At 37.2% G+C, this 60,948-nt stretch overlaps 3 protein-coding genes and 1 pseudogene across 3 annotated transcripts; 2 read left to right on the forward strand and 2 right to left on the reverse strand.

Moving 5' to 3' along the window:
• Positions 1 to 5,867: 5,867 nt before the first annotated feature.
• On the reverse strand, positions 5,868 to 7,359 carry LOC127858145 (ficolin-1-like). The gene has a single exon (XM_052395109.1). It carries the CDS (start codon positions 7,250 to 7,252, stop codon positions 6,503 to 6,505), a length of 750 nt encoding a protein of 249 aa, XP_052251069.1. The 5' UTR covers positions 7,253 to 7,359; the 3' UTR covers positions 5,868 to 6,502.
• Positions 7,360 to 12,524: 5,165 nt separating this feature from the next.
• Positions 12,525 to 16,047, forward strand: LOC127857312 (3'-5' exoribonuclease 1-like). Its single transcript, XM_052393719.1, has 4 exons — positions 12,525 to 12,626; positions 14,435 to 14,545; positions 15,337 to 15,501; positions 15,886 to 16,047. The coding sequence occupies exons 1-4, from the start codon at positions 12,525 to 12,527 to the stop codon at positions 16,045 to 16,047; spliced, it is 540 nt and encodes a 179-aa protein (XP_052249679.1).
• A 10,011-nt stretch (positions 16,048 to 26,058) lies between these two features.
• LOC127857313 (fibrinogen C domain-containing protein 1-like) lies at positions 26,059 to 26,798 on the reverse strand (annotated as a pseudogene).
• A 16,046-nt stretch (positions 26,799 to 42,844) lies between these two features.
• On the forward strand, positions 42,845 to 59,338 carry LOC127857314 (uncharacterized). Its single transcript, XM_052393720.1, has 8 exons — positions 42,845 to 43,055; positions 55,732 to 55,938; positions 56,272 to 56,454; positions 56,530 to 56,682; positions 56,956 to 57,138; positions 57,184 to 57,533; positions 57,754 to 58,143; positions 58,253 to 59,338. Exons 1-8 carry the CDS (start codon positions 42,845 to 42,847, stop codon positions 59,336 to 59,338), a joined length of 2,763 nt encoding a protein of 920 aa, XP_052249680.1.
• Positions 59,339 to 60,948: the final 1,610 nt, after the last annotated feature.

The following is a 60,948-nucleotide window of genomic DNA, read 5'->3' on the forward strand; positions in this document are numbered from 1 at the left end:
CACATTACGGTAGGTTTTCTGAAAGGTAAGAAGTTTATATAAGCTTAACTTTCCTCTTACACATTTTTACACTGAATAAATGTTCAAAATATGCAAATGCTATCCTTTAAAAGTAGCTTCAAGTGAAGATATTACAACAATACACTTTTCGAACCATTAACCTTTAGATAATTAAAATCGAAATATCAAATGGATAGAAAATCGTCCAGTGCAGTGGCGTTTTTAGCATTTGTGAAATGTTTAATGAGGTCTGATTTTCATTTCAGTTAATTTAAGAGATTCATGATAACCTATAAAATCCTTTCAGTTGACACTGTCAGCATAGGAATCATGTTTGCCTTTAAGATATATCCCGTTAATGTTCACAGAATGACAAGCGCCGTACCAGAAACCGCCTTTGTACTGATGTTCACAGGTGCTTGATGGGCCGTTATCGAACGTGGAAAACTGTTGGTTGTTGTGCTTAGGTAGCGAATTTGTAACGTTCCCACTGAAGAAAGCAATCTTTTATCTATACAGATCGGATTCTGGTCCCACAAAAAAGCGTCCGTACTGAGCAACGCGATAGTCGTTTTCAAAATCCTGCAACTCAATTCTCAGCTGATTGGGTACGGTTGAAGTAAGTCGATGTATGAACTCATTCCCAAGCCAATATTCACCTTCCAGGGACCCAAATCCATAAGCATAATCGATCCAGGGCCTGGTGAAGTTTTCTGAACCGTCTTGTCTCCGTTGAATCACAGTCCATCCCCCTCCAGCAGTCGTTTGATCGCAGTAAACTTGAAGTGGTCGCCAGAGAGTCGATGGGTAGATGGTATTAACACAATTAGCAGTATACCCTTGCCGAAGAATGTCTAAGCAATCTGTAAAGGTCCACAGTGACCCTAATGTTGTTTTTTGCCCTGGGTTATAGGTTTTATTCGCTGAAACGGTCACACCAAGAATAATCAGAAAACCGAAATCATATATCTTCGCCATGGTTATCAAATCAGAAACTACAAGTTACTGTTGTAGATCCGTTATATATATGATACTTGCGATTGGTTAGTTTTGACAATTTCGCAATGGTTATTTCGCGTAAACATTGAGACAAGATTACGAATGCGGCGTTTGAATAAGCAGATAACTGTGCACATGCAATTCATGGGTTAGTTCTTTGAAGCGAGACATGCATACTATTAGCCGGATATTTTCTCAAGCTTTCCATCACAAATACACGACAAGTTTATCGTTGATATGGTGTGCCTTAATACGTGTGTCTAGTTAGACTACATTGCCTGTTGAATAAAAAACATAAATCCTTTTAAGCAATGTTGGCATATTTAGCAGAATTGTGGGAAAGTTTATTAAACATTTAAATATATAAATCATATTGAGCGCTTTAGCCTGCTAAGCTTTCTATTTAGCATATTTAGCAAGTTTATTAGATAGGTTGAAACATGCATCATATTAAGCCATTTTCGCCTTTATAGCAGCCTATTTAGCCTATTTAGCATACTGAGAAAGTATCTATAATGAGACAAAATATACAGCGTATTTAGCATACTGACTCTTATTGCCAAATTAAGCAACAAGTTTAGCCAATATAGTACGTTAATAAAATATCAAATATTATACAGCATACTAAGCATATTTAGCCTATTTAGTACCCGTTTTAAGGTAAAATGAAACAAGCAGTCACAGTGGTGTATTTTATTGGCGTTTTGTCAGACATTGTAAAATAAGTGCATATTAGGTGTAATTTTCAATTTGGAAATATCTACAGAACTCATTTACTTAAAATAATCTCAATTGGTATGCTAGTTGCTTTGGTTAAAAAGAGAGATACCTATTTTTTTCAGGGTGATCCGGTCATAGTATTAAGAACATCAACACATTAATTGAGACTAAGGGCAAGGTGCAAGTACCACAACTCTTAATGTAGTGTTATTGGAGTTATTGTCCTTTGCTTGTTTTTTCTTTTGCTGAGCATAACTACATACTGCCAAAAAAGTTAAAAGAAGGAATTTATTTTAACTCCCTGTTTCTTCAGATAACATTATGCAAAATTTTTGTTTCATGTGGTAGGCTAGTCTATGTAGAATTATTCATATTGTGTGTCTAGATCTTTATCAATTGAAGCTTTTTAAAAGACGCACCCAAAACTTCCTGTTTAGGCATCTGTTAAATCACAATACAATCCCTGTATTTGATGTAGTCTAGATCTTTATCAATTAAAGCTTTTAAAAAGACGCATCAAAACCTTCCTGTGTGGGCGTCTGTTAAATCAAAATAACATCCCTGTATTTGATCACATTGTGTGGACATGCAAATTTGTGGATTTCTTATTTTGGAAAAAATAAGGAATTTGTATTGTGAATTTGACAATATTTTTGTGTTAAATTTGTTGAGAGGTCAATAATAAAACATCAATAAACATTAATTGATATAACTAGAGTTTCTCTAAGGCCTTGTTAATGTAGGCTATATCTTGAGAAGCTTTTGTTTGTTTTAATTGAGCAATAATGAATGAGATGAGGGCCATTTGTTAGCCTTTGCTTTATTTTCGATTACAGGTTTTCAATTTATTGCGCTATGGTGATTTGTTTTCCTTCTTTAGAAGAAGCTTTAAATAGACCCCTTTACCCCCAAGAACCAGTCGATTTGTCTGGAACAACCGAAATGTAGGTGTGGACAAGCAACACACTTTTTTTGTTGGTTCAACTTGACAAGAAACAAAATTCAATGTCTTCTTTCTCACTATCAAACTAGCAACAAAATTGGTTGAATAATCCAGTAATTTGGCTAAAGTTTACCGTTTAAACTAGGTGTTGACATGAAATCCAAGCATTCCATTACTTACACAAGTGGTTGGCTTGTGGCTATGAAATTAAATAGTAAAACATCATTTTGAATGAAAAATTATAATGCAATATATACTTGTCTGAAAAATCAATTCACTATAAAATATATAATAAATCATATAACAAGGTATTCAACTAAAAAACAAAATGACACGAAAACTTTGAACAGCCATAACTTCATCAATTTTGCAGCGATTGTCATGAACTTATTCAACGCAGAACTGAATTTCTTTTCTGAAAATGTACTTATCTTACAATATATTTACAAATGCTGGGTCAAATTCAGAATCAACTGCAACACTTGAGTGAAATTACCGATTTAAGGAAAACTGCAATTTAACTTGTAATGCTTCTGGAATACCATCCCAGGTATAAAACACCCCTTTGATTTAGGAGCATTGGCAAATTTTTACCACACATACTTCTTCACTGCCAGGTAACGTCACGTAATTCGTACCAGTTGTCTCCAATGGCATACAACCAAAGCCAGGCGGTATGCCACCTTGGCCCAGCAAATCTAAGGAGTGATCTTACGCCACGCATGACGCCAATTCTATGCCCGAATTTGCGACTTAATCCCGCTACACTGACAGGTCGTGGGACAGTGGGCATTAGTGAAGGTCAAAAACTAGGTCACGGGGTCACTTAAAACAATTTACACATTCAGCATAGTGTCCACTCTCTAATTCAAGTAGTTTTCATCCGATCTTCACCACGCTTGGTCAGAAGTTGTATCTAGATGATGTTTAGGTCAAGTTTGAACATTGGCTATGCCGGGTCAAAAACTAGGTCACGGGGTCACTTAGTGCGTTTTAAACATTGAGCATGGTGTCCGCTGTTTTCTGTGAAGACAACATGCAAAATATTCTGTGTCAATACGGCATGTGGGGGTATTCGTCACGTCTGTGACAAAGCTCTAGTTTATATATGTCGGCATGAACATTTTTGGTTTTTCAGGTAATGACTTTTGTTGACATGTAAATGCTAACATTTTGGAAGAAAAATAGGAATAATGTTGATCATTTTTACGATGTGTTTGTTCAAATTTTGCTGATCGGTCACCTCACAAAATCCACAAAAAATAATGTATAACAAATTAAAATGATTTTACAGTTTGTCCTCTCTAGAAAAAGTATTGAAAAAGATATGTTAACTCGTATGAGTCTAACGTGCTATTACCATGAATTACCTCTAATAAGGTTGTTCTTCCATGACAACAATTTGTGGAGGGTAATTTTTAGCTCGGTATTGTCATAGCCAGCTCGTTGTCCGCGGTCCGCAATTCACGTGCTAAAACCTTAACATTTTGTTAAGGTTTTGACATTGGCTCTAAAATCAAAGTGCTTCCACCTACAACCTTGATGAGTTCTACATGCCACACCCATTTTTGGGTCACTAGGTCAAAGGTCAAGGTCCCTGTGACTTCTAAAAAATATTCTGACAAGCTTTCATTTATTCAAAACTGCTCCCGCAGCCGAGCGTTGGCACCCGTTATGCGGTGCTAGTGTTTAAAACCTTTCAAAGATTTGCATTGAAATATCACTTCAATGTCGTTAGAGATTACTTTTCTTATCATCTTAAAAAACAACACCAATACGTAATTGCGTTTTAAGAGCTTGCCTATGAATTGAACGTGTTCTTTTTCAAATAGTGTTATACACTAATCAGTCGTGTTTCTTAAATATGTATTACAAGATTAAAGATTTTGATGGGTCATAACCATTTGAGCCGAGCCGCGCGAAAACGTGTCTAATGCCATATGCACCATGAGTAGTTTCATACCAGCATGTATATTTGTAGAATAAGGTTGTACCATAATACAAAATGTATGTCTTTATACTGGTAAATGGCCTTGACATATCTCATGATAAGAATATGTAATATCAGAAGAGAAAAAATTATATTTTCAATGTCTCTTCTAAAATAATCATCATTTTCATGCTTAGCTGTTTTATACTTACGTGATACCGGTATTGGGATATATACTTGTAGTTTATTTTTCTACCCCCAATTTTGTATTCACTCTATCCATTATATATTGTATAAATGATGAAGAAAGCCATTTTTAACTTGGTGCTGTTGAATAAGCATTTTTTTATGTTTATTGCACGCCTTCAAAGGACATAGACAACTTATGTACTTGCATAAAGCATTTTTTCCGTGAAAGTTAATTAGAATTACATTTGTAGTACTGGTTTATGAAAAATATAACATAATGCTATGGACTTACATAAGCATTCAAACTATTTTCCAACAATAAATTACCATTTAAAGTAATAACTTAATTGTCATTCATTTAACTTTTTAGTTTTGCTAATGTTAAATGCTCACTAATTAATCCTTTTTTCAAAATGGACCAAAATGATGGCCTCTTAAAACTTTAAATTTCTGCATATTCAGATTACACTTGTTTGTTTGAACAAACGAGTTCAGATTTAAGTCATGAATATTCAGTAAAATCCTTGATTGGGCAGTTGTTTCTTTGACTTTTTTCCACCACTTTTAATTTTATATTTCTCAATAACAGGTAGGGATGTTGTTATTATTAACAAAGGCTAAATATTTGTCTCTGAAATACTCATAGGAGAGATTAAGAGCAAAATAACAAAGTTTTGCACACTGCTTCTGTTAGCTTTCACCCTACTGGCCTTCTAGATTGTTAGCTCCATCTGTGAAATTAAATATGCGTTTGTAAGAATTCACTGGTAGGTAGTAATAATATGAATTGAGGCAGGACCTGTCTGGGATTTATTGTTTAAAAGAAAACTATGCTAGACTGGCTAGGCTTTTAAAACTATGTTTTTCAGCAGTCTAATTTGCCTTTTGTTATCAATATTTGTTTCAATATTGTATGTTATACTTCTTTGTTCACATGTTAGATAATGAGCAGCATTAAGCAAAAATGGGGTCGTGACTTTATTGTTGATATGGTAATTGTTGATAAGACTGCGAATGCTGAGGCTGGTGTTGAGTTCCTCTGGCCCTATATCGCTTAAGATCCATTTACGCATGCCACGGCTTGTGTTTTTGGGACGAAATTTTGGTGTGAAACAAATGAAAGGAAAATGCTTTCTTTATAAGTAGTACACATGTTGGTGCATATGCAAATATAAACTAAATAGGCATAATAGTCAAGTATGTTTTACTAAATTATCTAATTATCTGGGACATTCGTTCCATACCCACGCGGACAAAGCGGACTACCATACGTTTCCTCCCTCCCACCGCTCATGTCGACTTATAAGGTATTCGGCATATAATAAGGTATATAAGCACACAATGAATCGATGATAAATTGATATTAAACATACATATTTTAAACGATCTTAGTAATTGACTTGATTTAAAATAAATGTGATTTCAATGTACGACAATATTATACATATCACCTTATGGTTATTTCATTAAAAAACACAACAAGAAATCGACGTGTTTTTTGGAAGGTAAGGATTTTATTTTAAGCTTAATGTTTTTCTTATACATGGTTACACTAAATACATTTTCAAAATATGCAAATGCTATCCTTTTACAGTAGTTTCAAGCGAAGATATTACAACAATACACTTATCGAAGAACTAATGTTCAGAGAATTATTACCGAAATATCAAATGGACAGAAAATCGTCCAGTGCCGTGGCGTTAAAAGCACTTGTGAAATGTTTAATAAGGTCTTATTTTCATTTCAGTGAATTTTAGAGAATAATGATAACCTCTAAAACCCAGCCAGTCGACACCGTCAGCAAAGGAATCATGTTTTCCTTTAAGATATAAACCGTTTATGTTCACCGCATGACAATTGTTGTACCAGAATCCACCTTTGTACGACTCTGCACAGGTGCGTGATGGGCCGTTATCGACAGTGGAAAACTGCCTGTTATTGTGTCCAGGAGCAAACGAATCTGTGACGTTTCCACTGAAGAAAGCAATCGTTGATCTATACAGATCGGATTCTGGTCCAACAACAAAGCGTCCGTACTTAGCCACGCGATAGTCGTTTTCAAAATCCTGCAACTCTATTCTCAGTTCATTGGGTACTGTTGAAGTCAGTCGGTGTATGAACTCATTCCCAAGCCAGAATTCACCTTTCAGGGACCCGAATCCATAGGCATAATCGATCCAGGACCTGGTGAAGTTTTCTGAACCGTCTTGTCTCCTTTGAATCACAGTCCAGCCACCCCCAGCAGTCGTTTGATCGCAGTAAACTTGAAGTGGTCGCCAAAGAGTCGATGGCTTGATGGTGTAAACACCATTAGCAATAAAACCTTGCCGAAGAATGTCTGTACAATCTGTAAAGGTCCACAGTGATCCTAATGGTGTTTGTTGCTCAGGATTGTAGGTTTTATTCGCTGAAACGGCCACACTAAGAATTAAAAGAAAACAGAAATCACATATCCTCGCCATGGTCATCATATCAGAAACTAAAAGTTACTGTTTTATATCCATTATATATATGTCAAGTTTAATAAAACGGAAGTATATTTCGAAATGATACTTTTGATTGGTTAGTTTTGACGATTTCGCATTGGTTATTTCGCGTAAACAATGAAACAAAATTACGAAAATAGATCTTTATCAATTGAAGCTTTACAAAACACGCATCAAAAAATTCCCGTTTGGGCGTCTGTTGAATCACAATAACATCCCTGTTTTTGATGCAGTTTAGATCTTTATCAATTGAAGCTTTTCAAAAGCCGCATCAAAAACTTCCTGTTTGGGCATCTGTTAAAGCACAATAACATCCCTGTACATAGCTTATTTCCTTGTCATTGTTTATAATGTCTTGTTTGAAAGAAAGATATAACAGGATATTATAACTTGTCCTTGTGTCGAACAGGTTAAACAAAACACTTCTATAATAGCAAAATCTTGGTTAATAGCAGGGACTCAGTACGTGAGGTATTGTAGAATCATATCTTAAATATGTGTTTCGAATACCTGTTTCTTTCTCAGCTTATTTAAATGGAAAAATAGTTGATTATCAACCTTCTGAATTATTGTATGAGTCCAGCACATTCGCATTTAGGCAAACACATATTTGTCCAAAGCCCTTTTTAGGATATCCATTTCTGCAGGTAATCACAGTTACAGTAACAGTCCAATGAAGAATGTATAAGATTATTAATATGTTGACATATGTCAATAAGTTACTTACGTTTTTAAATGAGGACATATGACAATGTCATTTTTTGTATATTTTTGAACATAAAAATAGTACCAATTGTAGCACTGGGGATGACACAGAAAAGTACGCAAATATGACAATACAAGATTACGTGCTTCTTTTTGTTTGATGGCTTTGTGATTTGTTTTAGATTGAATTATGAACTTCGTAGTGAATAGTGTAAAATCAAGTATATGCAGCAGCATTAAATGGTGACGATTAGAAAAAATAACATTGTGTGGACATGAAAATTTGCGGATTGGATAAATAAGGCATTGTATTGCGAATTTGACAATGTTTTTGTGTAAAATTTGTTGTGCGGTCAATAATAAAACATCAATAAACATGAATTGATATAACTAGGGTTTTTCTTAGGCCTTTTGATAACACTTCTTCGTTAAATGTGCTTTAGCATCATTCTTCGCTGCCGGCTACATGCCTAAGGTTGCTTCCCGATATCAATAAAATGAAAAACAATAAACCATTAATGTATACTTAATCTCGAGGGGCCTTTGTTTGTTTTATCGAGCAGTAATGCATGTGATGAGGGTCATTTGTTTGCTACTGCTATTTTTTATTACAGGTTTGCAACGTATTGCACTAGGGTGTTTTGTTCTGTAGTAGGGGCTTTTAATAGAACCATTTCCTTCCAAGAATTAGTCCTATTGTCTAGAACAACCAACATGTAGGTGTGGACAAGTAACACACATTTTCTGCTGGTTCAACTTGACAAGTAACACAATTCAATGTCTTCTTTCTCACTATCAAACTAGCAACACAATTGGTTGAATAATCTGTATGTATTCCATCACTTAAACAGGTCTGAAAAACCAATTCACTCAAATATATAATAAATTATATAGCATTTTTTTTTTAAACTAAAAATGACACGAAAACAGGGCGCATGGCTTTGAACAGCCATAGCTTCATCAATTTTGCAGCGATTGCCATGAACTTGGTTTTTTTCTACGCAGAAATGAATTGCTATTTCTGAAACTGTACTTATCTTACAATATTGTTTACAAATGTTGGGTCAAATTTAAAGAAATAGCACAATACACAACTCGCATGACCTACTTGTCGTCGATCTGACCCGATCTAAGAATGAAATCTTTACGGTGTTAAAGGCAGTGTCACTGCAAAATTCGCGAACCTCGGAACAATAATTAAATAAAACGGATGACAAAACATTTTCACCTTTCTTGCCGTTACATAATTCATCAAAACTAACTATCCAGCGCCTTTTGAACATTTTGTTTACATACATTTCAATTGGCGGACATTTTGAATACACGAGTGATTTCATAGGTCCAACATGAAGGTGTGTCTTCATGTAGACTCAATCACATACCAAAAATTATTTACAAAACATTATTTCGAAACATCTGGCAAACATAATTTTTAAAGGTCCAAGGCCCATAACTTTGCAAGCAGTCAATAGACCACAACGAAACTAACACGTCATATGTGCGTCATGTAGGTAGACTCCCATAGTTAAAATTAGCTCTTTATCTAAAAGTGATTAAACAAACCTCCGGAAAAAACGGTCATTAAAGAGAACATGTCTAAGTCCAAGGTCCATAACTTTGCCAAAACCTTGGACCGGAATGAAATTCACACTTCATCTGTAAGTCATGTAGGTAGCGTCATATTCCAAACATCAGCTCAATATCTGAAAGCGTTGCATAAAAAACCTCCGGAAAACAGAAAATTTCGAAGTCCAAGGCCCAAAACTTTCCAAACAATCAATGGACCGGAAAAAAACTCACACTTCATCTGTAAATCATGTAGGTAGACTCGCCTACTAAACATCAGTTACATATATGAAAGAGTTTCGTAAAAAAACTCTGGAAAAAGGAAAAATGTCGACTTCCAAAGGCCCTTACTTTGCCTAAAATCAATGGACCGGAACAAAACTCACTCTTTATCTGTAAGTCATGTTGGTAGACTCACATAAAACAATTAGTTACATATCTGAAAGTGTTTCGTAAATAAAACTCTGGAAATAGCATCAACCAACGCTTTTTAACATAAATAATTGATTTAAAATATTTCGGGGAAAACTAATTAAGATTTAAGAAGGTATTTTATTTTTATTTTATGGATTTCTTTGAAAAAAAAATTTACGATTTTTTTGGCAACAAGGGGTAACGAACTTAAAAATAAATACAATAATAAATTTTCTAAGAAGAAACTGGTTCAATGAGTAGCATGATACAATAATTTAAAAAACAAACATATGATGACAAATGAGTGCAGAAATAATATCTAGGGTCCAAAAAAGCATTTTATGTTTTTTGTAATAGGTTACTCTGAACATTATATTTTTCATGCTTTTGTTTTGGCATCAAGGGGTTACGAACTTTCAACAAATGTGTTTTTTAACCCAAAACTGGTACTAAGATGCTACTGGATGGTATGCACTACTTCTCCAAAACATTTATACTTATATTGTTTATTCTTGAAAATGTATCTCCCTTACTCCCTAAAAATACCAATTTTGAGTAGACAATTCATACAGAATGAAGTTTACTTTTTTTCAACACGCATATAGCGTCTTTGACTTTGTATTCAGCCACAAGTTCTTCTCGGCCACGTAAGGGTTATGTTGCCTTTCTTTACTAAATGAAAACATTTTCTATATATTGAGACATTTCATTAAATAGTTCACGTCTTTACAACAACCAAAGGCTAATAAATTAATATATCAAGTACTTTTAAACGAGCATGACCATTCTAGGCGGCAAACCTAGCAACCCTGATTTTCATATCTGCCTTTCAATCTGTTATATGTGTCATGATTCATATTATTGGAAATCATTTATTGTTTGTCATAACTTTTAAATAATTCAATGAAGCGATATTGTTATTGACTGATTCAACCAACAAACTGGTTTAAAGGGAATATTTTCTAAATTATTTGCATTTTATATTAAATGTATAGTCTTTGTCTGAATGTTTTCAAACTACAGAAATCTTTATAAGATTGACGACGTTTATAAAAATAATAATATTTTTATTAGAATTTTCAAAATAAAAATTGTAATACAAGTTTTATTGGTTATTGGTAATATTTTCTAAAATAATTGAGTTGTTGAGCTATGGGAATTAATGACACTTAAGGATAGAACGATAAACTGAAATATGATTTATTTTTCAATATGTTATGCACTTACGATGAGCCTTAAGGCGTATTTTATAAGCATTTATAGACAGTGCTCTCATCTAATTAAACGGCATATTACTTGTTTTTCATCTGTGTAATGGTTTACAATAATTTCGTGGTAGAATTTTCGAGGAAAAAATTAGAAAAGAAAACTTGTCTGGTGAAATTTTCCATGTGGTTACGGAAATTACCGATCGTCGGTTTCCGAAAAACAATATGTCGCGGTTTCCGCAAAAAAACGATTGTTGCGCCTAAAGATTTTGGTGTTACTGACTATTTCTGGTTGATAAATTAATGATTTTAATTCTCATTTGATAAAGTGGTGATTTCAAGTCTGATAAACTTTTATATGAAAGTTATTCTGTCGTTTGGCATATGTCTGTCGATACATCTGTACAATCGGTTATTTCCGTTATCACTCGTTAAATTCGAGCAGGCACAAGTTTGAATCAAAATTCGTATGTTTTACACAAATATTCTAACACTTGTTTGCTAAATACTCATACATACATTATTCAAAAGTAATATTTCATTGTTTTCAGCAAGGAACAACGAAACAAACAATAAATTGGTTTAGAATTTTTATTTTCTAAATAGCTTGCATGCAGCATGGCATTGAATGTTCTGAAAGATAAATATCTCGACTTTCTTTGTTGGATTATTTCGGACTGTTAATTTGTGACATCACGAGTTGCCTCCCTCGTGCTTCATGCTACTGGAAAAGGTTAAATTCCGACGTCAAATTTTCATAGCCTTGCAAAAATCAAAGGACCTGAACGAAAATCACAATTCGTTTGTTAGTAATGTAACTTCAGTCACATACAAAAATCAGCTCAATATCTGAAAACATTGCATAAAAATAAACCTCCGAAACACTGTTATTATTGAGAAATTTCAAGCGTCCATAACTTCGCCATAAATCAAAGGATCGGACCACAATTCACACTTTGTCTGCTGGTCATGCATGCAGACTCATATATAAAAAATAAGCTCAATATCTGAAAGCGTTGCATAAAAACCTCTGGAAAATGGAATTCCGGACGGATTGGTTGACTGACAGACCGACTGCTATATGTTACCATACTGGGGGCATCGAAACGTCGGTCAGTTCACAATTTATCTCTAAAAGACCAATGAAAAAGAGCAGCACTTTTAAGTACTACGATATGTATGCACTATTAATTCTATATTTATTTGCTGGTGATTCATCTTGAGAACATCGGCATGAACATAACTGACCTTTTTGTTATGACCAAGCAATTTTAAACATAAGAAATTTTAACTCAAGTTAGAACTTGGTCCATTTATAATTCATTGAATATTTGTATATGGAACATTGTAGGATAGTGTGAATAATGTACTTGACTGGTTATGATTACTTTGCTGTGATTTACTTTGAGGCAACTTGTGAAGAGAACAAACCAAGCTACAGCCATCAGATCACTGAATTCACTGCCGTACTGGTGGATGTGGACAAATGGAAATTGTAAGTATTTTTGTTTAATTGTTAAGCATTATTTATTTTAAAAAATCAAACAAAAATTTGGTAAAACATTTAAACCTGGATAACCTGGATGGATCACACACTGGAAAACAAATTGAGAGTAGTATCTATAAATAAAGCTACTTTTTGATTAAAAACTTAATTTTTTCCAGACTAAAATATTTTCATATACATTTGATCTGTATGCTTCTATGAATGCTTTAACATTTGTGTTTTGTGCAATTTGTCAATTTTCATTTATGTTTTTTTTAGCTCAGTTGAGCACAAGGTGCTCATGATGAGCTTTTGTTAACGCCTTTTGTCCGTTGTGCATCATCCGTTGAGCGTTGTCAACAGTATCATTCTTAACACTAGAAGCCACATTTATTGTCCAATCTTAATGACACTCGGTCTGAACACGTTCTAAAATGGTTCCAGCTGATTAAAAAAGATTCTGCTAGGAGGCGTGGCAGTTTTCCCCATATGGCTATAGTAAACCTAGTTAACAATCTCGAAGTCGCATTCATTGTCAAATGTTCATGAAACTTAGTCAGAACAATTGTTCTAATGATATATTGGATAAGTTTGAAAATGGTTCAATCCTGTTGAAAAACATGGCTGCCAAGGTGCGGGGCATTTTTCTTTATATGGCTATAGTAAAACCAATCTTACACTCTTGTTTCTTTATATTATATAGCCTGTGCCTTTTGGATCGGGTAAAAAAGCATATTAACCATAAACATGGTTAATATGCTTTTAATAATAATTAATAACAGTATTTCAAGTGTTTATGAGTGCATGTTTATCTGTTTTTTTAAATTTATATTATGATATGCGAAATAATGATTTCGCTGTATAATAAACTCAATTAAGCAATTCTTACGTTTATAGGAATATTTTCATCTGTTTTTTTTTTAATTTATTGCAAGAGAACTACATTTATTTTGATTTATTGAAAAAATGGCAAGCTATTTTACTCGCCCCAATGTTGATGACTGAGCTTGGTTAGAATTGTTGGTTTTAGCTAGTTGCTCATGAATCGCCTGACAGATTTTATTTCAAGTAAAAGGTGTATTTCCTGTAATTAAATGAACCAATAGACATTTTCGATATAGCAGTCACATCACTGTATGTGTGGTGATGTGTTTGTGCTTGTCTGAACCTTTCCGGACTGTAGCTGTGTCATTCATCACTCAATTAAAAAAAAAACTCACAAATGAATGGATCAACATTTCCTTTTACTACTGTCCCCTTAATTCAAAGGTCATGGTCACACTTAGAAGTCGAAGGTACAAATCAGCCTTCTGAGAATAATGTCTGCACTTTAACTTTGTTAATCATCACACAATTGTAAAACAACTTACGTTAAATAACCAATATGAAGAGATGGCATGTGGCACACTAATCTCTGTACATCAAAGGTGAAGGTAACATTTGCAATCGGAGGTCAAAATATGCTTTATTGCAACTTGTTTGAACTGTACCTTTGTCATTTATCATGAACTTCACCATCCATTAAACTTTAAAGGCCAAATATCAAACATGTACATGGCAAGCTTGTGAAATAATTACACAAATTAATGACATTTTGTTCGACATGCATGTATTGCATACAGGGATCTTGTAAAGTTGGCTCTTGTTAAGTAATACAATTTTATATATACTAAACTCCTACGAAAATCTTATAATTGTCCTATAGCAGGCAATAATGAAATGAAAATGACTAAAATGTCGTTTCATATCACAAACAGAACTGTAAAATTTGTATTGTCCTACTTAAAGTTCTTGTTCCAGTTTGCTAAATTCCAGGAGTATGTGCGGCCCTTGCTCAGCCCTAAACTGCCCAGCCTCTGTACCAGTTTGACAGGGATTCACACAGGTATGACTAGTGCTGTCAGTGTTATTTTCTCTACCAACTTAACTGGATTATTAAGGTATATGTCATATAAAATAAAAGGCTTCAAACATTAACTGTTGTCAAAACATGTAAATTTGTTGGTTAGCAGACCATGGAAAATCCGTAACAAAATATTTGTGTCTATTGATAAATATTGGTTCCACAGTATCATCTGTGCCAACTTGAATGGGATCAATGAAAATGGGTTTAATGCCATTTAACGATCTGTGGAGTCAATCCTTGACCTTTACAGGTATATTTGTTTGCTGCCACATGTGGGCATGGGTCTTATGCCATGTAGAAATCTGTGGAGTTGACTCTTGACCTCTATAGATATCAATCTTAGCTGCATCATGCGACAATGGGTCATATGTCATTTGGCAAGCTGTGGAGTTCACCCTTGACCTCTACAGATTGCCATCTGAGCTGCATCGAGCGGAAACAGGTCTTATGCCATATTCGGCCAGCGTATCTCCTGAAAATCTAGGTTATTTGCGCAGTCTACCCTATCTGCAATAAAGTCACTCAAGGATTCGTTGATTAATCATTTGACATTGTAGCTCATTACTCAGCAGATTCTAGGCTGGTCTGATGCTACGCTGGCCCAAAATTGCATAAGACCCATTTCGGCATGAAGGAGCTCATATAGCGTTCTTGCTAGTCACGTGGTGTTCATCACTTATGTTGCATTCTCTAGTTCTATGCTGGGTTTATGTTTTAGAAAAAGATTAACAAGTGATATAGCATATATTGTCAAGTAGACAATTAGTCAGAGTTTATTTTTCAGGAAAAAGTTGACCAGGCAGATCCCTTTGTGGATGTCCTTGCCAAGGTGGAGAGATGGTTCTCACAGCATGGCCTCGGCCAAGAGAAGACGTTTGCTGTGCTCACAGATAGGAAATGTTACTGGAGCTACAATGCTATAACCCCTTGCAAACAAAGTAAAAGGGGGGTATACTTTATGATTTACAATGGACTTGCTTCCGTCTGTCTGGCAGGCCATGTGATAACTCAATGCAATGTAGTACCCCCAACACTTTCAAATGCACAACATTCAATCATGCATTCCATTCATTAATTAGAATGAAGTTCAGAATTGTCAGGTCAAAATTATTCTGTGTTGAAATCATTAAAGTTATGCTTCTTTTTGAACTTATACTTTCTACGAATTTATTTTAACACCTTTTTACAGACTATGGAATATGATCTCAGGAGTATTTGACAATATTCTGGCACGTTCTTGTTGAACATGTATTGGAATAACAAATTAATTAAGCTATTATTAAAAAATATCAAATGCCTTTTTTTAAATAGCAGTGGCATCGATGATGCATAGGACATATCTCGCATGGCGATCAAGATGCTCTCGGACGGTTGCTGCCCCTCCATCAACGAGCAGATCCAGATCAAGGTCGACCCAGGCTGGTTTGAAGCTACCTTGTCCACTTATGAAACAGTGCAGGCTGGTCTGAAGCTACCTTGTCCACATATGAGATAGTGCAGGCTGGTCTGAAGCTACCTTGTCTGCTCATGAGACAGTGCAGGCTGGTCTGAAGCTACCTTGTCCACTTATGAGACAGTGCAGGCTGGTCGGAAGCTACTTTGTCCACTTATGAGACAGTGCAGGCTGGTCTGAAGCTACCTTGTCCACTTATGAAACAGTGCAGGCTGGTCTGAAGCTACTTTGTTCACCTATGAGACAGTGAGGGCTGGTCTGAAGCTACCTTGTCTGCTTATGAGAGAAGGCAGGCTGGTATGCAGCTACCTTGTTCATTTTTTCAGACAGTTTAGGCTGGTCTGAAGCTACCTTGACCGCTAATGAGACAGTGCAGGCTGGTCTGAAGCTACCTTGTTCACTTATGAGACAGTGCAGGCTGGCCTGAAGCTACCTTGTCCACTTATGAGACAGTGCAGGCTGGCCTGAAGCTACCTTGTCCAGTTATGAGACAGTGCAGACTGGTCTGAAGCTACGTTGTCCACTTATGAGACAGAGCAGGCTGGTCTGAAGCTACTTTGCCCACATATGAGACAGTGCATGCTGGTCTTAAGCTAACTTGTCCGCTTATGAGACAGTGCAGGCTGTTCTGAAGCTACCTTGTCCACTTATGAGACAGTGCAGACTGGTCTGAAGCTACTTTTCCCACTTATGAGACAGTGCAGGCTGGTCTGAAGCTACTTTGTCCACTTATGAGACAGTGCAGACTGGTCTGAAGCTACGTTGTCCAATTATGAGACAGTGCAGACTGGTCTAAAGCTACTTTGCCCACTTATGAGACTGTGCAGGCTGGCCTGAAGCTAAGTCTGCACTGTCTCATAAGTGGACAAAGTAGCTTCAGACCAGCTTGCACTGTCTCATAAGTGGGCAAAGTAGCTTCAGACCAGCCTGCACTGTCTCATAAGTGGGCAAGGTAGCTTCAATCCAGCCTGCACAGTCTCATAAGGGGACAAAGTAGCTTCAGACCAGTCTGCACAGTCTCATAAGTGGGCAAAGTAGCTTCAGACCAGTCTGCACTGTCTCATAAGTGGGCAAAGTAGCTTTAGACCAGTTTGCACTGTCTGATAAGTGGACATAGTGGCTTCAGACCAGCCTGCACAGTCTCATAAGTGGGCGAAGTAGCTTCAGACCAGCCTGCACAGTCTCATAAGTGGGCAAAGTAGCTTCAGACCAGTCTGCACTGTCTCATGAGTGGACAAAGTAGCTTTTGACCAGTCTGCACTGTCTCATAAGTGGACAACGTAGCTTCAGACCAGTCTGCACTGTCTCATATGTGGACAAGGTAGCTTTAGACCAGTCTTAACTGTCTCATGAGTGGGCAAAGTAGCTTCAGACCAGCCTGCACTGTCTCATAAGTGGGCAAAGTAGCTTCAGACCAGTCTGCACTGTCTCATGAGTGGACACAGTAGCTTTAGACCAGTCTGCACTGTCTCATAATTGGACAACGTAGCTTCAGACCAGTCTGCACTGTCTCATAAGTGGACAAGGTAGCTTCAGACCAGTCTGCACTGTCTCATAAGTGGGAAAAGTAGCTTCAGACCAGTCTGCACTGTCTCATAAGTGGACAAGGTAGCTTCAGAACAGCCTGCACTGTCTCATAAGCGGACAAGTTAGCTTAAGACCAGCATGCACTGTCTCATATGTGGGCAAAGTAGCTTCAGACCAGCCTGCTCTGTCTCATAAGTGGACAACGTAGCTTCAGACCAGCCTGCACTGTCTCATTAGCGGTCAAGGTAGCTTCAGACCAGCCTAAACTGTCTGAAAAATGAACAAGGTAGCTGCATACCAGCCTGCCTTCTCTCATAAGCAGACAAGGTAGCTTCAGACCAGCCCTCACTGTCTCATAGGTGGACAAAGTAGCTTCAGACCAGCCTGCACTGTTTCATAAGTGGACAAGGTAGCTTCAGACCAGCCTGCACTGTCTCATAAGTGGACAAAGTAGCTTCCGACCAGCCTGCACTGTCTCATAAGTGGACAAGGTAGCTTCAGACCAGCCTGCACTGTCTCATGAGCAGACAAGGTAGCTTCAGACCAGCCTGCACTATCTCATAAGTGGACAAGGTAGCTTCAGACCAGCCTGCACTGTTTCATAAGTGGACAAGGTAGCTTCAATCCAGCCTGGGTCGACCTTGATCTGGATCTGCTCGTTGATGGAGAGGCAGCAACCGTCCGAGAGCATCTTGATCGCCATGCGAGATATGTCCTATGCATCATCGATGCCACTGCTATTTAAAAAAGGCATTTGATATTTTTTAATAATAGCTTAATTAATTTGTTATTCCAATACATGTTCAACAAGAACGTGCCTGAATATTGTCAAATACTCCTGAGATCATATTCCATAGTCTGTAAAAAGGTGTTAAAATCAATTCGTAGAAAGTATAAGTTCAAAAAGAAGCATAACTTTAATGATTTCAACACAGAATAATTTTGACCTGAAAATACTGAACTTCATACTAATTAATGAATGGAATGCATGATTTAATGTTGTGCATTTGAAAGTTTTGGGGGTACTACATTGCATTGAGTTATCACATGGCCTGCCAGACAGACGGAAGCAAGTCCATTGTAAATCATAAAGTATACCCCCCTTTTACTTTGTTTGCAAGGGGTTATAGCATTGTAGCTCCAGTAACATTTCCTATCTGTGAGCACAGCAAACGTCTTCTCTTGGCCGAGGCCATGCTGTGAGAACCATCTCTCCACCTTGGCAAGGACATCCACAAAGGGATCTGCCTGGTCAACTTTTTCCTGAAAAATAAACTCTGACTAATTGTCTACTTGACAATATATGCTATATCACTTGTTAATCTTTTTCTAAAACATAAACCCAGCATAGAACTAGAGAATGCAACATAAGTGATGAACACCACGTGACTAGCAAGAACGCTATATGAGCTCCTTCATGCCGAAATGGGTCGATGCAATTTTGGGCCAGCGTAGCATCAGACCAGCCTAGAATCTGCTGAGTAATTAGCTACAATGTCAAATGATTAATCAACAAATCCTTGAGTGACTTTATTGCAGATAGGGTAGACTGCGCAAATAACCTAGATTTTCAGGAGGTACGATGGCCGAATATGGCATAAGACCTGTTTCCGCTCGATGCAGCTCAGATGGCAATCTGTAGAGGTCAAGGGTGAACTCCACAGCTTGCCAAATGACATATGACCCATTGTCGCATGATGCAGCTAAGATTGATATCTATAGAGGTCAAGAGTCAACTCCACAGATTTCTACATGGCATAAGACCCATGCCCACATGTGGTAGCAAACAAATATACCTGTAAAGGTCAAGGATTGACTCCACAGATCGTTAAATGGCATTAAACCCATTTTCATTGATCCCATTCAAGTTGGCACAGATGATACTGTGGAACCAATATTTATCAATAGACACAAATATTTTGTTACGGATTTTCCATGGTCTGCTAACCAACAAATTTACATGTTTTGACAACAGTTAATGTTTGAAGCCTTTTATTTTATATGACATATACCTTAATAATCCAGTTAAGTTGGTAGAGAAAATAACACTGACAGCACTAGTCATACCTGTGTGAATCCCTGTCAAACTGGTACAGAGGCTGGGCAGTTTAGGGCTGAGCAAGGGCCGCACATACTCCTGTAATTTAGCAAACTGGAACAAGAACTTTAAGAAGGACAATACAAATTTTACAGTTCTGTTTGTGATATGAAACGACATTTTAGTCATTTTCATTTCATTATTGCCTGCTATAGGACAATTATAAGATTTTCGTAGGAGTTTAGTATATATAAAATTGTATTACTTAACAAGAGCCAACTTTACAAGATCCCTGTATGCAATACATGCACGTCGAACAAAATGTCATTAATTTGTGTAATTATTTCACAAGCTTGCCATGTACATGTTTGATATTTGGCCTTTAAAGTTTAATGGATGGTGAAGTTCATGATAAATGACAAAGGTACAGTTCAAACAAGTTGCAATAAAGCATATTTTGACCTCCGATTGCAAATGTTACCTTCACCAGTCTGCACTGTCTCATAAGTGGACAAGGTAGCTTCAGACCAGCATGCACTGTCTCATAAGTGGACAAAGTAGCTTCAGACCAGTCTGCACTGTCTGATAAGTAGACAATGTAGCTTCAGACCAGCCTGCACTGTCTCATAAGTTGACAAAGTAGCTTCAGACCAGTCTGCATTGTTTCATAAGTCTGAAGCTACTTTGTCCCCTTATAAGACAGTGCAGACTGGTCTGAAGCTACTTTGCCCACTTATGAGACAGTGCAGACTGGTCTTAAGCTCCTTGTCCACTTATGAGACAGTGCAGACTGGTCTGAAGCTACCTTGTCCACTTATGATACAGTGCAGACTGGTCTGAAGCTACTTTGTCCCCTTATGAGACAGTGTAAGCTGGTCTGAAGCTACCTTGTTCACTTTTTTCTGGTCTGAAGCTACTTTGTCAACATATGATACAGTGCAGGCTGGTCTGAAGCTACTTTTTCCACTTATGAGACAGTGTAAGCTGGTCTAAAGCTAAATTGTCCACTTATGATACAGTGCAGACTGGTCTGACGCTACCTTGTCCACCTATAAGACAGTGCAGACTGGTCTGAAGCTATTTTGTCCACTTATAAGACAGTGCATGCTGGTCTAAAGTTACATTGTCCACTTATGAGACAATGCAGACTGGTCTGAAGCTACTTTGTCAACTTATGAGACAGTGCAGGCTGGTCTGAAGCTACATTGTCTACTTATCAGACAGTGCAGACTGGTCTGAAGCTACTTTGTCCACTTATGAGACAGTGCATGCTGGTCTGAAGCTACCTTGTCCACTTATGAGACAGTGCAGACTGGTCTGAAGCTATTTTGTTCACTTATGAGACAGTGCATACTGGTCTAAAGCTACTTTGTCCACTTATGAGACAGTGCAGACTGGTCTGAAGCTACTTTGCCAACTTATGAGACAGTGCAGACTGGTCTAAAGCTACCTTGTCCACTTATGAGACAGTGCAGACTGATCTAAAGCTACTTTGTCCACTTATGAGACAGTACAGACAGGTCTAAAGCTCATTTGTCAACTTATGAGACAGTGCAGACTGGTCTGAAGCTACTTTGTCCACTTATCAGACAGTGCAGACTGGTCTAAAGCTACTTTGTCCACTTATGAGACAGTGCAGACTGGTCTAAAGCTACCTTGTCCACTTATGAGACAGTGCAGACTGGTCTGAAGCTACTTTGTCCACTTATCAGACAGTGCAGACTGGTCTGAAGCTACTTTGTCCACTTATTAGACAGTGCAGACTGGTCTAAAGCTTCTGTGTCCCCTTATGAGACAGTGCAGACTGGTCTGAAGCTACTTTGTCCACTTATGAGACAGTGCAAACTGGTCTAAAGCTACTTTGTCCACTCATGAGACAGTGCAAGCCTGTCTAAGGCTGTACCATTTTACCAAATGTATGACTTTATAATGGTATATGTATTGTCATATCTCATGATAAGAAAACGTCATACCAGAAGAGAAAAATGAACAGTAAGCTATTATATTTTCAACGTCCTTTCTCAAAATAATATCATTTTAATGCTTAGCGGATTTATTTTTATGTGATACCGGTATTGCGATATATACATGCAGCTTATTATTCTACCCCCACTTTTGTATTCACTATTCCCATTATATATTGTGTAAATGATGTAGAAAGCCCAATTGTTCTTACATAATGTGTTTGTTTACTGCAGGGCAACATGGCGCTGTTTAGTAAGCAATTGAATGCTGTTGCCAATAGGGATTATTTTTCTTTTCTATATTTATTGCACACCTTCAAATCACATAGACAACTTGTGTACTTGCTTTAAGCAATTTTTCGGTGAAAGTTAATTAGAATTAAATTTGAAATTTATTTATAAAAATAACATAATGCTATGGACTTTGTTTGAACAAATTAGTTCAGATTTAAGTCATGAATATTCTGTAAAATCTTGTATTGGGCAGTTGTGTCTTTGACTTTTATTCCACCACTTTTAAATTGATATTTCTCAATAAAATGTAGTGGTGTTGTAATTGTTAACAAAGGCTGAATATTTTTTCTCTAAAATACTCAAGGGAAAGATTAACAGAAAAATATCATGATTTTGCAAATTGCTTCTGTTAGCTTTTACCCTGCTGGCCTTCTAGACTGTTTGGTCCATCTGTGAAATTAAATATGAGTATTAAGTTTTCACTGGTAGGTAATAATTACAATAATTAAGGCAGGACATTGTTTGGATTTAGGTTTTTAAAGAGAATTTTGCTAGACTGGCTAGACTTTTAAACCTCAGTATTTAGCAGTCCAATTGCCTTTTGTTATAAAGATACGTCCCTATTCATAAACAATTCATTGACGGTGTTGTATATCAGTGTTTATCAGTGGCATGAGTAACCTAAGTACATGTTAATCTCATACTGCACCATTATACAATCTAGCTATGCAAAATTAACCATGCACTACAACACTGAGAAAATTTTAACTATTCAACTACTATTTTATGTGATTTATGGTCTATACAGCCCACAAATGTATGTTTGCAGCGTTTTTCGGAAAGAATTGATGCATGTATATTACAGTAAATAACATATTACATTGCAAGTTCCAAAATATGTGATATAAAGATAATACAACAATTCCTATTTGCAGTATGAAAATACAAAATGAATGTTTTGAATAGTATTATGTTTATCATGGTTTACATATGCAATTGCATAAATTCTGTAGCTTAAGTCTTAAGCACATAAAATCAAATTATTGGAGCATCAAAGGCTCCTTTTGTGTGATGGACTGTTTTCTCAACATCAGGGAGTATTACAATGTACATCTATATCACCATGTTACTTCACAAATGAATTAACTCGTCAACGTGTCGACTTTTTGTATGTGCTGCCTGGTTGTGTATCTTTTTTGTTATGATAAGGTCAAACACAGTTGTTGATAAAGTTGGTACGCAATTGATTTGTTGTTTCATATAATAATTATAACACTAATAAACACAGCCTAAATTTGACCATATTTAGTCTGTAAATGAAATGTTTCTGTTTCAATATTGTATATTATACTTATTTGTTTATATGTTATATATGAGCAGCATCAAGCAGAAATGGTGTTGTGACTTTATTGCGGATAGGATAACTCCTGATAAGACTACAAATGCGCGACCTGGTGTTGAGTAAGCCTGATATCGCGCAAGATCCATTAACGAATGCAACAGCTTTTAGTTTTATTAAAATAGTAAGCTAGTATAGGGTTTTTTAATAAGAGGACGAAATTTTGGTGTGAAACAAAAGAAAGTAAAATGCATTGTTTATATGTAGTTAAACTTAATAGGCATAATAGTCAAGTATGTTTTACTAAATGATCTGATTATCCGGGAAATTCGTTCCATACCAACGCGGACAAAGCGGTCTACCGGTATATTTCCTCCCTCCCACCGCTCATGTCGAATTATAAGGTATTCGGTATATAATAAGTCATAATAAGTTATATAAGTACACAATGATGATAAATTGATATTAAACATAACTATTATTAGCGATCTTATTAATTGACTTGATTTTTAATAAATGTGTTTTCAATGTACGTCAATATGTTACATATCACCTATGGTTATTTTATATAAAACAAGAGCTGTCACCATAGGATGACTTATGCCCCCAATAAACGCTTGATAGAAGGTATGAAGGTATGAGCTCTTTTCGAAACCTAAACGCAGATTTCGAAACCTAAACACGGACCCTAAGTTCAACGTCAAGGTCACAGGGGTCAAAATTTGTGTGCGTATAAAAAGACCTTGTCCATATACACATGCATACCAAATATGAAGGTTATATCTCAAGGGACATAGAAGTAATGAGCATTTTTCGAAACCTAAACGCGGATTTCGAAACCTAAACGCGGACCCTAAGTTCGACGCCAAGGTCACAGGGGTCAAATTTTTTGTGCGCATGGGAAGGCCTTGTCCATATACAAATGCATACAAAAAATATGAAGGTTATATCTCAAGGGACATAGAAGTTATGAGCATTTTTCGAAACCTAAACACAGATTTCGAAGCCTTAACTTGGACCCTAAGTTCAACGTCAAGGTCATAGGGGTCAAAATTTTTGTGCGTATGGAAAGGCCTTGTCCATATACACAAGCATACCAAAAATATGAAGGCTATATCTCAAGGGACATAGAAGTTATGAGCATTTTTCGAAACCTAAACACAGATTTCGAAGCCTAAACGCGGTCCCTAAGTTCAACGTCAAGGTCACAGGGGTCAAAATTTGTGTGCGTATGGAGAGGCATTGTCCATATACACATGCATACCAAATATGAAAGTTACATCTCTAGGGACAAAGAAGTTATGAGCACAGTCCGATCACTATATGCCCTCCTAACGGGGGCAAAACAACACTAGAAAAATGTTAAAAAATGACAATCAACGTTAATATTATTTTGGTATTTCTGTCGTAGATTAATACTTGCATTGACAACCGCCGGACATAGAAGCTTTGTAAAATGTCTTCTCCGATCCCCAAGATAACAAATAAATATCCTCCCAAAAACGAGGAATCTCGAACACAGACTTCGCGTATAAAAACAGTAACAAATAGATAAATGTATCAATACCGTAAATACATTTCGAAATATTACAATTCATATGGTACCACAGTTTACTTTTGGAAAGTTATTTACCATTATTATATATTAAATACTATATAGAATTTGTTGTTAAAGATGCACTTATTAATAAGTCTGAAAAATTGAAGAATAAAAATATTTATTAGCATAAATAGTTAATTTTTAATTGATTAATCCCCAATTCAAAAATGTCTTAGATCAATAATTCGTGTTTACCTTTAAGCTAGTTAATCTGCTGTAAGTAACAATTAAGCACTATTTGAAGCAGGGACTCTTTAAAAAGTATTTTACTCGCCTTGTTTATACAATTTGAACCGGTGATATGAGCTCGACCAATTTCACTTTTATCTCGTGGTCTTTTATAAAAAAAAATATGCAGACATTTTCCATTTATATTTTATAATTTTTACAAAATCAATGACATCAAAACAAATAATAGACTTGAAGAACGGAGAAAATGGATTTAATAACTGCCACAGCATTGAGTTGCAGCATTGAACTTTCCTTTTATAGAAAGTGTCTTTTTAGTAGGCTACATGAAATAACCATTTCTGTATAAAATAAAAAATAAAATAATGTATGAATTTGCTTCTTGTATATATCATATACCGTATATGTGGATCAACTGCATTTTCTTATTATGAATTTCTATCTGCTCTCCGAACGTATCAAATAGTGATTGTTGTACGTTAAACGATTGTTGAATGTTTTCATTTTTATAAATTCTGACAATTTGCTCTGTTCGATTGGCAATCAATTTTCCGGCTTCATAAAATTATCTCAAGAAATCCAGGTCAAAACCCTCAGGCAAATAAGCCGTAAAAACATATCGACAGAGCAAGCGGAGTTGCTTCACTCAACTTGTTTGTTTGTATGTGATAATGGTGAACTGTGGTGTTTTTAAGAAAATGTTAATAACGTCATTCCGCAATAACGCTACAAAATAGTTGTCAGTCCGAGCAAAAAATGAAGTTTTAATGTACGGCTTAGTGATTGATTCGTTCAAATATATTGTTATATTACAGAGTTTATATGTACGAAATGGGCTTGTTGTATCAGAAATGATTAACGTTTTCCATTTTGTGTAATAAATTTATGTACGCTTGAGGTTTAAATAAACAAAACAACGTACATTACGGTAGTTTTTTTTTGGAAGGTTAGGATTTTATTGAAGCTTAATATTCCTCTTATACATTTTTACACTGAATTATTGTACACAATATGCAAAATGCTATCCTTTAACAGAAGTTTCAAGTGAAAATATTAAAACAATACACTTATCGAAAAATTAATCTTTAGAGAATTATAACCGACTTATCAAATGGACAGACAATCATCCAGTGCCGTGGCGCGATAAGCACTTGTAAAATGTTTAATGAGGTCTGATTTTCATTTCAGTGCATTTTAGAGAGTAATGATAACCCCTAAATTCCAACCAGTTGACACCGTCAGCATAGGAATCATGTTTCCCTTTAAGATATAAACCGTTAATGTTCACCGCATGACAATTGTTGTACCAGAATCCACCTTTGTACGACTGTGCACATGTGCTTTCTGGGCCGTTATCGACAGTGGAAAACTGCATGTTGTTGTGCCTGGGAGTGAACGAATTTGTGACGTTCCCGCTGAAGAATGCAATCGTTGATCTATACAGATCGGATTCTGGTCCCACAACGAAGCGTCCGTTCTGTGCAACGCAATAGTCGTTTTCAAAATCCTGCAATTAAATTCTCAGCTTATTGGGTACGGTTGAAGTAAGTCGGTGTATAAACTCATTCCCAAACCAGAATTCACCTTCCAGGGACCCAAATCCATAAGCATAATCGATCCAGGCCTGGTAAAGTTTTCTGAACCGTCTTGTCTCCGTTGAATCACAGTCCATCCCCCTCTAGCCGTCGTTTGATCGCAGTAGACTTGAAGTGATCGCCAGAAAGTCGATGGCTTAATGGTGTAAACACCATTAGCAGTAAACCCTTGCCGAAGAATGTCTAAGCAATCTGAAAAGGTATACAATGATCCACTTATTGTCGGTTGCCCTGGGTTGTAGGTATTAATCGCTGAAACGGTCACACCAAGAATAAACAGAAAACAGAAAGCACATATCCTCGCCATGGTTATCATATCAGAAACTACAAATAACTGTTGTATATCCGTTATTTATGTGTCAAGTTTAACAAAACAGAAGTATTTTTCGAAATGATACTTGTGATTGGTCAGTTTTGACGATTGCGTATTGGGTATTTTGTGTAAACATTGAAACAAGAATACGAATGCGGCGTTTGAATACGTTGATTAATGTAATTGATTGCAATTCATGGGTTAGTTCTTTGAAGCGAGACATGCATATGCGGATATTTCTCCAAGCTTTCTTCCCAATACATGACAAGTTTATCGTTGATATGGTGTGCCTTTATACGTGTCTGTAGTTAGACTACGCGGCCTGTTGAATAAAAAAGATTAAAACATAAATTCTTCGCAATTTTACCATATTGAGCATACTTTTTGGGCTAGTTTTTTAAAATTTAAATATATAAATCCTATTGAGCGTTTAAGCCTGCTAAGCTTCCTATTTAGCCTTTTAAGCAAGTTAATTAAATAGGGTGAAGCATACATCATATTTAGCTATTGTAGCCTTTTAAACAGCCTATTTAGCCTATTTAGCATACTAAGAAAGTATCTATAATAAGACAAAATATAAAGCGTATTAAGCGTACTGACTATACATTCCCAATTAAGTTACAAGTTTAGCCAATGCATTAAGATAATAAATATGAAATGAAATATTATACAGCATACAACGAATATTTAGCCTATTTAGCATCATTCTTAAGATATTGAAGACACATTCCTTTATAAGAACGAATTCATATGGCAGTCCGATGACCGTTACCACGGTGACAACACGGCAGCACCACGAACAAACGCGACAGCAACACTGAATCAACACGGCGCTCACACAGACTTTCCCGGACATACCCGGTAGTGCTACGGACCAAAACGGAAGGGACTCGGATAGCACCGGATAAACACGAACCAACACGGCATTTTCACAAACCTACCCTGACCTATAAGACAAAGACACGGGAAATAAAGGCAGCGATATGGACCAAATACGATCTGCTCTGGACCGACAATTACGTGTATGAAGCAGGTTGATGTTCGGTGGTTACACGAGCCACTTCATGAAGGCGAATGCGTCAGCCGCAGCGATGTAAATGGCATTGGTATGACGTTGTTCGATAAAGGTTTAGGATAACAACTCCAATTCCAAGATCATCCGTCATTATTGCGATGCAATAGTTGTACAATTTGCAGAGGAACTAAATCCCTATCCTGAAATGCCAGATGGGTGAAATAAATCGCTAAGCAGTTCTGTGACCGCTGGAAGTTGCACAACTGTATTGTTGCCTTGTACAAGACGCACATCGCCATACTGTGACCTCGGCGTGATGGCTCTGTGTTCTTCAACTACATGTGTTACACTTCCAAAGTCTCCATGACCTTGATAGACGCAAATCACGACATCATTTAAGCAGACGTAAGCAATTGATCAGCGGGTGATTCTAACGTGTTTAACAACAGTGAGCTGAAGTAAACCATCGACAAGGGAATGTTTGGCCTACCTGATTCTGAACCTTATGAGAACGATGTTGTTTGCGTCATCGTTTTCTTAAAATATTTAAGGTGATTTAACAAGTAAACCAAAAAATATAATAAAATCATATGTGTGAAATCAGAGTTTTGTTAGTGAATTACTTATCATGAGTATTCAAAAGTGAGTATCTTAAGACAATACTTCGTGATAAAATTGTCCTCAACATAACTGTATCAAGCATACAGTGTTATTCAAAGGGGCCTTTTCACAGATTTTGGCATGTATTGAAGTTTGTCATTAAATGCATTAAATTGGATCAAAAAAGCTCCAGTAAAAAAGGGATACAATTAAAAAAAGAAAAAAATTAAACCTCAACTGGGCTCGAACAACTGGGCCCTGGAGTCCTGGAGTAAAAGTCTACCGTTAAAACAATTCGACCATGCTAATACAATTTGTGATGTATTTCATACTTTATATAAGCAATCCTCGTAGTACCGCAAACTATAACGACAACAACAGAGCTCTCCGAATTATTGAATCGTTTCGCGTTGTAATTTTCAGGTTTTTAAATCGTCAACAGATTCATATAATGGATAATTAAAAGAACAAACAAACAAAACAACATCAATATTTAATACGTGGCTTACATTTGTCCAGCATGAATGTAATTTCAAATAACTTCAGAAGAAGTGCAAATAATAAAGAGCCAAATCTCGCAACCAAGGTAAAATAGCGAGTCGAAGTCAAAGGTCAAAACATAACGCTGCACATAACTAGGATTGGCAAATAATCTGACGAAGAGTTTCATGTTTACTGAGATGGAGTGGCTCACACAAAAGCTAGGTCCTTATGTAAACGTTCACAAAAAGGTCTACATTCAAATATTACAGAATGTGCAACCTTTGTTTTAAATTAGTTCCAATTGTATGTTATCATTGTGACAATGACGCGATGATGGTCGCTAGTTTTGTCCGATTGCCCCCCGTTGCTTTTTTATGACTAGAACTTGCATATTGATTAGTTCCAATAATCCAACTCTCAGCTTTATACCCGAAAGGGTTGCTGAGAGTTGAGAGTTCCCAGAGCCGTCACAGCAAAAAATATCAAAGGCTCCGGGGTCCGTATAAATGGACAAGCATGTTCATCTGCAAGGCAGAAATAGACATTATCAAAGCACATGCGCATGCCATGACTAACTATTAACCCAGAGCCTTATTATTAACTAAAAAAACAACTGCATCTGTTTACTATGATATATAATGTTAACAGGTTTAACATGTTTATTTCATTTTAATAAAAACTTTCTTAATTACAACGAAACATTTCATTGCCAACTGACAGTCCTTTTATATGTATTGAATTTTGAGTCATCTTGTCGTTCATTTTAAATTGATGTTACAATCAAAATTGTTCGTTTGAAAAGCTATTATACTTCAGGGGTGGCGAAATCAAATGTCCGAGTTGCCCGAGTCGTACATTTGCTTGTCCGGGCAACTGATTTTTTTCAATTAAGTTGTCCGTGGACAACCAGTCGGGTTGAGAAATACAAAAAAAGACGATATGCATATAAGCATGATAAGAGACCAGGAGGCTAGCATGCCGCATTTTCAACATTCGGCCTGTCAGTTAAAAAGGCAGTGTACAGACTGGTTTGCTCGTTCATTCCGTACCTAAATGTTGAACGTTCGTCTTAAATTTTAAAATGCATTATTAATACCTAAGGGGAGGTATAAAACCCGGATATGTCCGGAAAACCCAGAGTGTGTCACATCGCTCCTACCTTACTAAATTTCTAGACTCACAAACGTCGGGACGTTGGGACGTGAAAAGCCGAAAGCCGAGTTGGATTACGTACAGTTCCGTTGATTGGGTGAAGTGTTCCGTTTGAATCAAGTACAATTTATATTAAAGTTTAACAAAGACGGTAAAATAGTCATTATGTATAAAAAACATATATATAATGTATAATTTGAACATAACATTTTCTGACTTATTTCATCTGCAAAAATGAAAATTAAATATTGAAATACTGTTTTAAAACACTCTGAGGTTTTAACCGAGTTTAATGGTAGAACTCACTACATACAATTACGACTGACTTATAACATCATGACGTATTTTCAGATGAGCTTATGAAGCAATATTATACATTTAAAGCAAAATCACACTACTTCCTGAAGTACAACTTACTCGCGTGTGCTTGATTGGTTTTCCAATGTTATAATTCAAACCCGAAACTAAAAAAGACAGGAAGAAAATTCATTCAAATTCAACTGACATGGATGTAAAGACCGGAATATTATGTTGAGATAAAACAACAAATAACACATAAACAGGAAAAAAAGTTTTCCCTGACAAAGAATAAAACTTGTACAATTGATCATATGATACGACACAATTAGACATGAAGAAAATTCATTCAAATCCAACTGACATGGATGTAAAGACCGGAAGATTATGTTGAGATAAAACACCAAATAACACGTTAACAGGAAAAAATAGTTTTCCCTCACAAAGAAGTTAACTTGAACAATTGATCATATGATACGACACAATTGGACGCGTTTGGCCAATCCGAAAGCAATGGCGTAAATATTGAGCGGAGATATTTGGTAAACAAAATAATTATGTATTATAATATATACAATATATTTCGGCGTTTTACTCACAATATCCCGCTTATAAATCCGGTTGTGTACGCAAATATAAACACGTGTAATGTTTCAAGACACTTCATTTTAATACTGTGTTAATCAGTGCTTGCTAGTCTTCCTCACGGTTCATTTCTTATCAATGGCGTTGATACCATTTTAAAAATACTGTAGTACGTGTTAACCATGCAACCAACAACCCAATACGTTATAACATTATACTACTGTTCTGAATGGTTTGATATAATGCAACCTTTGTGTCATAAACGCCTCATGATATTGTGAATAACCAGGATGACTGACCAAAAAGGTCAAAACACAAAATACATTTGCAAAATGTGAACTCCGTTGGCCTGATGACAGGTTATCAACAACTATGCTGGTTTTGCAAGTCTATTATTTTTATAAAATACTTTTAAATACTGTTGCTCAAAAAGATACAGGGCAGCGTATACATACAAGTAGTATTTAAAGACGAATGTGCTGTTCATGTATAACTTGGTTTGAATAAATATAAGATAATAAAAAAGTCAAAACAAAATCTAAATGGAAGAAGTTCAGGATTTATTTCGTTATTTCATTTAAAAACTTGTACTTTCGAAGTAATGGCAGTCAACACAGTTTTGAAATTAACCTGGAGATATGGTATGTGTTTGTCTCGTGTTAAACTAATTTTATTTACAACTTATTTTATTTGTTGTTTTTACACGTGTATTCAAAAACAAACCATGCAAAATACGAAATTTGATATTGATCAAGTGTTACATTAATAGTTGTAATTGTATAGGTTAATAATATTTAATGATGTGTCAATATTATATATTTATGTTATTATCAAAATATGCTATGACGTAACGTCAAAAAGTCCGTCCATCCAGAAAAGTGCGTATGCGATGTACATGTTTTCTTAATAATTTTTTTATTTTTTAACATAGCGTCATGATAATTATATCAAACAAATCAGCTGAAAAATGCGCATTTCACAATATATAATACAAAAAAGAGATACCCACATTTAAGGAAAACCTATGTTTAAGTGATTATAAAAGCTATATTATTTTTTCCATATTAATTATAATGGTATCCTAGTAGAGAGGCCCTCTAAGGTTTGTAAAACATGCAACAATAATGTTTTAAAATATCAAATAAGCACTCTTGTTAGCGTCCAAAGTTGGTAAAGTTTTATGATTTCTAATGCCAAATTATGTTTTGCGTAAAATTCGGAAAAGATAAAAGTAATTATAAAAGCAATATTTTCTACCGACTTGAATTAAAATAATATCGTTGTGAAGGAAAATTTATGACGTTCCTAAAATATGCAAAAGTATGTTTTCAATATCAGATGTGCGCTGTAGGTTGGTATAAGTTGTTTGATTTCCTTACCAAATTATGACATTTTTTGTTTTAAAGGTACAGTTTTAAAGCGTAAAATTGTTTCCGGTAACCCGACCCTACGTTTTTTTTTTCTTGCCGACCCTAAAATTTAGTTTGGAGTATTTAAAGTCGATTTTCGTGCAACACGCTTTTCTTTCGAAATTATCACTTTACATGCATATAATAGGGTAATAAGGCATACGGATAAAAACCCTACCGTCAATTTCATAGGGGCGGACATAAGCTCTCCCGTCTTTTATTCGGAAATTTAAATATCGCTTACCGTTAAACTGTAAAAAATGACCCTTGGATTATTTTTTCAATATACTTAGTATAAGAATAATTTCTTGTGAGCGCTTCTCCTCTTATTATTTCAATGGATTTTCATTTATACTCTTGGACATTCTTCAGGGCGACATGCAGTTGTACATTAATGCCGGAAGTTATATATTACCTATTATTTAGGAAGTTCTGGCCCTTGTAATATTTGCCTCTCTTAACCTCAATTGTACAGGAATCTGTCGGACTCTACCTAATTCCCCCATACAGAGGCTATATACTTATGTGTAAAGCTAATTCATGCTAACGTTATTATAACCATCATGTTTCTTGATATAACTTGTTCTATCGCCCGTAATGAAAGGAGGACGAGATTATTAATGGCACTATCCGGATTTCGTTCTTTGATAATACTTGTTAAGATTTTCAAATACATGTTTTGAGTCCCCCAAACCGAAATTTTTATAAAGCACCACACTCATGTCACTTATATTTAACGTTATGAATGCCCAAATAACGATCGTTTGGTCACGCTTTGGTCAAGATTTGTGCCCGCCTCCGCCCCTCCCCTGTGATAACCCCACCAATTTCATGTTAAACTAAAGCGGTGGTATGCATGCGCGATAAGGATCTTCCTGCTTTGTCCCCACGACATAAAATGTCACATTTTCACGAGACTGAAACTTATTTTTCTCAATTTCTCTTGTATATACGGAAAAGGGATATATTATCTTTTATTCACATCAAATCCTGTTCATTGTACATTAAACCATCATTACAGGTTGTTGTGTTCGTTATCGGTTCAAACATCATCGGCACAAAGACTCCGGTAATTGGGCAATGTTTTACACGTGTTGTGCATGACGTTAATAACGGTAGGTTTCTTTAATCTTAATTGCTGTTTCCCACATGTTACATTTAAGGGACTTGTGATATCGTCGAGGACATATAAACTTACTTATCTTCATTTTTACTATCGGTTACAAGTACCATCTTGGAAGTATAGTTGACTCAATAAATAATACAACTCCAAACAGAGGTGGCGCTAGAGATAACCGAACGTGATATGAAGCTCCGTGTTTTCATCAATAATAACGAAAAGAGGGCAATACAAGTACATGTCATTTACGCAAATATAATTAGTTAACGCGTCTGTCAGGATTGTACAAAATATCGTCATACTATCATTATGTACGATTATTTTGGAAACACACACGATAGGGTTTTGAAAATTCTAAAAACATACATAGCTTCATATTACGTTTAGCGAATTATGCTGATGAATATACGCTGTTTAATAATTGTTTATTATGGATGAACTAACAGATTCGAGTCCAATATCAATTATAAATAACGTAAATATCAAGTTGCATCTGCAGGAAATTATTATATCGTCAAAACAAGGCCGGTCATTTTAGGCATGTGGCCAATTGCAATTTAATTAGACACAATATAAAGAAGTGAAACTCCAGCTGCTGGAGCAGTATTGAATTTTCATTAAAAACAATTAGTTGGTCCTTTATTTAAGGCAAGTGACCGATTGCCCAAACAGTACAAAACAGCACAATACAGCACAATACAAACCAACATAAACACAAAATATGAATAAAGCTGGGGTCACCGCCTTGGAACGGTCAATGCAAAGCATTGGTGGTTTAAACCGGTTATAGAGCGCTCAACCTCACACTTGGCCCAACAATATTTATAATACATTTAAGTGTAAATAAAATTTAACGTCTTAGCATTGTAACTCAAATCAAACAATAATAAAAGGGAATTAAAACTCATTCAATTTATTACAATTTAATTACTCAATGGTATTGAAGATACCAGAGCAACACAAGACAAAAACACGACACACACTGGGGTCACCGCATTAACATGGCCCATGCAAAGCAACGCATAGCCTGAGGTTTAGACCCGGTTTAAGGGCGCCAAACATTACACTTTGCCAAAAGAAAAAAAAACTTCAAAAGCAAAACACTAATTAACCTAATTGCATGACAATTTCAATCAAACTACAATAAAAGAGAATACGCTTAATTTGATTAAACTATTCAACTACTCAATGGTTGTATGTTCACCAGAGCAACATAACTGTAACTTTCTAAGGCACAATGAAATGAAACAAAAACAACGTCGCATGTTTTTAATAAAATAATAAGTTAACTCCAGAAATAAGATCATGAGGGAAAATAGGCAAACCACCCGCTGTCTTTTCCTTATTGCTATCACGACAACAAAAGCCATCATATATACTATTTACCCTCAATATAAGATATAAATCAAAATCATTCGTAGGCACTTATCAGGATCCTCTTTACAAAGGTATCATTATAATTAATATCGAATTAATAAAACTGTTTCCTCTAAACCACTGTTACCTTTTCCGGGTTTTCCATTAGGCATTTTTTTTGTGCGAAAGAACCCCTAAAAGTAGACGGAATTTGACCGCAATTTACAGACCGACCCCGACCCTGCCATATAATTACATCGTTAGAAGCTTTGGAGGCTCTTCTTTCCAACGGTACCATTATAATTCATATCGGACGAATAATAATGCATTAATAACCATTTTAACCTTTTCCGGGTTTTACCTAAAAGAATTCCGGATTTTCCGGACATTTCCGGGTTTTATACCTTCCCATACCAAATGTTGGCTAAAGTCTAGCATCATGTTTTTCTCATGTTATTTCATACAAATTCGAGCATTGCCGGATAGTTACGTTGCATATGGAAATGGCTGTCATTAAAATTCAGAAGTATTTGTCGGATAAGACATTTACTTATGCTCATTTGAGAATAAAACAAAACGTTTACAGTTGTGTGTAATTAATTCAACGAGTCTTTGTTAAAACGCTTTACGTGATGAAAAAATGTTTTGACAATATTACGCATGAAATGCACAATTTCAACGAGGATTACACCGTTGCCATCATCAGTTTTCTAAGAAACTGGCCACTATTTTATCTGATTAGAATGGTACATGTGTAGGTATAACAATAAATGCGTTTATAATTTATATAAACATTAAGTTTAACGGACAAGTGTAGTTCAGCAACGGACAAGTTAAATTTCCTAAATTGTTGTCCGTGGACAAGTATAGTTCTTTGAGATTTCGCCACCCCTGTACTTTAGGTTTGCATCCGGCATTTATGGGTGTAATCGAGTTTAAGTGCTCCCGTAACATGTAACGATAACATATTTATAAATATCCTTAATTTGCTATTGCAAAACAAGCGTATTTGTTTTGCCTGAATCGCATTGAAATGATGGAAAATCCTGGTATAAATGATCAATAATTCACACCCATTGGTTGATAACCAACCAAAACTTGGCAAATTATGTTTTGAAAAGTCGCTTACATTTTATTGGTAACTTGTTATGTTTATTTTGTATGTACTCGCAACTAAACTTCCTCAATTTCAAAATATTTGATTTATTTTGATTCATTAATCAAGATGTTGACAATGACTGTCATTTGTTAAAAATATATAAATTGCGAAATTATTCATGTCCTGTTTTCGCGAAAATACATATAACGAGAGTCGCTTGATGTAATGAAAGTGTATGTATAACTAGCATTCGTCTTTATTGGGACGCATTCGTCGCTGAGGATCAACATCAACATGAAGGTTCTGGCTGTGATTACAGTTGCTTGCGTTGGCAATTGCTGTGGGACAGGAGGTCGTGATTTACGACGCGACCTCTCAGGTAGATTGTAATTCACTAAGTTTAGCTAGATTTGACTTAGTTTTTAGTTGCATGTTCTCGTTTAATCCATCGGTATTGTTGCGATATATAATTTTCGATGTTTCAAATTTATTGAATGAGTCGAAAATTACTTCCCTTCATTAGAATTTGCCGCTAGAGGCGCTCTAGAAGCACGAGTTTTCGCGCATGGTTAAAACGTGGTCAGTTTTCGTCATTCAGCTTTGGGAACTCGCACGGTATACATGTTATTTTTCGGCTGGGGTTTACACAATGGGCGACATGGAGCGAGCCACGTGTTCGGAAGACATAAATAACAATTTAAAGGAAATTCTGTTTGAATTAAAGAAACAGCAAGTTGATATAACTTCTTTGAAACAGCAAGTTAGTTTACCAGTGTCGTCTAAACAAGACCATAATGACATTAAATGGAAATATGAAGGAAACAAACAGCAAAATGATTTCAATTGTGATGTCCATGAAGGAATCAAGCAATGCATGTGGGCAATTGAAAACTAGAAAAGCGACTACGCAAAGGAAGTTTTATCGGAGGTTGCCAAGAAAATTCACACGAGAAATAAACACATAAGGATAGCGGAAACGTCAGAAGGCGGGTGGGAAACTGTCAAACAGTATGAACAGAACCCCCTTCGCGAGTGACTCTGATGACGAGTCGAGAATCAATAGGGCGGATTCTTAAGCTCTAAAGAAAAAGAAGGTTAAGTAGGCGAAGTTAAAGAAAAAGCCAGCCGTCCCGTATGGACACTCGGACGCACTCCGTCTGTTGCTTGAGGGACAGGCAGGAACACGTCCGGCGCCGTACCCGTTACCACAGAGGCCCACACCACCGTCGATTGGTTCTTTTCGTGGTTACTTTGGATGGGGTCCCCAGCTCGGGCCATGCTTCGCGTGTGGACAGGTCGGTCACATCCGGCGGACGTGCCCCACCACCAGAGGGCAGCAAGCGAGCGCTCAGGCCAGGAAGTACTGATGCCACTGAGGCGAGCCCACCCGTGACCGAAAGTGCTGTATTTAAAGATGAGTATTACATTCATGAAAAAAATGACAGATTTACTAATGATTATTTTATTTACGAGCAAGGTCAGAAAGACATTATTGTTAAAAATAGATTGAAAGAACATATCCAATTTTGGAAAAACATTGGCGCCAATCAATTTATTATTGATTCTATAGAACACGGTTATAAGATTCCATTTTATTCTTTACCCGAAAGCGTATTGCTTAAAAACAATAAATCAGCACGTGATAATAGGGAGTTTGTAAGGAAAGCAATTACAGATTTGTTAGATCGGGATTTGGTAGAAAAAACAGATGCCCCTCCTCGTGTTGTTAATCCACTTTCTGTATCCATTCAAAGTAATGGTAAAAAGCGTCTCATTTTGGATCTGAGATGGGTAAATAAACACGTATGGAAACAATCGGTTAAATATGAGGATTTGAGATTAGGTTTGATGTTTGTTAAAGAAGGGGGATTTATGATAAAGTTTGATATACATTCTGCTTACCATTTTGTGGATATATATTCTGAACATACAACTTACCTTGGGTTTTCGTTTGAAGATGATCATGGTGTAGTTAGTTACTTTAGGTTCAAGGTTCTTGCATTCGGGTTGGGTGTAGCACCTTATTTTTTCACTAAGCTTACAAGGCAACTTATAGCAAAGTGGAGGGGCGAAGGTAAACGAGTTATTATGTTCTTGGATGATGGTTTTGGTACACATGATAATTATGAGGAGACGAAAAAGCTTGCGTCTGATATAAAGCAAGATTTGCTTCTCTCTGGGTTTATCCCTAATGTAGATAAATGTATCTGGGAACCAGTACAGGAAATGGAGTGGCTGGGTGTTAATATTAATATGAGAGAGTTTTCAATAAGAATTCCTGAAAGAAGAATTAGCAAGGCTATGAATACCATCAATAGTTTATTGGGCTCTGTTTATTTGCCAGTAAGAAAGGTAGCTAGTTTAATTGATCAAATTATTTCTATGAGTATTGTAATTGGCCCTGTAGCTCAAATAATGACTAGATATTTGAGTATCGATGTTGCGAAAGAGTGCACGTGGAATGCGTATGTTAAGTTGTCAATCGATAGTGTAGAGCAATTGGCATTTTGGAGAGAAACGCTCAATTTGCTTAACAAAAGATTGCTTGTTGCTACTGGCGCGTGCTCAAAAGTAGTATACAGTGATGCATCTGCTGTATCTTATGCCGGATATGAGGTAGGGACGGTGAATGTTGTGGCGCATGGGTCATTGTCGTCAGAGGAGACTAAAATGTCTTCTACTTGGCGGGAACTTTGTGGAGTTTATAGAGTTTTAAAGTCATTAATTGATGTGCTTGCAAGTCACCGCGTTTAATGGTTTACAGACAATCAGGGAGTTTGTAGTGTTATTAAAAAAGGTTCTATGAAAAAGGATCTACAAGATTTAGCTATCAAAATATTCCAATTAACAGCGAAAAATTCAATTCATTTAGAAGTTGAATGGATTCCGAGAGAAGAAAACGGTTTGGCAGATTATTTATCTAAGATTGTAGAGACGGATGACTGGGGAATTGGTTTATATGTATTTGAAATGTTGCAAAGTAAATGGGGCCATTTAGATGTAGATGTTTTTGCGTCAGAACATTCTTTAGTAGATTTTGGTGCCCTAAATCTGCAGGTATCGATGCATTTACATTTGACTGGAGTATGTTTTTTGGGCTGTACGTTCCTCCTGTTACTCTAATTCCCAGATTTTTGAGTAAAATGGCGTATTGTAAAGCGAAAGGCGTTTTGGTTGCGCCAGAATGGAAATCGGCTAGTTTTTGGCCACTTATATGTGATAATTCTGGCGACTTTAGTGCATTTGTTAAAGATTTTATCTTTTTGCCTACAAATAAAGATTCATATACACCATGCAGAAATGGTGTTGGAATATTTGGTACAGAAAACCTGCGGTTCAGAATGATTGCTTTTTTCGTTGACTTTTAAAGGCTCTACTCGTCATGTGTAATTTACCATATCATGAATAAGGTGTTTCCCTATATAACTAATTCTGTTTTTGCCCTAAATTCAAAAGAGGGAGCACGAGGTTTTCGGGTGTACGAGGTTTTCGTGCATGGTTAATGAGTATGCGCTGAGGTGTACAGCGGTTATGGCGCTTGCCATTTTACAGTGACCTGTAACACACAAGGTGTGGGAACGTGAGTGTAAGCACGATACGAGGTGTCGGTATCGGCTGTAGTGGTTGTAATAGAAATTGGAATGTATTTGTCTGTTTTTTAAATGTGTGTGTTTATGTTGAATGTTTTATTAACACGAAGTTGTCGGTTTACATATGTTGTTAATTTTACTCGTGAATGAGTATGCGCTGATGTGTTCAGCGGTTAAGGCGCTTGTCTTAATTGAAGCCACAGTGGGTTGTTACACACCAGGTGTAGGAACGTGCGTTTAAGCACGGTGCGACGTGCCGGTATCGGTTGTCATGGTTGTATTATAAATTAATGCATTTGTCTGTTGTTGTTGTTTTAATGAGTGTGTTAATGTTAAAGATTTTATAAACACGAATTTGTGTGTTTAAATATGTTGTTAATTTTACTCGTGAATGAGTATGCGCTGATGGTTCAGCGGTTAAGGCGCTTGTCTTAATTGAAGCCACAGTGGCTTGTTACACACCAGGTGTGGGAACGTGCGTTTAAGCACGGTGCGACGTGCCGGTATCGGTTGTCGTGGTTGTATTATAAATTAATGCATTTGTCTGTTGTTGTTGCTTTAATGAGTGTGTTAATGTTGAAGTTTTTAAAAACACGAATTTGTGTGTTTAAATATGTTGTTAATTTTACTCGTGAATGAGTATGCGCTGATGGTTCAGCGGTTAAGGCGCTTGTCTTAATAGAAGCCACAGTGGCTTGTTACACACCAGGTGTGGGAATGTGCGTTTAAGCCGGTATCGGCTGTCGGGTTATTAATATACATTGGGATGTATTAGTTTGTTTTGAACTTTTTATTAACACACATTTGTGTGTTTACATCTGTTTTTTCAGAGACATGCAGATGACATAAACGCGCTGCCTGACGTCTTGGTGGGGGGAGTGTCCTTGCTGCCGGAGTTACTCAAAGAATCAAGAGCTATGAACACATCAGAGGCATACAGAAGGGGGTTTAAAAGGTGGTGTGATTGGGCTTTGAGTAATAACTTAACTAGTGAGGATACTTTTCGCGCCAAGGCGTTTCATGTGGCTTTATATATGACATCTTTAATTCAAACTGCTCAGTCACCAAGTCCTATTGTGAATGCTTTTTATAGTATAAAGTGGTATCATGACTTGTTGGACTTACAATCACCAACCGATTCTAATTTAGTTAAACATGTGTTAGAGGCTGCTAAGAGGAGACTAAGCAAACATTCGAATAGAAAAGAACCAATTTCTGTATCTGTATTTGAACAAGTTTTTCACTGTTTGTATAAAGAAAATAATGTGTTTAATCAAAGGACAATTTGTGCACTGTTACTTTCCTATGCTGCATTTTTAAGAAGTAGTGAGTTGTTGAATTTAAAGAGATGTGATATTATTATTTACCCAATGTATATGAGTATTTTTATTCAGTCATCCAAGACCGACAAGTATCGGGATGGAGCATGGGTGCCTTTAGCTAGAACTGGTACTGTTTTATGCCCAGTATTTAATCTTGAAAGATATTTTGTGTGGGCTAAGATACCAAGTGATTCAGAATGTTTTGTCTTCTCTCAACTGTCAAAAACAAAAGAAGGTTTTAAACTAAGGCAATGTGATAAACATTACAGCAATTTAAGGAAACTTTTAATTGATGCTTTCAGTTTTTGTTTGTTTGCTATATAGGCAAAGGAGGGATGTAAGGGAAATATAATTTTCGATGTTTGAAATTTATTGAATGAGTCGAAAATTACTTTCCCTTCAGTATGAATTTGCCGCTAGAGGCGCTCTAGAAGCACGAGGTTTTCGTGCATGGTTAAAACGTGGTCAGTTTTCGTCATTCAGCTTTGGGAACTCGCACGGTATACATGTTATTTTTTAAAATAATGTGTTAATATTTCATATTATGGAAATTATATATGAAATTGAATAATTGATATATGCATTGAACTAAACTTACATAGAATGTCACTGTATGATGACTGTTAGAAAGATTGTATTATGTGATGTATGTTTGACGTTTTGATGATGGTTATTATGTTAAGTATAATAATAAATGGACAGCCGGTATGCGAGTCCCTGCGGCTATTATCAAAAAACAGAGTATTTGTTTGTTTGCTATATAGGCAAAGGAGGGATGTAAGGGAATAGTTAATTACAATTGTGTATGGAAATAAAGTACAATTATGTCAGGAATAGACAAAAAACATACTTGAGCATGATTTAGCTCTTCAGAATGATGAAGTAATTAGTGTATGACCAATTCTTTCTAAATTTGAAATTGTGTTGTAATAGCAAATCGTTAGTGATAATATAGTGTTTATATAGTGCTAATATAAGACTGTGCATCAATAGATGAGTTTAAATATTGTCGAATAATGTAATCGCCCTGGTTTACTCTCAGCTACGTTGCTTGAGCTGTAGCGTTTTATTGTTCATCCTGCTATTAAGGCATCTGCTGATGCTGAAACCGAAAGGAATTTATGAGTTTTATTTTAATAAACTAAACTTTTAACACTTAAAAACAGTCCAAGTTTGAAGATTTTCCAGTTCAATTATTTCTTCAAGGTGTGTACTGTTAAAATTGTCTAGTGAACAAAAATTCACACTCGGAATGAAAATAATTACTACGAATTGGTTTATGTAATTTTAAGCAGTTGTTATTGTGTTTACATCTGTTTTTCTGTACCTGATCCGTTTTCTACAGTTTATTTCATTTTATTGTTAGACTGTAAAAGAGAGTGATGATTAATATTACAGTTTCTTATCTCACTCATTTATGTATTTGTTTGGGTTACCATGTTGTTTTTTTCAATAAATACGATTGCTTGTTTAAACAATGACATTATTATAAGACTATCGAATAACGTTCTGTTTTTTTCGCTAACAATTTAAGATAACTAAAAGAGTGAGTGAGACTAGTTGATGGTCATCTACTATATTATTAAAATTTATATCGTTGTTGAACAATTAACCGTCCCTTAACTTTTGTACTTACATGTATATAAATGCCAAATGAATATTTTCAAAAAAAGGCTTTTACAAATGACCTATATAATAAATAATAACAAGACAATATTGTTGCTATAAGACGCAGAAACTATGACAGTTTTCCCCACTTCGTTTTCGTAAGCTTCGGTGAATATTATAATATCGATGTCGCTCGTCATGGTAAATATATGTTAACATTCGTGATTATGTTCTTGCTCTTACAACTCTTGAGGAAAATCATATATTTATTTAAAACATAGATTATAATGAATGGTCTGTATATGATATTACTAACAAATGTACATATTTTATTTTGCAGCCTTAACTGCAGGCTGATTAACCGTTTTGCGAGATATGATTGTCGCTGTCATGCTGGTCTAGACATGGCGGACCAAATCATCGAGAAAGGTCGCATCATCGCTTACAGAATCCAGTGGTTTAACGGCTCGTGGTCGACCTGGTTCGGTCCTGACTTGAACGACCTTGACATCAAGTTCAACATCAACTCCGCGACTTGTGCCGCTCCGATCAAGGACAGATCAATGAGAAGAATGTGGTCCTATTTCTACGACCACATTCACGAGTTTATTATTTGTAAGCCGAATTAGTTGCAAGAGCATTAAATGTATTTAAATACTTGAACTTAAAAAAATAGGCGCGTATTCCTTTATCTGATATGTGAATGTTGCTTCAAATATTCAGTGTGAACGAAATGCGTTTCACTAAATAAAATAATTTAAATTATAAATTGTTGGTGTCAAAGTGACGGACGGAATTGTACAACCATTAAAATGACTTTACGGTAAAAAATCGATAACCATTCCATAATCATTCCATATATGTCGTTCTGTATTTTATCCCATCATCAGACGTGCATTGTCGAAATAAACCCCTGTGGAATAAATTTTCCTCTATTTCGGCAGTGCTGAAGTAGAGCTGTCCGGCGCGGCTGACTGTTATGTGAGGAGGATGGTCATATTACTCGGAATCAACTATTAAGTAATCAGTTTTAGTAAAATCTAATCAGATTAAACAAAACAAACAATTTGGTACCAAGATGTAATATATTTGAAACACAAAATGCAACACAAACAGCAAAAAACAACATTGTTTACAAATATTAAGTGCGCGTCCTCATGACGTCATTATTAAGAGGGACTACTTTTTGTATCACGGTTCAGTAGTTAGCAATTGTTTACCTTGTGTATGACTTTTCTTGTCAATGAATGGCTAAAAATCAACACAATGCAATAATATAATATATTATTTTCATTTAATTGGAAATAAATAGTTCAGAAATAAATATTTAAAATATATGAAATGTTTCTTTTTTATTTCATGTATTTTATTAAATAAGTCAGCAGCAAATAAAGTCGTCTGCTTAAGACTTAAATGTCAATTGTGGTTGAAATAATGAAAAAATAAATAATACACAATCAAGAATTAAAATAAAACTGCAGCAAAACATATTTCATCAAATAAAATAAATTTTGACAACAATGTTCAACCAAGAAACAGGTGATTTTGATACAGTATGGGATGGTTTGTTTTCAAATGCTGTGGAATTAAGTTTGGAAGAATTTGAGCAAAAATATGGAATAAATGCACTTCAATTTGATGAGGATTTAACTGAGAATAATGCCCCTGAGTCAAATTGCGATTATCAAAATAACACAAATGTTACAGTTCAAAATGAAGCCAAACATCTCAACCAGTCAATTCCAAATGAATTTAAAAACATAGAGCTTTCTGAAGTCCGACAGTACATCACAAAAGAAGAAAACAAAAACACAGCAAAAAAAACATTAAATGACACAAAAAAATTCCAGAGGTTTCTACTGACAAAGGGTGAGACCAGGGCAATGCATCAGTTGGATGTCGATTTCCTTGACGAGCATATTACAACGTTCATTCTATCCCTGCAACGCGAAGATATCACAAAGTTTGAACCGACAAGTATCCGGGCCATCATCAGTAGCCTGGACCGGAAGCTGAAAAGAAACAAATACCCTTTTAGCATTATGAATGAGAAAGGGCCAAAATTTTCTATGACAAGAGAAACCTACAATGCTAAAAAGAAAAGCCTGAAAAAGGAGGTAAAAATAACTTTCTTTTTAAAGATGGAAATGCATAATTTTGTTAAATATTTATCAATTTGTATTAAATGTGCAAAAAAACATATTAAACATATATTGAAAATTAATATCAATTAAAATCAAATATAAGAAGAACATGTGTCGAAAAATGCAAAACAAGCCAGATATTTAATTCTGAAGTCGAAAATGTCTGTACAGTCGAATTCGCCAGTACGTATGTCATGCATGTACGCTGTGAATCTACATTTAGTTTTACAAATTATTTTAATTTCCTGCAATGATATTTGTTCACACCACACAAGAACACTAACTGCAATCATATTAAAAAGACAAATGCTTTGGTTTATTGTAGGAAATTATGTACGAAAAATCTTCCGTTTCAATCGGCTCTGTGGCTTATTTGGCTTTGCTGCATTTTATGAAATTTGTCTTCAATGCATAATTGTTCTTGCCTATTTTGTGTTATTGTATCATATTTTTAGCAATATATTACAATTTAACACACATCAAAATCGTGCATAGCCACTTTAACCCTTTGCATGCTGGGAAATTTGTCGTCTGCTTAAATGTCGTCTGCTGAATTTCTAAAATTAGCATTTTCTTCGATTTTTTTCAAAGAATATTATCAGAATAGCAAACAGTTTGGATCCTGATGAGGCGCCACGTTCTGTGGCATCTCATCTGGATCCAAATTGTTTGCAAAGGCTTTCAAAATTCGGTTCCAGCACTGAAAAGGTTAAATGAAAGCAAATACCGGTATAAATACATTACTCAACACTGCAATGGATTATTTAATGAAAACTATGACAGTTTGTGATATATTGACAAAATGATAATATTTTTGTATACTAACTGCAGTATTTCTTTAAGCCAACAGTGATTTTCACAGTTTACAGCAAGTTTGTTGCCTTTTTGGAAAAGTACCGGGGACCAAACAAATCTGGAATTTTTGTGCGTAAATTCAGTTGATTGGGATTTTTCGCGTGAATCTAGAAATAAGGACGAATAAAGAAATATTTTTTACAACTCTAATGCTATAAATAATAATGAGTTTTTCTTTTTTTAAACCCCTTTTGCTTTTAATTAGGGAAAGGGCAACCGGCCATGTGAGGCATACGTACTTACCGACCATGAAATAGATATAATGTGGCAAAAGGGTGTCCTAGGTCCTAACAGTCCAAAAGCTTTTGTCCACACCATGTGGCTAAACAACTGCTTGCATTTTGGTTTGCGTGGCACGAAGGAACAATACAGCCTTAAGTATAATCAATTTGATACCTGAAATAACAGAATTTAAATTTTAAAAAAACTAATTAAAAACTTCGCTGTTTTGCATAAAGTAAGTTTTGGTAAGTTTCACACAAAAAAAATCTGAAAAACACAGCAACAAATTAAATATTATATAAATATTACAGTTCATGTCAGACAGGGTGACAGTAAATTTGTCAACTTGAGGAAATTTCAACCTCCGCTTCACCTCGGTTGACAGTATTTTACCAAAAGTTTACAAATTTACTGTCACCCTGTCAAACATGTAATATTTATTTTATTATACTGAAACAGCTATTCAAACATAAACAATTTATATGAAGTAGAACTATGAACTTTTTTAATATAAAAATTCATTAATTTGGTCGTCTGTTAATAACTAAAATTTTCGGAAAACTGCATACTGCGCGAATTGGACAGTATAATTTTGTACCATTCCGCACGTGATTGTTAAGGTAGCGAGCGACAGTTTTTTTGGGAAATAATATTTCACGAGTGGCACACAAGTGGCACACAAGTGGCCACAATTAAGGGAAAATATATATTTTCTATGATCACGAGTGAATTAAAACCTTAAATCAACGAATCCAACACATTTTCTTTTTATTTTATGTTTTTTCACAGTTAATATTCATTGTTAACGAACGAGCTTAACTAAAGAATTTTGCTGGGATAATGACATCATTTCGTCAAAGAAATGACATCATTTCACAGTACACAGTAAAAATTATCATTAAATTTCACTATTAATTTAATTGTTTGAAACAGTGAAATTATTAGTTTTAATTCACTGATATTTCTCTATAAACCACCGGAAAGCATAAAATAATAAGTAAAAAATTACTGTAATATTTACAAATTATTATTATTTTCCAAAAAGATGGGGGGTTTTAAACTGAAAATATCTTCTGATGGGACCGAGTACTAGGAGCTCAATGGACGTCAAACCAAGACTAGAACTGGAGAAAACTTGAGCGATGTTAGAAGAGTCGTCCCGAAAATGTTTTCCACCAATGAAAATGACCCCACAAACCCAGTTGCTTTGTTCAAAATTTATGCACAGAAACGCCCAGCCAATTTTTGCGATGTGAACGACCCATTCTATCTCGCTCCAAATACAATAATGAAGCAGAAGTCCGAGTCTGATCACAAAGAAAGCGTGCAATGGTTCATTCGTCAAAAAAATTGGGATGAATAAATTGAGCAAAATGCTCAGGATGATGGCAACTGAAGCCGGACTACCAGTTGAAAAACGCCTGACCAATCATTCCACTCGCAAGCACATGGTCCAAAAACTTAGAGAACACAACATTCCAGCCACTGAAATTATGTCTGTCACTGGACACACGAATGTACAGTCAATTTTAAGTTACTCAAATGTAAGTCATGAGCAACAGAAAAAATGTTCCAACATACTTGCCTCCCATGGTCAAAACACAGGGATCGTTAGGTAAAAAATACTCTTTTATACTATATACATATATACAAGGGATACAACTTTCAAATTTCCTGCACAACATCATGGTCTGAACAATAGCAAAAACATCGCTTTCAAAAGCAATAATTACACCAAAAAAACTGTATAATAACAGCTCAGACATTTATCTATCAGATAATAACTATGTTTATAGCAGTAAAAGTGTTCAAAGTTGTGTTTGAAACGAAAGTTTCATGAAAAACGGTAAAATTTTCAAAATGCGACACAGGTGTGCACACCCACTTTGACACATTTTGTTTCATAATTTAATAATTACAGAGAAGTTGACCAAATTTTACCATGTTTTATTATCCATAGACACTTTATTATTCAAAGTAGACACCTTCCATCATTTCATGTAACTGCATATATGTAAAACACCGTAAATATTAAATTTGTTTACATTTCTACTATCTTCAAAGATTTGTATGCAATTTGTCAGGTAATGTTACGTGCAACGTGAATGGCTGGATTTATTACTGCAGTATAATTTCAACCAATCAAATCGCATGTTAAAAATACATGTGAACTATCCTAAATGAAAGTAAAACATTGTCATTGTGAAATTGAATTAGATTGATATGAATTTCTAGCAAACTATGCTCACTAAATAGTAATTATATTCTTTTTTACTATGAAAAAAAATATCCAAGGAATATGTACCAGCAAAAGAGCTTTATAACAAAGGAATACGAAAATTACTTCTAGAATTCTCAGTTTTCAGCTGTGCACACCTGTGTCCAAGTAAGGATTTTTGAGCATTTTGAATGAAACTTTCTCTCTTAGTTCAATGAAAAGCTTGTACTTTATTGCCAAGTGTATTATTTTCTGAAAGATAAATGTCTTGGCTGTTGTAATTCAGTTTAATTGGTGTATTTATTGCGTTTGGAAGCAAATTTTTTGCTATTGTTTACACCATGGTTGTGTGCAGGAATTTTCACAGTTGTATCCCTTCTATATATACCGTGACATCGGGTAATTTCGACGTAGGGGTATTTTCGACGACTGCGCATTTTCCGGTGTAAACATGCGTACCGCGCATACTCGACGGAAGTCACGTGTTGTTTACATTGACTATACATAGCTCCATCAACGATGACCTAATTTACCATTTCATGGCTATACGGACGGTAAATTAACATACTTTTGTTCAAATATTGTGCTTTTCATGCCTTTCAACTAATCCCTAAATATCACCATTAATTAATAACGTTATACTTTATTTATCAACAACTTAAATTTTTGACAGTTCGTCTGCTTCACTCGTCATACATACCATAGTAGTCACGTGATATTCATTTGAACCTGTAGTATACTGTTCAACATAAAAAACGTGTATTAAGTTATGCGAGTTTTTACATCGTTTATCATCAATTAAGATATTTAATCAATAAAGAAACTGTATTTGGCACGTGCAAAATAGTTATATAATATATTTTGTAGCATAAGGGTCCTCCTAGAGGCCCTTACAGGAGGTATGACCCTGGGGATTTGACAGAAGCGTACCAGGCTGTTGTAGAGGATGGGATTTCAGTGGAAAGAGCTGCAAAGATGTTCGCAGTGCCCATAACCACTTCAAAAGATCGGGTTAAGGGCAGAGTTGACATAGACACCTTAAGATCTGGGCCGCACACTTTGTTCACGTTACATCAAGAGGCATTTTTAGCAAGCCATTTGCAAACAATGGCTGAAGTAGGCTACGGCTACTCACGCCAGGAAACCATCAATTTGGCATCTGACTACGCTGTACACGTTGGTATAAAACAAAAAGCGCAAACATTAGGATTTGACTGGTTTTATGGCTTCATGTCCAGATGGCCAAATTTGAAGTTGACCAAGCCTAGAAGTCTTGAACTATCCCGTGCAATGTCTGCTAATCCAATTTCGATCAAAAATTACTTTAAAGAACTAACAAGCATAATGAATAAATATGACTTAACAAGCAAACCTGAATGCATATTCAATATTGATGAGAAAGGACTGAATGTTGAACATAAAGCACCAAATATTGTTTCTGGAAAATTATGCAAAACCCAGGCAGTTACATCTGTAAAGTCAAAAAATGTAACTTTGATTGGATGTTAAAGTGGTGTCGGACACCAAATACCACCTTATTTTGTGTTTCCAGGTAATCGTATGTTGGACTCCCTTTTAGAAGGAGCTACCCCTGGAGCAGCAGGCAGAGTCACTGAAAGTTGATAGTCAAATTCTGTTATATTTGATCATTACATGAAAAATCATTTATTGAAGTATTTGCCAGCTAAAGACAGTGGTTATGTTCTGGTATTATATGAAGGCCACAAGAGTCACGTATCTTTGCCGTTGATTGAATGGGCAAAAAAATAACACATAATTCTGTTTGTTTTGCCCCCTCACTGTAGTCATCTGTTACAGCCCTTAGATGTCAGTTGCTACAGTACAGCTCACGCAAAACAAACATATTACGCGATCCGCGGAGTCAGACGCCATCTTGTGTTCGCGGAGTCGACTCGGAATCGACTATCTGGTCGCCGAGTAGCCGCGTCTGTCCGCCGAGGCACTCCGCATCTCGTCTCCGCGACACGCCTCGGCATGATGCCGAGGATTTTGTTGATGATGTCGAGTCATTCGGCGGACAATCGTATTAATTATAATATACAATGTACATGTACATCGGATAGAAATGGACTCCGAGTTTCGCATAATAAAGTTTATTACATGGGGCGTCACTACGTTGCGAAACAATTCAATACATAATACATTGACAATAAGGTTTTGCATCATCTGTCCAAATTATCTTTATGAACTGTTTCTTAACCCTTTCCCTGGTAGATGCGTATAATCCCGAGTCTATCGTCTCCCCGATACATGCGTTTATGACTGTCATTCTCAATTACCACATACATGCGAATTTTTCCGTCTCTATCCATTACCCGCTAATCCCGTATATTTCATTTTCAAATGCAAATTCTGATTTATACTGACGAGAAAAGTGCTCTAGAAACTCATTAACACAGACATCCAACATTTTTCTAAAATATCATATGAATTTCGGCATATGTTTCTAATTAAAGATTTGATGAAATAGGTGTCCAATCGGGACAAGGGTAACACAAATAAATACATGTATAAGCCCATGATATTTTCGTGTCCAGTGTTTGTCTAAAACAAAAAGCGCGCGAAAATAGGCGTGGGTGAATTTACTGATACACAAAACTACGTAGCGCAGACAACATTGTAAAACTTCGTAGTGAATTTCCATTTGAGGACCGGGGTATCTCGCAAATGATTTTGACATTTTCCTGAATAAAATAAAAGTATAAAACGCTGTATCATTTTCATATTTTAGTTCTTTCAATATTGCAACAATTACTGTATTGTATCTGATTGCACACAAAGTGCCGTGTAAAGTTAATATTCTTTGACAACGACCAATAAACAGCGTCATCTATATTTCGATTTTATGCAACGTGTATAAGTCATTTTCTGAAAATTGGGAGAAAGGAAAAGCGATTTATCGAAAATAAACCAACGTTTTTTTTTCCATTTAATTTGTCATAATTATTTATTGTTTGTTTTGTCTGTGTATGTTTGATTGGTTCTCATTTGTTTTTGAAGCAAATCTTATGAAAAAAAAAATATCGTAATGGTAAATATTTAAAGCAAGTCCCGTTTCCGAGATCATATACGAGAATTACTTCGATATGTTTACTGATAAATTATGATTTTGACAGACGACACGTACTTATCCAAAGTGTGTGTTTTTGTAATACACGGGATATTGGTTTATCGGTGCTTGATTTCGCAATAAAACAAAGACGCAGTCGGCGGTTTTCAGAAGGCCTTTTGTGCTTGTTTGGGCCATAACCGGTGGTTATTTTCAGTAGCACAGGTGTCCAGAAACTAACGAGTTCGGGTAATAAAGCACTGAGATTATGATCTGAAAACTGCATGGAGTCCGAAATGAAACAAAATGCCGACAAATCAAAAGATTAACCGCCTAATGTTTCAGTATAAAAAAATGCCGACAAATCAAAAGATTAACCGCCTAATGTTTCAGTATAAAATTCGATATTTTAAGGCGGGGTTCTCACTGCATTTCTTTTTGCATTCGCATACGCTTGTATAACTTGTTATTTCCTCGTATTATTTGCACAGATTTATTAAAATTACAATGAAAATGCTCACGCTTTCTAGGCAGATAACGTGATATTACACAAGTCATCTTTATTTTCGCGCAATTTTTAAGAGAACAGCAGATTTACAAGTGTATTTAATTGTCACAATAATGATACTGTTTTGCGTCGCAATATTATTTGGTAGTCACATTTATGCCGAGTTTAATGTTTCAATATATTGCCCGATAATTTCGTTTATTAAATTTATATTTAGATGCAACATGCACATGGCCATTTCTGAAAATCGGGACGAAGTGAAAGTTATCATTTTTAAATATAAACGAATATAAGTTTTTATAAAAATTGTCAACATTATTTATATTTGTTTTCTATGTGTATAGTTGTTTGGTTCTCATATGGATTTTCGCATATCTTATGATACTCAATATGTTATTTTCGATGTTTAAAGCAAATCTTGTTTCCGAGATCATGATCGGGATTAAACTGTGTAAGGTTCATTGATATGGTTATAATGACCTACAAAATCATTATGTATCAAGTTCCGTATGCAGAGAAGCTGACCAAAGGTTTACACAATCACGCAGAAGTAAACATATGTATTTTTTCGGCAAATCGCCGCGTGTAAAGACGCGGCGTGATACCGCGGATAGATGCCGAGGCAGAAACAGACGCGGCGTAACTCCGCGAATTATCGCGGAGTGCCTCGGCATGATGCCGAGGGAATACTCGTTGTGGATGCGGAGCAATTTCGAAAACAAAAGAGTGTGTCCGCGGCGTAGCCGCGGATTTTGTTGGTTTTGCGTGAGCTGTACTGTATGGGTCCCTAGAACAAGCCTGGAATGCTGCCTGCCATAGACACATAAGTGAAAGGGGTGGTAATGCAATCACGCGGTATGAAGTGTGTGCCCCTGCTTGCAGAGCGTACACAAGTACACTGACTGCCTCAAATATTCAGGCAGCTTTTAGAAAGTCGGGTGTTTTGCCTTAAATCCAAATGTGATAAGCCCCTTGGATCTGGCTCCATCAACAGATTTCAAAACCAACGACTCGACTCAAGATGTTTCTGAAAAATCCGTTGAATCATTTTTTCAAACAAAAGGTGGTCAAATTCTAAAAAATGTTCAACAGAAAAAGCCATGGAATACTCTAAGTAAAGTTGTGGGAGGCAGAGCTATCACAGAATCGCCAGTTGTTGGCGCAATAAAGCTTCACTTGAAGTCACAGAGCAAACAGTGTGCAGATGTAGAACAGTGTATCATCTCTTCCGCTGTACCCAGTACCTCCGGCCTTCGGGTGAAACGAAAGCAGCCCCCAGTTGAAGAGGTGGTCAGCTCCGAATCAGATAATAGTGACATTGCAGAGTCTGACAAGTGCATTATTTGCAAGCTCTTCTATCCCCTTGCACTGACACAAAGCTTTCATTCATTAACATTGTCAAGTGGAGATGTTGTGATTTGTGTCAAGGATTGGTACATTTGACATTTTGTACGCAAATCAAAGTACTAAGGCGGGGTGACTCTTTCCTTTGCCCGAAGTGTTCTGCTGAAGACTAATAAAATAGACAGCTGACATAAATAAAACTGTAAATAAGTTCTTCAAGCTGTTAATTTCTGTTCAAACTAGTTAAGCACAGTTTAAATATGTTAATTATTCAATTGGGCCATATTCCTTATCTTTGTTGAAGAGTATAGAACTATTTATTATTAGTGCTACACGACCGTCGAAAATACCCCACCCGATACACAGACCACAACCGAAGAGTATCGGACATTTTTCTCTATTGTAAACACGTAGACAACTTTTCTGATTAAGTTTTATATAAAAATCTATTTAAAACAAATTTGTTTATTAAATTTTTCACGAGTTTCAAATTTATTTACATCATTTATATTGCAATTTGTTGAAAAATCGTTACATCGTCGAAAATACCCCACACCAGGATATGTAGTATAATAGAATATTTTTACTTAACGGTCCCTATGGGTCAAAATGCAGAACCAATTCAAGATAGAAAACACTCTGTCACCAGCACGGCCACATTTTCGTCAATGCAGCCCCCTAGCCAGCCGGAACAACGCCAGACCGAAGCGGAAATTCTACCCGAAACAGAAGTGCAAGTTTCCCACCCACAGGCACAGTACAGCTTTCAGCAGTCACTGTCCAGCTCATTTAATCCCAGTTCTTCGGGGCAACGTTCAACATCCAGAATTTTCATGTACACAATAACTAATCCAGTATTGCAATAACACCTTTTACACACCGTAAATCCGACAAAAAGCATCGATTTGCTCTACACACCAAGTCGACTCACGTGCTCGGCCTACTGTGTAGAAAAACAAATTCTAAATGAACCTGACTCTTTACATCGCTATAAATTTAATTAGTCATTGTTATTGATTTGGTTGAGTTTTGGTAACATATGTAGGTGGCTGTTGTCTTTTAAATAAATGAATTGTTATTGTTTTGCTTGAAATATTCTGGTACTATTTTCTTACGCGGATCTCTTTACAGCTTAGGTCGAAAAACACTGTTTGCTTAAAATAACTTTCCGTGTAGTTTTATTTTGCTATTCTATTTTAAAAGAAATAATTAACGAATAAGAAAAATGATGGGATAAATTCTAGGTCGGTGCCGAATACAGCGAAGTCTATTTTGCTCGGCCCGAAAATATGAACCAATCGCCAAGGCTCGTGGTTCAGATTTTCTAAGCCTCGCAAAATAAACTTCGCTTTATTCGGCACCGACCTAGTATTCTATATGTGTGAAATAAAGTTCGTTTTTATTGGCTGTTATTAAACCATCAACAAGTACGATATTCATTCAAAAGGTTCAAATTATTATCAGAAAGTTTGCACTCTAGACGGCAAATGATTGCGTTTGGTAAAATTTGATTTGTATGTTGTGCTATTTTTTTTTATAAATTATGTCACTAATATTTTGAATAATGTTGTATGAAACGGAAAAAAAACATTTAAGCAGTGTTAAACAATTCTACCATAAATAATGTTTCAATCTCAAATATGTGGCTGTACAAGAAAGACTTGTATCGGTTAAATTGGTCGTGTATAACCTAATAAACACCTTTGTTAATCAATATTTATGTATTGTTATGAATTTTGTTGATGATGTTTGTTTTCATTAATATTAATTAGTGTAAAAAGCTAACACATAAACGAAATTTAACCAGTGTCAACATTTGTCAGCTATTAAAGTTGTTTTGATACAAGCAGGAATTCAGCAGTCTTCATGCACAAAATGCTGCCTAAATTTAAATAAAATAACATACACGGCTGGGTATTATGTTATTTAATATATTTTTCACAAAGTATATGTTATGCTGTATATGTTGTTAAATTAAAAATAAAATCTACAACAAAACCCTTTCACGAAGACAATGTTAAATAATAAACATCTTATAGTTTGTCATAGATCCCTCGACACAAACTCGTCTTTCAAATTCTCTAAAGTCCTCTTCAAGCACAGACATTTTTGTGTCTGAAATAACACGAAATAATACCATACCCCACAAAATGCGAAACTTTGCACACAAGTATTATTAAAAGTAACATGTGTTGTTATGTCCTCAAATGTCTGTCTATGTCTATCTTTTAATGTCATCTATACACATTGTCTGTCAGCTCTAAACGATACCTGATACAGATACTAACAGTCTTAATCTTCAATCGTTTTAGAAGCACAGCCAGTAATTTTTCTCCAACACTCTTGACTAAAATTGACATTTTTTTATTATTTAAATTGAACTGTTATATTTGTTTTGTTCAATATCATATGCCATAGATGTACACTCACTTAAACGACATTCAGATGTGATAAATGCATAGAAATCATGAAACGCTAGGACCAGAAATGCAATTTTTGTTTCTGTTAACTAGAATTATATGATACAGATAATTCATTAAAAACAATCTAATAAAACGATTAAAATTGGTGTCACAAAAGCCGCTAAGTACCCTAACTAACCTCACTCCCCCAATCTTGCGTTTTCTGCGTTTTTTTGCGTTTAAATTTCGTAGTTCCTGATTCGTTGATATGTAAGTTCACTGATTTCAAATTTTGGAAATGAACCGCTACGAAGCGGTGTGATTGTGTTAAATTCTTGGTCCGGATAACCAACAAAATTTACGAAGATGAAAGTCCAACGAATCATATTGATTTAACAGTCAACACTTCCGGTTTATAAAGGTTTATCAGGTATTTCGGTTCCTCGCCTGTTGGTACCACCTAATCCTCAGTCACAGGCAGTCCGTCCTCTCCTTAAGACAGTCCTCTGAGTACCACCCACCCCTCAGTCACCGGAAGTAGTTCCACTCCAGTAGACATTGCTGTGGGAACCAACTACCCCTCAGTCATCGGCAGCCGTTCCACTCATGCAGACAGTCCTGTCGGTACCACCTACCAGTCAGTCACCGGAAGTCGATCCACGCCTGTAGACAGTCCTGTGAGTACCACCCACCCCTCAGTCACAGGAAGTCGGTCCACTCATGTAGACAGCACCAGTGGGTAACAACTACCACTCAGCCACCGGCAGTCGTTCCACTGAATTAGACAGTCCTGTGAGTACCACCCACCCCTCAGTCCCCGGAAGTCGTTCCACTCATGTAGACAGTCCTGTGGGTACCACCTACCCCTCAGTCACCGAAAGTCGTTCCACATCTGTAGACAGTCCTGTGGGTACCACCGACCTCACAGTCATCGACAGTCGTTCCTCTCCTGTAGACAGTCCAGTGGGTACTACCTACCCCTCAGTCACCGGAAGTTGTTCCACTTATGTAGACAGTCCAGTGGGTACCACGTACTTCTCATTCACCGGTTATGTTCCACTCCTGTAGAGAGACCTGTGGGTACGACCTACCCCTCAGTCCCCGGCAGTCGTTCCTCTCCTGTAGACAGTCCAGTGGGTACGACCTACCCCTCAGTCACCAGCAGTCGTTTCACTCCTGTAGACAGCTCAGTGGGTACGACCTACCTCTCAGTCACCGGCAGTCGTTCCACTCCTCTAGTCAGTCCAGTGGGTACCACGTACCCCTCAGTCAACGGCAGTCGTTCGAATCCTGTACTCAGTCCAGTGGGTACCACCTAACCCTCAGTAACCGGCAGTCATTCCACTCCTGTTGACAGTCCAGTGGGTACCACCTACCTCTCAGTCACCAGCAGTCGTTCTACTCCTGAAGACAGTCTAGTGGGTACGACCTACCCCTCAGTAACCGGCAGTCGTTCCTCTCCTGTAAACAGTCCAGTGGGTAGGACCTACCTCTCAGTCACCGGCAGTCGTTCCACTCCTGTAGACAGTCCAGTGGGTACCACCTAACCCTCAGTCACCGGCAGTCGTTCCACTCCTGTAGACAGTCCAGTAGGTACGAACTACCCCTCAGTCACCTGCAGTCGTTACACTCATGTAGACAGTCCAGTGGGTACCACCTACCCCTCAGTTACCGGCAGTCGTTCCACTCCTGTAGACAGTCCAGTGGGTACCACCTACCCCTCAGTCACCGGCAGTCATTCCACTCCTGTAGACAGTCCAGTAGGTACCACCTACCCCTCAGTTACCGGCAGTCGTTCGTCTTCTGTAGACAGCCCTGTGGGTACCACCTACCACTCTGTCATCGGCAGCCGTTCCACTCATGTAGACAGTTCTGTGGGTACCACCTTCCAGTCAGTCACCGGAAGTCGTTCCACACCTGTAGACAGTCCTGTGAGTACCACCCATCCCTAAGTCACCGGAAGTCGGTCCACTCATGTAGACAGTCCTCTGAGTGCCATCCTTCCACCAGTCACCGGAAGTCGTTCCACTGCTGTACACAGTCCTGTGAGTACGACCCACACCTCAATCCCTGGAAGTCGTTCCACTCATGTAGACAGTCATGTGGGTACTACCTTCTCCTCAGTCACAGAAAGTCGTTCAACACCTGTAGACAGTCCTGTGGTCACCACCCAACTCTCAATCATCGACAGTCGTTCCACACCTGTAGACAGTCCTGTGGCTACCACCTACCTCTCAGTCACCGGAAGTTGTTCAACTCATGTTGACAGTCCAGTGGGTACGACCTACCCCTCAGTTCCCGGCAGTCGTTCCTCTCATGTAGACAGTCCTGTTGGTACGACCTACCTCTAAGTCACCGGCAGTCGTTACACTCCTGTAAACAGTCCTCTTGGTACGACCTACCTCTCATTCCCCGGCAGTCGTTCCTCTCCTGTTGACAGTCCTGTGAGTACGATCTACCTCCCAGTCACCGGCAGTCGATCCACTCCTGTAGACAGTCCAGTGGGTACAACATACCCCTCAGTTACCGGCAGTCGTTCCTCTTCTTCAGACAGTCCTGTGGGTACCACCTACCCTAAGTCCCCGGCAGTCGTTTCTCTTCTGTAGACAGTCGAGTGGATACGACCTTCCCCTCAGTCCCCGGCAGTTTTTCGTCTTCTGTACCACCTACCCCTCAGTCACCGACAGTCGTTCCAATGCTGTAGATAGTCTTGTGAGTACCACCCACCACTCAGTCCCCGGAAGTCGTTCCACTCATGTAGACAGTCCTGTGGGTACCACCCACCCTTCAGTCACCGGCAGTCGTTCCACTGCTGTAGACAGTCCTGTGAGTACCTCCCAGCCCTCAGTCCCCGGAAGTCGTTCCACTCATGTAGACAGTCCTGTGGGTAGGACCTACCCCTCAGTCACCGGCAGTCGTTCCAATCCTGTAGACAGTCAAGTGGGTACCACATACCCCTCACTTACCGGCAGTTGTTCCGCTTCTGTAGACAGTCCTGTGGGTACCACCTACCCCTTAATCCCCGGCAGTCGTTTTTTTCTGTAGACAGTCCAGTGGATTCGACCTACCCTTCAGGTCCCGGCAGTCTTTCCTATTCTGTAGACAGTCCAGTGTGTACCACCTACCCCTCAGTCATCGGCAGTCGTCCAATCCTGTAGACAGTCCAGTGGGTACCGTCTACCTCTCAGTCACTGGCAGCCGTTCCACTCCTGTAGATAGTCCAGTGGGTACCACCTACCACTCACTCCCCGGCAGTCGTTCCCCTCCTGTAGAATGTCCAGTGGGTACCACCTACCAATCAGTCACAGGCAGTCGTTCCACTCCTGTAGACAGTCCAGTGGGTACAACCTATCCCTCAGTCACCGGCAGGCGTTTTTCTTCTGTAGACAGTCCAGTGGTTTCCACCTACCTCTCATTCATCGGACGTTGTTCCACTCCTGTAGACTGTCCAGTTGGTACCACTTACCCCTCACTACCCGGCAGTCGTTCCACTCCTGTAGAAAGTCATGTGGGTACCGCCTACCCCTCAGTCTCCGGCTGTCGTTCCACTCATGTAGACAGTCCAGTTGGTACAACCTACCTCTCAGTCACCGGCAGTCGTTCTACTCCTTTGGACAGTCCAGTGGGTACCACCTACCCCTCACTCCCCGGCAGTCGTTCCTCTCCTGTAGACAGTCCAGTGTGTATCACCTACCCCTCACTCCACGGCAGTCGTTACTCTCCTGTAAAAAGTCCTGTGGGTACCACATACTCCGCAGTAATCGAAAGTCGTTCCTCTGCTGTAGACAGTCCAATTGGTACCACATACCTGTCAGTCACCGGAAGTCGTTCCTCACCTGTAGATAGTCAAGTTGTTACGACATACCCCTCAGTTACCGGCAGTCGTTTCACTCCTCTTGAAAGTCATGAGTCATCAGTCACTGGTAGCCGTTCAACTTCTGTAGAAAGTCCTGTTGGTACCATCTACCTCTCAGTTACCGGCAGTCGATCCACTCTTGGAGACAGTCAAGGGGGTACCACATACCCCTCAGTAACCGGCAGTCGTTCCAATTCTGTTGACAGTCCTGTGGGTACCACCTACACCTCAGTCACCGGAAGTCGTAGATGTAGACAGTCCAGTTGGTACTACCGATAAGTCACCGGCAGTCGTCCACTCCTTTAGTCAGTGCTATGGGTTGCACTTATGTACACAGTCCTGTGGATACCACGTACCCCTCCGTCACTGGCAGCCGTTCCACTCCTGTAAACAATCCTTTGTGTGCCACCTACCTCTCAGTCATCGGCAGCCGTTCCACTCCTGTATACAGACCTGTGGGTACCACCTTACCCTAAGTCACCATCATATTAAGACTCTGATAGGTCATAACCAATTGAGCCGAATCGCGCGAAAACGGGTCTTATGCAATATGCGAGTTACCTTGTCCACTTTTGAGACAGTGCAGGCTGGTTTGAAGCAACCTTGTCCACGTATGAGACAGTGCAGGCTGGTGTGAAGTTACCTTGACCAATTATGAGACAGTGCAGGCTGGTGTGAAACTACATTGTCTACTTATGAGACAGTTCAGGATGCTCACAATCTACCATTTCCGCTCATGAGACAGTGCAGGCTGGTCTGAATCTACCTTGTCCATTTATGAGACAGTGCAAGCTGGTCTAAAGATACCTTGTCCACTTATGCGACAGTGCATGCAGGTCTGAAGCTACCCTGTCCACTTATGAGACAGTGCAGGCTAGTGTGAAGTTATCTTGTCCAATTATGAGACAGTGCATGCTGGTCTGAAACTACATTGTCCACTTATGAGACAGTGCAGGCTGGTCTAAAGCTACCTTGTCTACATATGAGACAGTGCAGGCTGGTCTAAAGCTACCTCGTCCACTTATGAGACAGTGCATGCTGGTCTAAAGCTACCTTGTCCACTTTTGAGGCAGTGCAGGCTGTTTTGAAGCTACCTTGTTCACTTATGAGACAGTGCAGGCTGGTCTGAAGCTTCCTTGTCCACTTATGAGGCAGTTCAGGCTGGTGTAAAGCTACCTTGTCCACTTATGAGACAGTTCAGGCTGGTCTAAAGCTACCTTGTCCACTTATGAAACAGTGCAGGCGTGTCTGAAGCTACCTTGTCCACTTATGAAACAGTGCAGGCTGGACTGAAGCTACCTTGTCAACTTAAATAGACAGTGAAGGATGATCTAAAGCTACATTGTCCACTTATGAGACAGTGCAGGCGTGTTTGAAGCTACCTTGTAAACTTATGAGACAGTACAGGCTAGTCTTAAGCTACCTTTTCCATTCATGAGACAGTGCAGGGCTGCATGCTGGTCTGAAGCTACATTTTCCACTTATGAGACAGTGCAGGCTGGTCTGTAGGTACCTTGTCCGCTCACGGGTCACTTCACGCTGGTGTGAAGCTACCTTGTTCGCTTATGAGACATGCAGGCTGGTCTGAAGCTACCTTGACCGCTACAAGACAGTGAAATCTGTTCGAATGCTACCTTGTCCACTTATGAGACAGTGCAGGCTGGTCTAAAGCTACCTTGTCTACTTATGAGACAATGCAGGCTGGTCGGAAGCATCATTGTCCACTTATGAGACTGTGCAGGCTGGTCTAAAGCTACCTTGTCAACATATGAGATAGTGCAGGCTGGTCTGAAGCTACCTTGTCCACCTATTAGACAGTGTATGCTGATCTGCAGCTACATTGTCCACTTATGAGACAGTGCAGGCTGGTCTGGAGCTACCTTGTCCAC

The sequence above is a fragment of the Dreissena polymorpha genome, chromosome 14, assembly GCF_020536995.1.
Source record: "Dreissena polymorpha isolate Duluth1 chromosome 14, UMN_Dpol_1.0, whole genome shotgun sequence".
Taxonomy (NCBI): domain Eukaryota; kingdom Metazoa; phylum Mollusca; class Bivalvia; order Myida; family Dreissenidae; genus Dreissena; species Dreissena polymorpha.

Excerpts from the sequence above, each read along its gene's own strand:
- LOC127858145 (XM_052395109.1), bottom strand. The coding sequence starts at position 7,252 with ATGATGACCATGGCGAGGATATGTGATTTCTGTTTTCTTTTAATTCTT.
- LOC127857312 (XM_052393719.1), top strand. The coding sequence starts at position 12,525 with ATGTACTTGACTGGTTATGATTACTTTGCTGTGATTTACTTTGAGGCA. Across the intron at positions 12,627-14,434 it reads AGATCACTGAATTCACTGCC|TTCTTGTTCCAGTTTGCTAA; the intron begins GTACTGGTGGAT and ends TCCTACTTAAAG. Across the intron at positions 14,546-15,336 it reads ACACAGGTATGACTAGTGCT|GAAAAAGTTGACCAGGCAGA; the intron begins GTCAGTGTTATT and ends TTTATTTTTCAG.
- LOC127857314 (XM_052393720.1), top strand. The coding sequence starts at position 42,845 with ATGGCGGACCAAATCATCGAGAAAGGTCGCATCATCGCTTACAGAATC. Across the intron at positions 43,056-55,731 it reads CATTCACGAGTTTATTATTT|TCACCGGAAGTAGTTCCACT; the intron begins GTAAGCCGAATT and ends CCCACCCCTCAG. Across the intron at positions 58,144-58,252 it reads CCAATCCTGTAGACAGTCAA|TCCAGTGGATTCGACCTACC; the intron begins GTGGGTACCACA and ends TTCTGTAGACAG.